This window comes from Perca flavescens, chromosome 16 (genome assembly GCF_004354835.1).
Source record: "Perca flavescens isolate YP-PL-M2 chromosome 16, PFLA_1.0, whole genome shotgun sequence".
Taxonomy (NCBI): Eukaryota; Metazoa; Chordata; class Actinopteri; order Perciformes; family Percidae; genus Perca; species Perca flavescens.
The window spans coordinates 24,830,393-24,902,481 of NC_041346.1; the positions used below are offsets into that span (position 1 = coordinate 24,830,393).

The window sequence follows — 72,089 nt, forward strand, 5'->3', positions numbered from 1 at the left end:
GTGGGTGACTCTTGATAACAACCAAACAAGGTGCAGGCATGTTGTGTTTTGTAAGATAAGATAACAATAAGGTGCAATTCCAAAATATATACCATACAATTTCTAAATCAGCTTTACAGTATATGGATCATAAAACTATAAACAGGTTAACGGTAGGAATCAGTCTAGTATGTACAGTATCAGATCTGAAGTGTCAAGTGTAGAGTACATGGTTAAAGTTTACAATTGCAGCATAGGTGTTCAATTCTAGGTGGGGATGGAAAGAGTATTAGAATATTTTACTCAAGTAAAAGAACTGTTACTTTAAAAAGACATTTTACAAAATAGTACCTAACAAGTACATTAACATGTCAACGTATATACATCGCACCACAGAGCCCCTATGTCCAAACCAACATATATATTCCCTTTAAAGATGGCACTTGCAGCCTCTGCATACAACTGATTATCAATTAACGTTACAAACCAACCTTTATCCGTGTAAAAAAAAAAAAGACCGAAAATAAATAATAAAAGAGCTATGGACACCACAGTGGGTGCAACAATCATTATTTAATTAAATTAAATTTATACTCCGTATTGATCCCCAATGGGGAAATTACATTTACACTCTGTTTGTTAGAACACACTACACACAGACCTGAAATACATACACACACACACACACACACACACACACACACACACACACACACACACACACACACACACACACACACACACACACACACACACACACACGCTCATGCTACAGAAATTAAATAACCTGCCACTTCTTATAGAATCAACAGCAGACTAAAACATAAATAGACAATATAAACTCCACAGCTGCTGCAGCCACAAACACATATTAGCAAAAACACAGAGCTGCACAGTTTTTATGTAACTTGTGGTGCACTCACAACTTTCTCCTTACTTTCTGGACAGAAAGTAAGCTTATAACGGTTATTGTTGTACTCACTCACCGGCGAAGTCCTCAACAATCTGCTCAGGGTCAACTTTGTTTGCTCGTTCATTCTCGAAGCATAACATAACCAGTCCACCCAGCAGCATCTCTGTCCCACTGAGCTCCTGGAAGTTTTCTAACATTTTGAGCTGAATGAGTCTCTTCAGTCACAACTGTGATAGCTAGAGAATAAAACAGTCAAACCACATGTACCTCACTAAAGGTAAAAGTTCATAGGGGAAAAGTCAGAGCTTGAAGATCAATCATCATGTTTAGCATTTAGCATGTTAGCTAATGTCAGACACAGCCGACACCTGTCGATCACGCAAAAACGTGGGTGCGTTTGATTTGCGTCACACAGCGTGATCACCGGGTCGCGATATTACGAATCCCACTATGGCCACGCCAAGACCCGCCATTCAATAGCGTTCACACACTACTATTGGCCAGGCGTCCATGCTTACATGTACAGGTCCTATCCCCTGACCAATCCCCTAACCCTAACCTTAACCACTCGAGGTGAAATGCCTAACCCCAACCAATGGAGCTGCTTCGTAGGGCGGGTCTTGGCGTGGCCATAGTGGGATTCGTAATTTTGCGGCCCGTCGATTAAGCCCCTGGCTTCTTTAGATGCGGGGCGATCATTCTCATCACAGAGATTTTCTTTGTTGTACAAAGAGGTTTTATTTGGTCAGCACAACTTTGATAAAGACTTAAAGGACCAATATTTTTTGATAAATCTATTTATTTTTCTAGCAAAGATTTTTTTTACACAAATGTAAATTTCAGGATACTAAGCCCTACTTTTTTTATTTTTTGTAAGGAACTCAAATCTTACCTGAACACTCTCAGTACATCCAGCAACTCTAAAGCCCTTAAAACTATCTCACTATGTCATTTGTTTGATATTCTCCTGTCTTTAAAACCTGCAACTGTGCTTTCAATTGTATTTACCCCTGGCATTGTTTTTCGTATGTTCTTAGCATTGCAATAAAAAAATTAAAAATAATATTAAAAAAAAGATGCGGGGCAATCTTTTAGCCCACCCAGTGGAACGTGCGCGCCCCATGTAGGTTGCATCATGCGGCGAAGGTTCAAATCCGACCCGCAGCCCTTCGCTGCGTGTCTCCTGTCTTTCTCCCCTTTCCTGTCATTCATTCTCCAGCTGCTCTTAAAAAGGTAATAACAGCCCCCCCAAAAAATAAATATGAATTAGCAATGCATATTAATTAGATACAATGCATAACCAATAATTACATAATATGTATTATGTTGCATTGTACTGTTAAAAAAACAACTGTAACAATTGTAACAGTACTTAGAGTGCAATTTGTTATTCCACCCCCACTTCCACAATGTGTGCTTGTTATGTAGCCTAATATGTGAGATACAAACAGGATGATCATTGCATACTGATAAAAAAAAGACCTCCACATAAATCTCAAGTTCTGACAGCCATTTGTCTCTTCTCAGCAGTGTCAAACTAAGGATGAGTTTCTTCTTCTGCCTGATTGGTCAAAGGAAATGCATGATGACCCATTTCAGCTACGGGTGTCTAACCTGTTTAATCTGCTCTGGCCTGAATATCTGGTGTACGGAGCATCACTAACTTCAGCCCTCTCGGCTGATCACAAGGCAGAGGCTGGGCTGCTATGCCTGTGACTAACAGCAAATGACCCCTGAAAGCTATAAATGCCTGTTCTTCTTTGTGCTCAGGCGGATGGAGGTGTGGACTGACCTTGTTTTCACCTATTTTAATTACCAAGTGTTCATATCGGAGGGCCAGCTATCTGTTAACTGCTGCCTCCTCTGATGTCCGGAAGAGCATTATCAAAGGAAAGCAGATTGAAAGACTGACATTAAAGAGCTCACGGTTCAATGAACAGAAAGGGATACTCATTAAGAGACAGAAGAAACTGAATGTACACATACTGTATGCATTCAGATGAGCCATCATGAAGCCAGTTTATGTTAACCAGGGCCTTACATTCTTCTTGGTAATAATAATCTTGTTAATTGCTGTATTCTGGGAACATACACATAGCGAAAGCATTAGGCAGACGGTCATACAGGTTTTAAACACACCCAAACATTAGCCAAACTTACTCAGAAGACGAATGAGGACAAATGGTAAAATTGTTAGCCAAACTGTCTGTTGTAAACATCCATTACAGTTTACAGACCAACAATATGGGATTATTTCCAACATTTTCAGTCTGCTCACTTTCAGTTTTACTTCCAAAAAATGTTCTTTAGCAAAACTGTCTGATGGTCTAATCAATAGTTCCTTGTACCGTGACAGCCTCTAATGCACCTCTTTTTGATGCAATAATAATAAAAAAAAAAAAATTTGATCATACGTAACTCAACCCCAGTTTTTATTGAATAACTCTCACAGAAAACTAAGCTTGCTGTGTATTTAAATCTGGTAGGCCTTACTGCTTATAGGAAACATACTGAGATTATTTTTGCTATACTATCTAGTGACCACAGGTTAAGTTACATTAACATATCCTATAGCTGAAACCCCACCTATTTATTATCCATTACCCCATACTTATACTGCCTCAAATGCGCACGCACCACACATGGACACCTGACAGTCCTTTATAATTTAGAGGGACAAAGAAGGAAAATGAGGGTCCTATTGAGAAGCAGGTGGGTGGGTTGAACTAATGAGTGTGCCTATTGTTGAGGATTACCGAGCCGTCACGGTGCAGGATCACAGTGAACTGCTCATCCCCACGCTCTCTAGAACGGCATCAGATGCATGTCACACACTCCTCAAGTGCTGACAGGTACAGGCCTTTGGCATGTATCAGTAGGTCTTGAAGACCCCCATCCCCCAGTGAAAAACCACTCAGCCAGCAATTAAAGGAGGCATTTAAAAGTGGCCACACTCTGTCAAGACGCTATTTGAAAAATATCTCTCGTGAACAAGTTGGCTCAGTAGGTAGAGCAGGCGCACATATATTTAGAGGTTTATGCCTCACCGCAGAGGTCCAAGGTTTGACTCCAACCTGTGACGATTTCCTGCATGTCTTCCCCCTCTCTCTCCCTTTCTCACCTGTCCTGTCCATTAAGGGCGGAAAAGCCCCAAAAATAATCTTCCTTTGTGAACTTTTTGAAAGCGCTGTGAGCTGCAGATAACTATAACGTTACCATGCTTTTATGTTCAAACCACACACACATGATTAAACACATTTTTCTCCTTCCCATACAAGATAACGCACACATGCTTCTGAAATGCTGTTGTACCAACATCATCACAGGAACAACTGATGACACTGATGACAGAATGAATGCAGCAGTGCAGACAGGATGGCAGGCGGTGACCACACATCATGAAAAATGATACACCGTTCATGGCAGCACAACCTCCAGCAGGTGGTATGACAGATGCTGCATGCATTTATGTAGTGTCTTTAAACGTATTTCTTCTTATTCCCTAAAAAAAAAAAAAAAAACTAGTTTGCCAGCTCATTACAAATAGATACAAACAAGTATAGACGAGTGAAAGGAGAAAAGGATAGAAGAAGAAATGCAGTGTTGACATGGTCATGGATCAATATGGATCGTTTTTGTATTGATTTGTGAAGCTATTATAAGTTCATGGATTATCAATATGACATATCCTGAGCAATAACATCAATATAAAACATTTCCTCAACCAGAGGAAAACATGTTCTGCTTGTGATTGTGTATTATTCCTAATGTGCTTGTGTTTTGTCTCTTTCCACAGTGTCATATCATCTTCTATAAACTTCATCTGTAGTGACGACTCCAACCTCAGTCTATACAGTATTTCAATCAGGAGAGACTTCGTTACAGATATTCAAAACTTTATTTGTAATCTACATATGCAAAATATGAAATGTACAAAGTCTTTGGAGATTAGACTCCATCGTATAAAATATATACATTTTTAAAGGGGTAGAGAAATCCAGATATATCCCCCCCGATGGGGTCTGGACACTGGTGGTGGCAGTGAAGGAGCCCAAAGACTGGATCAAAGGAGCCGATGGAAGCGGTCAGCCGGAAGAAGACCCAGGGTGCCGTGGGTGAAAACGACTGGAGGTGGAAGGGGAGGAGGAGGGTCGCACTCTTTGCCTGAAATGAAAACTGACAGCCGCAGAGGAGATCACGGATTTTAAAACAGGGATGCCATGCTGTGATTGGCTTGTGAAATACATGGCCGATACTGATTGGTTTACTGAAAAGTGAACCCCTCGAAACAGCTGATCAGTTTAGGAGAGAGGTGATAAAGTTATAGAAGTCTCCCTGAAAGAATTTAGGCTGAGCTTCATATACTGTAGATTGAGATGTACCACAGATGTGCTTTGTCAGTGTTTTGGTTAATTTCTAAGTTAATTACAACCATTACCATTTAGGTCAGACTCAGATGACGATTTGGGGTTTAGTGGTGGTTCTGATGAAACATTGCTGCAGCATCATAATGGAGGAACTACAGCTGACCCCCCCAGTACAACTATGTAACCTTACGTTGCAGGTTTACTATAACATATTTCTGTACCTAAAGCAAATGGGAGAAATGTTTGCTGTGATTGTGTTTTACAGTGAGGCAGAACACCGTTTGTGTGTTTGGTCCGTCTGCAGTGCCATATCATCTTCTTTCATCTTCATCTGTAGCGACGCCTCCAACCTCAATCTGGCAAAGTAGATTCAGATGTACCTCAAATGTGGCAGATAAGTGCCTTGTCAGCATTGTTGTTAATTTCTTAGATAATTATTACCATTACCCTTTAGATATAGTAAATGTATGATATATGTATGACGTTGTTTACTTGGAATTTAGTTGTGGCCCTGAATAGATGTGGAAAAAAATAACACATTGACTTAAACTGAACATTGCTGAATGAACTTATGTCCTTTGAGACTTATATATAGGCAACTAGAAATCTGCAAAGCAATCCCATAATAAAAATGTTGGCAAGCCTATTAATGTTGTGTTCACGTCACATGGAAGGAACTAATTTGCCATTTTCCAGCTTATAAAATCAATATCCAAGTCATAACTCTGACCGGCCAATGGATGTGTTTTTCCCAAAGCTCTGATATATCCAACTTGGTTTTACATAATATGGAAATGTCTGAAAGGAAACAAACATGGATGGCTTGCGTCAGCCAAAGTTAACCATTACAAGGTTAATGAATCCTTATTTAACCCTTTTTTGTAGCTTATTACTGGATAACTATTCATTTCTTTGTCTGGTAATCTTTAGCCTCCAGTGTCTATCTGACCTGCATACCATCGCTTCGTGGCTGTGACACTGAAGCTGTCAAATGTCTAAACGCTGTAATTAGCATTTATTTTGGGGTAAACAGCATTGCACTTGGCATTGACACAGCTGCAGGAAATGACCGTGAGTTTAAAGGGACCCGACGAGTGAGACCAATTAAATCCAAGGTCAAAAGTAAAGATCAGAGGATGTGTCTCTTAAAATGTCTCTTCAAAAGTAACACTGAAGGATTTGCAAAGAGTGCTCAGGCTGCACAGACCTGTTATAAAGATTGTTAAATTTGACATATTTAGTTCCACCGAATATACTAATAGAAAATAAAGTATTGAAAGTCAAACAATTTACAGTAAGTTGTTATAGTCATCGTAGATTTTCTCCTCTAGCTGCAGTTGTGAGCAGTCTGTATATATATATATTGAGTGTAGCCTGTCACTATATTTCACCCCAAGAGAAATCTAATAACCTGTATATATGCTGTATATTGTTCAGGTTTCTCATAAAAGCATTCCTCGCTGGGATACGCTTTAATGGCTGTTATTTATTTGGGCCGGGCAGGTTTATTCTGTGCGCCTACAGAAATCATTACACTTCCCCTTGGGAAAGGCTTAAGCAATGCGTGTTTCCCTCTGGCAGATGACTCAGCGATAATATGTTTCCCCTTTATCGGTTTTTCCTTTGGCGTTATTGGTTACCTTCCACGGGGGTCATTAAAAAACAACTAGGGAGACAGGCAGAGGCCACATACAGTGCTGGGGTTTCTTTACTGTGTAATGAAGAAGGAACTACTTCTGATTATTGAATCCACACAGACTGAAGCTGAGGGAGAGAATCACTAAAGAGCTATAAAGTATTTAACACTATTTCATTTGCAATGTAGGGCGTATATGGTTTACTGAAAGAAAACTTCACTTAAGGATATTTACACATTTGGCTCCACTGTTGACAGACTGGAAAGAGATCCTAATCAGTAACTTTGTAAAGTTATCAGGAAATGAAAAGCCTTTGTGATGGTTTCAGAGATCAACTGTCAGCTGAACTGGAAATACCCAGATGGCTGATTGCCATTACATATCAGCCATCATAGTACGAGCACATGTGCCTGTAAGTACAATACCACCTGTCAAACACAAAACGCAGCCTATATACATAGAGAAACTCCATGACATGCATACACAAAGCTTGTGTTATAGTAAAATGTGCTCTTCCCATCTCTTTCCACACCTTTCTGCCATCTCTTTTTGTCATACACAAACACAAACATTACCTCTTCAAACAGCTGTTTTGTGCCTTTGACAGGTTACCTTCAACCAGCACAAGAACATTTTGATTATACACAACTATATGGTCCATAAAATCATGACTTGCTGCTCACTGAAGTATACACAGTGTCTAAAAAGTGATTAGGTTAGGGCTTAAAAAGAGGTTATGGAAGAGAGCGCAATCTTCATTTTAACAGCAAGAATGTTGAGCATAATGGATCCTTGACGGGCTAACAGAAGTTCAAAGAGCATCAAACGGTGGTCTGAAAGCCATCTCCACAAGCTCTCTTGAGTGTGAAAGGCCAGAGAGAGAGAAAGGCAAAGCAACACCAAGTGCTCATATAAGTTATAAAACTACATTAAAACATTAAGAAGACAATAAAAATCCAAATAAAATAATTTAAGACTTATCATATGGGACAATATAAAATAAAAGTAGAATATTTGCCAAATGAATTAAAGCTATAGTGTGTTTACAGTGCACAAAAAGCCCCAAAACTTAAAGCAGTGGTAAACAGAAAAACATTGATTTAGAAGAGGTTAGAATTAAAGCAGACCTCACATCTCCCAGAAGCATTTTACAGATTTGTGGTGCAGAGAAACTAACGACTGCTTTGTTATATTTTGTTTTAACCCTAGAAGTGAAGCAGTCCCAGATGACCTGAGAGGCCTAGAGGGTTAGTAAAACCGAAGGAAATCAGAGAGGTATTTTGGACCTTGAGTATTTTAAAATCAATACTTTATGATACAAAGAAGTCACAAGAAAATAAACAAGAAAGTATGAATAGCATTTGAGAACATGTAAAGTGGTTGTTTGCATATTTTAAATTAAACAGAATGCAGGTGTAAATGCAGAGTAACAACTATATCAGCAGTAATCTGAATGAGATATTGATGTCAGATTGCTGTCAAGGCCTGGCAAATCATTATAGTAGTTTGCCACAGATTTTGGGTTTTCCATAATTTGAAGTAGTAGAGGCATGCAGAATATGAACAGAAGAGGCCCAAAAATAGACCCCTGAGGAACTCCATACTTTTGCTAACTCAAAAATGTCATGTAGTAGTCTGTCCGAAGGATTTTAATAGATTCATGTTGAGTTAGTTCAAAGTAGGTTCATTTGCACTACTGTTGGAACATGTGGATGGCCTGATGGTTATTTATTAAAAGAGAAAGATATGCAGAAGATGCATCCTATCCCAATGACATCTGCTTGTACTAGTAAAAACGGATTTTCCACCTCTGCACTCATTTACTCTACCTTATTCATTAGACTAAAATTGGGAGGGACTGATTAAATAGGAATGAAGTCTAATCAAGTATGAGTTAGATTAAAATCACTACATGGTAATCAAAGCATGAATTACACTGTATTTCCCTCCAATTATTTCCCCCCATTTAATAAGGCAAAATATAATAAGCTAGAAAACAGACTCAGGATTGAAGCTGACAAGGAATGGAGTGGGCGTTTTTATGCAGCACCTCTCTGAAATAATAAGGCACATATTGGGGGTAGAGCAGGGACCCTGTTGATCTTAGGCATCTGCTCTTCTGTCAAAGAGGGAAAGAGCAACAGAGACACAGGTGGAGCATATGAGATACATTGTTGCTGTCATGGAAAGCCAGGAAGCCCAAATTGAGGTATATCCGTTTTTATTTTTAGCCTTCATTTGAGATACAGGCTATGACTGGTGGCAATCTTTATACCCATAAAGGTCTAAGGGTAATAAGACATTTTAAAGAATGCAATGACCCACAAATTTAGTGACCACAATATTGCATTCATTCAATAGTGATGTGGTTTTTGGGATTGCAATTCAGAGGTGCAGTCTGACAGGAAATTGATATTCATGCACCTGGTCTACCACCTGCCACTGCTGGCAACTAAACATCTGTTGACACTGTTGGAGCGATGCTTCACATTCAGACCAGGGCTATAAAACTGAAGTGATACTTGTACCCGAGCTGAACATTGTGTTTGTGTTTCAACCAGTCTGCTTTTTTACTGTATTGACACATTCACTGAGCCCCATTTACTGTATAGCGTAAGGAAAAACAAAGCATTGTTTCAAGTTCAGTAAAAGTAATTTTATCAATACAGCCATATCTGAGCACACAACACGGACGCATTAAAACACACCTGTTCACACAGGTACACTTCTATGTACAATACAACCCTTCACAAAGCACTGTAGAACTCTTTTCTACTGTAATAAATTAATAAACACACAAACATATATACATGGTACTAAGATCACATCAAAAATACTGCCACTGTATTATTGTCCCATTTAGAAACTACAAAAGTAATTCAATCAATTTAATCTTTTATAGTGTCTGCAAAAACATCAAGAGACACCTAAAGCATTGGCACAGGTACAAATGCCAATGAGAGATAATATGTAAATATATGTGTGTAAGTGAGTGTAATAGTTTAGCATTAAGCATGACAATATCAATAAGGCAACTTATTCCTATTGTTCTGGATGATTGCAAAGATTTTCAGGACATCTTCCACCCGTTACAGCTTGTATAAAGCAAAGATGGTAGTTTTGTAAAGTAATGACAGAAAAACAACAACAATAGATGAAGGGTCTACAGTCATGCTTGTAGCTCTGTAAGGCTGTACTAAGGCACAGTGGTGCTTTGGGCTAAATGCTAATAACAGCATGCTAACATGCACGCAATGTCAATGCTAACATGATTTGCATGTATAATGTTTACCATGGTCATCATCTTACTTTTAGACTGTTAGCATGCTATCATTTGCTAATTAGCACTAAGCACAAAGTACAGCCGAGTCTGATGGGAATGTTATTAGTGTTTCAGGTATTTGGTCATGAATCAAAGTATTAGATTAATTAAAGGTTTGACCTGAAGATGGTGGTATATGAAAAGTTTAGGGATCACCAAAGTTATTATGATTCATCCCGCGTGGGACATGACAAACCACAGATGTTAAACACACAGTAGTGATAAAGGAAAAGTCATGGAATCACTAAAATAATTAGGATTTATCCTGCAGGGACCATGAACGTCTGCACAAAATTTCATGGCAATGGACCAAAGTAGTAAACCGAGTGACCGGCATTACCTTTCCTAGAGCTATGCTGCTTGTGTGAATTAATAATTACAATGAAATAAATAAAGATGTAGTCAGAAATTTGTGATGACAATTGGAAAATAATTACATTAGTGCTTAAAATGGTTTGAACAAACATATTTTCCTTCTGTCCATCTTCCTGCACCACAACTTCCTTTCACTTTTTACAGGAACAGTTGTGCTCAAAACATGCTTTGTCAGGCTTTTGCGGTTGAATGTCTACACACTGATAAAATGGACGTATTTGCACAGATGCAACATCTATGCTTATTTCTCTTAACAAGAAAACATGCTATAGATAAAAAGAAATGAATGATGACTATAGGCAGCAGTCTAAAAAAAGTGTGATTGATGCTGTCGCACCTCATGTTTTAACTCTAGTGTTTTGTGCTTCACGTTACTGTATGTACATAAACAGAGCCTGTCTGATAAATGATAGAGGGGCAGTTTGCTCCATGGCAAGACAATCACCCACTAGAGAGATAAAGCCAGCTTATACTGGGTATACGCCTTTCCTCCTCTTTTGTGGTAAATTTAACAAATATGACGTTCAGGCAAGATATGTGGAACCTGAGAAAGGAAGGCAGCGAGGGAGGGTCAGTAAGAAGCAGAGATGAGGAAAAGTGTAGCTGCAGGGACCCAGTCAATAAAGAACAAACACACACACACACACACACACACACACACACACACACACACACACACACACACACACACACACACACACACACACACACACACACACACACACACACACACACACACACACACACACACACACACACACACACACACACACGAGCTAAGGTGCATGACACATGTGAGACTGAGTCTGAAACAACCTTCTTTATGTCTGTGTCTCTCTCCGTATTTCCAGTAAATTTACAATTACAAAAAGACCACAAAAATCTTTCAAATATATAAAAGAAAAACATGACAAAAGACTGTTAAAGAGAGAAATGCTTTCTGAAGCAAACCCTGGATCCAATTCTGACGCTTCATGAAATTTTTTTTTTTCCAAGTGCTGGGTTGGCTGTTTAGAGTCTGAAATCTATCAACATTCAGAGGTACACAATGGTTTCCTCACTGCCCTCCTCCGCTCCGCTCTCAGTCTCCAAGGAAACCAGTGCACGGAGGTCCAGCTGAGGGTCACTGGGATGTGGGAGCACCGGATATGGGTTAGCTCCACTTGCCGTTGATGACCAGGTCTCACTGATGTAGCTGTGACGGTCATCTGAGAGCGGGAAAAAAAAAACTATTATTACACTCTAGTATGTAGAAGAAATGCAGCTACTGATACTGATAATGCATTGACCAAATCAATCATTTACTAACCACTGATACATAATCATCAGGATGGGGGCATGTACCACTTGTTTAATGAGCTCAGTCTAATCATCAGTCTAACTCTTCTAATCACTAACCGCATATAGATACAACCACGGCTGCTGCAGCTCAGCCTCCTGCACCGGAGCATGAGACTGAGAATGAAAACAAAGACATTTTCAAGCTATCTATCATCCCCCCCTTCCACTTAGAGGTGTCACTTTTATCATTATCAACGTAATCCATCGTCATGGTTGGGATTCGATGACACCCGCCTCCTCATACTTGACGGTTAACAAGAAGAGAAAAATGAGGAAGGATAAAGAGATATCGTAGTGAGAGCAGCCTTCAAGCAGATAACAAGGATTCAAACCCTTGAGTTGGCAGACATATGGCCTGCTGAAGTGTTTTTGAGCGACATATTACATCCCCGGCTTCCGGGGTGATCTCTTCAAAAGGATCAATGGCATTATTATTATTTAATTACCGGTAAAGGAGATCTGAAAGAGAATGTGTTTTTTTTTTTTTTTTAACCGGTGGAATCTAGCGGAGAATGCGTGTGCTCTTACATTTGTGTGCGGATGGTGGGTGCTGTCTAGCATTTGGGCAGGTGCGCTGTCATGGTAACAGATGGCGTGAACTATAAATTGCCTCATTGTGTCCCTGTAGGAAAGTGTCTCTGTTTGATTAATTATATAAGAGCCTGTTGGAGTAGCTCTGTTAGCCACCATATAGGCCGTACCTCTGATAGATGAGATCATCAGTGTGCAGCCAGATGATAAAAAATGCTCAATACCTTCTTGGTCCATAAGATTTTAGTGTTATTAATGCAGACATAACGCAGACAGCAAATGTGTGCCATTTAAAGGATGCAGCAAAACATATCGGTGTGTTAGGGCAGCAAAACCTTTTGAGAAAATCTCAGTCTAGTATTGTAACCTGACTGGGCCAGTTGGCTCGGGTTGTTAGAATCTGGAAAATTGTGGGCTGCCAACATCATTAGATGCTCTGTAAAACACTGCTGTCAATGCAATCAATACAATGAACATACAGCACTAAAACATCCCCAGGCTGGGAGATTTCATTAAATGGTATCAACTATCAACCCTCTAGTGGTACAACAAAAGTTCTATTTCATTCTATTCCAGTCGTGATCTCAGTATTGATCGAAATAGTCATTAGTATCATTTAACCATTGCGGTGCAGCCCGATGCTTTGTTAGAAAGTCACAGATCAGGTTTATGCATCATGCCGCATATTTTACAAGGTGTGAATCGATCCACATATTGTAAAGAGCACCAGTTTCATCTCTCTATTCTTCCTCCGCCAACTCACCATGCTCTCACCCTTTGTGTGAAAAGGTGAACGACACAGACCTGACACGACTCATCAGAGGAGGTGTCATTTCAGGAAATTCCATTCAACTGGTTCTTCGAGATTACATTGTGCAGGAACAAATTATGAAAATCCACTGAACAAAAAAAGGGTGTGCATTTATATGCATGGTGTCCATGGTAAGAAATCTTCACATGCTCAGGTGAGGATGAGAATTGAGATCAAGTTTTGATCCATGTGACTGACAGCACAATGGAGAATTTGCATTTGAAAGAGATTCCTTTTTTTTCACATGATAGAAAAGAGATACCAGGTTCCTCCACATACCAGGCAGCACGTGATCCAGTATGACGAGGTCCTAAAATATGAGCTTGCACATAAAATACTGAAATGACTCCTTATAGAGGTATAACTCGGATGGGGCATTATGTAAAGATTAGGCAGCATTATTCAGTGTCTAAGAGTATTTCATTGTAGGCCCTCTTGGGATCCACTAAGGAATGCATTGTGGGTAAGCTAGATATCAGCTGGAATGCACCCTGCGTTGTCGATGGCAACAAAGTATTCACCCCAGGCTTGTTAACAAGTGACCCAGGTTTCATTGGGGCTTGTGTGTGCTCAATAACGAGGAAAGGTTAGTAAGCTGATCAATGAGGACGAGACCGTGCTGCCTGCTATTGCTGGTAAACAATACCGGAAACTCTCCATGCACGTAACACGGACCCCATCGTTTACAAGGGCTGAGGAACAAGACACATGTGACCCTCCCTCCCCCCCCGCCTGCCATGAATATAAAAATGAGCGTGTGCATGAATGGATTAGGAACAGGGATGGGCACATGGGAATATGTAGCCGACAGCTCGCGAGTGAAACGCAGATTAATGCGTGTCTGCATCTCTCATTTTCCTCCTCGCACCTCCTCCCCCCCTTCTCCCGGTGCGATGACAAGTCATGCGGTAATGAGTTCTGTAAAGATTTTTTTTTTTTTTTAGATCGATGTCCCAATCAGTCCGCCATCGCCTGTGAACTGTGATTCACATGCTGTTGTCTGCCCTGCCAGTCAATAGATAGTGGAACCATTGATTTTCTTCCTCTTGCTGGTGAGCCCCCGTCGCTGCTGCTGCTGGTGCAGGTGGAGGTGGTGGAGTCACTGATTAACTGAGCAGAAGGACAGAAAAGGCCTCACCAGAGACAGAGCGTGTGTGTACAATGCGCTCTCACATACATGAGGCGGAGGGTTTGTTTACATTCTCACGGGAAGCAGATTTCTCCTTTATGTTGAGCAGCAGAGACAGAATGATAACGGCCCACTGCTGTCCAATACCAGAGGCACCAATGTGTGTAATGTCACAGCATTAGCACTACGATACAGGATATTAAACATAACCAGTAATGAAAAATGTGTAATTGAGCTATTTGATGCATTCATTAGTGAATTTTTCTACGCCAACTTACTTCCCTTCACAGATGGTATTTGAAAGCAAAAAAAAAAAAAAAAAATGCTTTGAAAAATCTGTTCTCCCTCATTAATATGTAAATTAATGTAGTTATGTTCTCAAAAATCTAATGAGCTCATTTAGTTTCTATCTTTTATTGCTCTAAAAGTTATTGTGTCTACAGTAGAGCGGCAACAATTCAATCAAACGAGTCGTCAGAAATACTTTGTGATAATCAATTACATTTTTTTTCAAGTAAAAATATTGTCTATGACTTTATATATTTGCCAATTTTCTTCGTTCAAACGAGGGAAAAGAACGCTATTTTTATATAGTTTTTATTAATGCCTTATTTTGTCGTAACACCGGAAAAGCCTGTATTAGTGAGTATGCAGGTAAAAGGTAGCAGGAGATGTCTTGTATTTTATTATTTTTTGTTGTATTTTAGAAGTGTAGTTATGGCTGATACTGTGGCAGGGCCATCACAGAAAAGAAGGAAATTAAAGCTATAGTGCGTAGTTTCCCTCGCCCCCATGAGGAATTCTAAGTAATGACATCAAAACTGTTGGAGCATCCACATGATACAAGCCTTCCGTGATCGCGCACCGGCCCCAAACACAAACTCTTAGTCGTTAGTTACAGCCCTTCTATACACCAGAAAGACAAAACACATATATATTAGATGAAACCATCCCACACTGCATGTATTATAGTGCCAGAAAACAAAAAAATATAGTAATATATCCCCATGAGCTAGGCACCATTCGATTTGTGTTTTTTAAACCTTGTCTCTATGACAGATTATAAAACCCTATCTTCTTACCACTGGGTGTTTGCTGCAGCCCCAGCCTCCCTGCAGGGCTGCACAGGTATCCTGTGCCCATCACCCATCCCTGGGAGTCGGAGTGTGGTCTGTGGGGAGCCTTAGCAATGGAGACATGTCTGCTGTTGGATCTTGCCAGCAGGGTGTTGAGACAATTGTGTGCGTTGGGGTCATTTCGTTTGTGGTGGACGTGGCGATTGTTGACGCTGGTGTTGGCGAACGCAGCCTCGTTCACAAACACGGAGCCGTTACCGGCGTGGTCTCTGGACTGACTTGGTGTCGAGTCCTGGGGGAGAGAGAGCAAATGGCACGGTCCAGTTCAGCAACAGAGCTGAAAGGTGAAAATCAAGAACACTGTGAACAGACATTCAGAAGGAGATTATTGCCTAGGCTTCTTTTTTTTTTTTTTGATGATGATTTTTTTTTTTTTGGCCTTGGGGCCACTCAACCAGGTGAGCTATCCAGGCGCGAGCTTCTTAAGCAAGAATGGACGGAGACGATTAGATAGTTTCTACACCTATGAAACCATTTAACAATGCATTGATGCATTTGCATTAGAGATCAGGAAATACATTTTAAAACTGAACGTGCAAAACCTAGGAAAGGCTTTGTTAACAGACTTTAATAGTTAATAGAGCTTTAGATCAATTTCTGTGAAACTGATCAAAAAGAATTACAAGGCTGACTCAACCAAAATCAATTTCCCACTCACCTCGAGTGATATCTGATATAATAGAAATAACTTTGATTTCATTTGCCCAGGTTTTGAGATATCCGTCTCTAAGATTTCAGCTCGCCAATACAATGGAAGTGAAAATAATTCATTTCTGATGCTCACAGCATTGTAAAATTCCTAAGTCTGGATAATATACAGACTTCACTGTGAGGCATTTTTGTACAGACTATTTATTTGGTGGAAAGCGGTTGCCATACCTGTGTGTTCTGCGGATTGTCCTCAGTAATGAAGATGCTATTTATGAAAAGCCACTCTGCTGCAGAATCTTTCTAAATGTCACTGCTTTGAGCACCACAAACGAATCACCATTGTATTGGCGTAGAGGCAAACCTCTCAGAGATGGATAACTCAAACCCTGGCGAAATAGAACAAAAAATGCATGACTAGATACTAGGGGTGTTGCAATTAATCACTGCATCGCAATACTGAACTGGACGATTCTGCATCGATGCAGCGACAGACCATAATCAATTATTCCCTACTGATGTGGTTTGTTGATTTTCCGGTCGCTGCTTCTTCTTTTTTTTGCCTTTTGTGTGCTGTTTTCGGACTCTGCTACATTCAGGAAGTGTCTTTTTTAAGAGCGGATACAAAAAAATGGGAGTTTGTCGATGAAAACCATGTGTAGCAATATATAATGATATTGAGGAGGTGATCGTGATATTAAAATCGATATGAATCGTTGACAGGATAATCATAATCAAATCGTGAGACCAGTGAACATTCACACCCCTACTAGATACATCTAGAGCTACAGTAAGTGGACTAAACGGTGAGTCACTTGAAAGGTATCACTGCTGCAGCCCCTCCTCCTGTCCTCTCCTAATTTGCCCTCTCTCCTGTCCCATCTTCACATCACAGCCTTTCCTCTACGGTGCCAAGGCAGCACAGCTAATTAGAAACCACCTGAGAGCTGGTGTGTTTGTGTGTGCGCGTCATTCGATCTGTCTCTGACCCTGTGAACTGCCGCCTCTGGCTAAAACATTAGCAGAGGAAAACATAAGGACCTCCACTGCCTCCACACGCTTTTGTCAGTCCACTGTTGTCAATGCAGCCTCCACACTGACTAAAATAGATGAATGGGAATAAATAAGTCCGCAAAAAAAAAAAAAAAAAAAAAAAAAAAAAAAGCCAGGAGAGCCTCATCGCATCCAGCCTGTAAAAAGCTCACGGTGGTGTGTAAATTAATGAGGGAGGGAAGGAATAATTTAACACGAGTGTGCTTATTTGTCTGTCCATTCAAGTGCTCTCTGTGTGTGTCTTTTGAGCAGTCACACCTGCTGAACTGAGCAGCACAAAGCAGCACCCAGCAGAGGCTCACACACATGCATGTGCTATATTAGTTTCCCCACTGCTGCTTGTCCATGTGAGGTACATTGAGTCTTAAAGGGCACGGAGAACAGTGCACCCTTTATCCTCCATGCCTTCCAGCTGCGGGGGACATTTCACTGTAGTGCTTTTCAAACAAAGTGTCGATAATTTAAGTCCTTTCGCGCGCGATTGATTGGTTGGTTTCTTGGGCTGCGCGCCTCTGGTTTTAATTATTTTGTCGGCGCTTTTATTTGTAAAGGTTTAATTATCATCAATCATTCAGTGTTTATTGGTGAGTGGAGCTGCCAGAGCACTAAGACAAATGATGCTGAAATTGCTCTCATTATCACAGGTCGTATATCAAGAGAGGATTGAGCTGCACTGTGTAAATAAGTGAACCGGCGTAACTCAGGCCGATGGCTGTCTGAGAAAAGCATCTCATTAATGGCTTGTGCCAAAGAAATACTCCATAAACACTACACTTCATCTCACACTTGTGTCAGGGTCGGGAACTTTAGTCAGGAGCATTACTGAGCCCTTCGATTAACGCCTCGGAATAACTCGTAACAACCGTACCTGCTGCCCATCTAGAGGGATGACCATGGGAGGAATCACAGTGGGCAGACTACTCTGCCGGCTGTGTCTCCAGGTCTGGAGCAGCTTTTGCTGGCTCTCCAGACGCTCGCGCTCCCTCTCCACGTTTCTCTGGCCCTCCCTGAGCCGCTCCAGGCTCTGCTGGTACTCCTCCAGCTGCTCGTCCAACTCGTCCCTCTCGCGCCTCAGCCTCTCCGTCTCCAGGTGGCACTGCCTCTCCCTCTCCTCCAGCCTGCTCTCCTGCTGCCCCTGCTGGCTCTCCCTGGCCTGGCACTCCCTCTCCCAGCGCTCCTTCTCTTGGCGCAGTCGGTTCTGGAGCCGCTGAGCCGCCGCCACCTCCTCCTTCCGCTTCTCCAGGTTACGCTGCTTCTCCTGTTCTTGTAGGGTGTTGCCCCGGATGCTCGGAAGGTGCGGCCGCTGGGCGCGGGGGGAAGGACGCCCAGTCTCTTGGAGGAGCAGCCTCTGGACCTCATAGCAGCTGTCCTGGATGGTCACTGCGGCCTGGGGGGGGGGGGGGACAAAAAAGGGCAAAGGCACAAAGATGGCTTCATTGAAATGCAAAGGCTCAACCACTACTTTAACCACATGTGCGTCCTTACAACAGGTGAAACAGGTGATTTGAATGGAGAAAAAAAAAAATATGATCAGGCTCTACTGGGTGCCCTAACTTTGTATGTGTTAAGACAACAGCATCTCTTCACATGGTGAAAATACACTGCCTGTACTGGTAGAACTGTGGTTTCCAGGTTCATATGCAAGAAGGAATGCAGAACTTTGAATATGAAAATGTCATTGAAATCAACACCTTAAAAACTAACATAGATGGGCAAGAGTGCACGCGCACACATCCCCTTATGCAAATACATACACACAACCTCTCAAGCACAAATTCACATTTTATACTTAACAGCAGTGTGTGTGTGTGTGTGTGTGTGTGTGTGTGTGTGTGTGTGTGTGTGTGTGTGTGTGTGTGTGTGTGTGTGTGTGTGTGTGTGTGTGGTAAAACAAAAGACCCTCTCATGTCTCTCCGCAGTAAAAAGATCAGTAGGATTCTGGCTCCTGCAGCTCGCTACCTTTGGCTTCAAACAGCGTTGGTTCTGTTTACTGGAGCTGGAGTGTGCAGGCATATTTAAGCCTTTTATCTTGACTGAGCATAACAATAACATAACATGTATATGTTCTCGGTGAGAACAGAAGAGGTTTGTCTGTTGGCTGACTTGCTGATTGGATAAAAATAAAGATGAGGACTGTGAGCAGGATAAAAAAGTAGCAGGTGTACCGTATACTGAATAATGCGCTCACCTGCACACTGTAGAGTAACTTGGTCAGGCTTTGGACACTTTGAGCAACCTGTTAAAAGGACAACATCAACACACAACATGCAGGTTACCGTGCTGCGTTTTGATTTTGAGGGTTTTAAATATATCACACTTTTCTGCTAAATAACACACATCTACTCACAGAGAAGTCTAAACATTTTCCTCCCATGTTACGCTAATGGGGAGTCAAAATTTAAAACTGCATTCATGCAACATTTGCGCCCCCTTGAGGCTGCATGGTGTCCTATCACGCTGTTTAGGGTTAAATTAACACACTGCAGTCGATAATAAAATTATTCTTTCCTATCGGAGTCATTTACCTCACAGGTCAGAAAAAGCTGCAAACGGTAGCAAAACTGTTGCATGGTAATTGTAATAAGTCTCCATATCCATTTTTAATGGCACATTACCTTTGGGAACTAAATGGACTTCTTCCTTTATTATGAGCTTATCAATGATTCAACACATTAAGACTGAAATGGTATTCCACTAGACTGTACTGAATTATTAAAACAACTGTTGGCAATCTTGAGCCACACAGCTGTGAAAAACTGAGAGGCAGTGAGGTTCACATGCAGGCTGTAAGAGACTATAATGACCCATAATACCTCTGCATTACCGCTGTACCGCCACCATCACAACTACAGTTATAGGAAAAACAATACATCATATTGCTCCATCAACATTTAACGCCTCTTACATTTCAAAATCTTTATTTATACCATGGGGGTCGTACAAGAAAAGCTAAGAGCTACATACATGTATTATAGCAGAAATTGCGCTGTACCTTGAAGTCGATGTCATTCGTGTCTGAGAGCCAGTATGAGGGGGGCTCTACAAGCGTAGCAGGGCTGACAGGAAACACAGAGTCGGTGTCAGAGTCCGGGCTGGGGCTCGGTGGAGAACAGGCCTTGGATGACAGCGTGGCTTTCAGGTTCTCAGCTGGGAATCAAGAACAACAACAACAACACGTGTAAAACTAAGAGTTCTGCTTAATCAATTAAAACCGTTAAATATGAGACTGAGAGTTCTGTTGGATGAACACACCGGTAATACCGTATTTTGTGACTCAAGGGGTTCTCAGGGACAAAACAAATGATGGAGGCAGTGTGGTAATAACATGTTTTATATAGTATGGGCTTTTTCCTTGATTTCTTTTCATGCTGGCATGGGATTGCAGAAGAGATCATGAAAATATTTGGAACAGAAGTTGATTGCTCTTTTGTTACATTATACCTGGTCCAAGTCCCAGATACATTTATACCACAGGATGAATATCTCTTTAAACCTTAGACCTTTATCGTAAGATAACTACCCAAACAATATATGAAATACTGGGGAAAACAATGTACTATATGTAAATATATGCCAATAAGATGTATCCCTTGAATGTGTAATTAAAAGACCCAGTTCCTTTTACAGTGGTATTGTGGTACCCATGCTAACCCAATCATGTAGCTAGAAGACTTCAATACAAATAATGTTTAAAAAAAAATTCCATTTTAATAAAACAATTATATGAATTTCTTTATTAAAACGGAAATATGTTTTGCATTACCTTTTAATTCTTTACTACAATTAACTTTAACCCCCAATATTTTGATTTCATAAGCAGCACATAAACATTTCATAATGGGCTTACATAAACTAGCTTATATAACTATAGCTGCTCCTGTGGATACGCAAGTGATGGCTGGTGTAAAAAAAACAACTGAAAATGAATGACAATACAGTAAAACACAGTTGTGCTAATAGAAAATATGACTTCATACTGTAGATTATATTACTGTACATTAATAATGTCCTTATATCTGCTTACAACTACATTATAGTGGGTTATAAACCATTTATCAAATGTTTGTATATTGCTTTTAAATGCAAAATGAGGGGTTAAAGTAAAGTGTATCTAATATTTTTTCATTCGGTGTTGTCAAAAAACAAGCAGCCGTGTACTGTATATGTCTTTGTTTGTTCCTGCAGGGTACAGTATATGTCAATGTCTCACCCTCTTGCACAGCTGCAGCCAGCAACACGGCAGCCTGGGGCAGCTCCTCGGAGTGCGGCTGGACGAGCAGTCGCGGTTGGACCAGCGAGGCTTCGTTCCTCCCACTCAGAGCAGCGAGCTCTGCGTAGACCTGCAGCTTCTCCTCCAGGCTGGAGCAGATCCGCTGGTCCTGGCTCAGCAGATTCTCTGATACACAAGTTCATCGGGTTCACAGATAAAGTGTTGTGAAATGTTAACTCAGGGGTAAAAAAAATATATATATATTCAAGCCGGCGAAGAAAACGATATAGCAAATAAATGATGCCACAGGTTTCACAAATACCTTGTAGCTTATTGATCTTCTGAATGCGCGCCTCGGCAGCTCGCTTCTCCTCTTCAGATTCACTTGTGTATTCTTCTTCTTCCTCCGGACAGCTGAGCAGAGAAATCAATAACGGAGGTTTCACAAATGGTGGAATCTGAATGTGTAGTTCTTATTACGCTCCTTTTTCTCAGTTCTCACACACACACACACACACACACACACACACACACACACACCACCTCTACAGCCTCTCTAATGAGCCTCATCCAGGTGTTCCGTTCCTCTTTGGATGATGTGTGGACCTCGTACATTTCTGGCCCGGCGGCTGACGCGCTGATCAAAAACATCCCCCTCTCTTCGTTTGCTACTTCTCGCACTATTAACTTCTGCAGTGCGATGACTGGAGGCTTCTGATCCTGAAGCACATTAAAAATGGTGATGTGATGATGGCCAAAAGATGAAATAGAACAGGTAATAGGGTGTAAACAGAGAGACACAGCTGAATACCCTTACAGCTACTGTAGGTATTGGTCTCTTCAAATTAATTGTGTGCGTACCACTGTGGCAAAGGTAAACTTCTGGTCTTTTTCTTGCAGAAAGATGAGTGCATCTGTGAGAAGGAGAGCCAGGACATCTATGGAAGTGAGGATAAGGAGGAAAAAACCAGTCACGTCATCAGCCTTAATCATTTATTCACACGATGCAAAATGAACATATCCATCGACAAAACAACACACGCCTGTGTCACCTTTGAGTCGACCGGTGGCAGTCTTCCACAGAAGCAGGCCCTGGTGTTTGAGCGTTTGTCCCGGCCCCATCATGTCCTGCTTGCGGAAGGTATGGCCGTTCTTCAGCTTGGCTGCGCTGCGGTTCTCCATGCGGTTCCACACTTCCTGTAACCTCTGATGCCGCTCGTATTCGCTGACGCTGAGGTCCACGGCTGCTATCACCTCTCGAATCTGAGCCAGTGCTTTCGAAAGGTCTGCATGCTCCTCGGTTTCCTCTGAGGAAAAAGAAAACATGAAGACCCAATGAGATATCTTGTGTTACTTGCGTATATTTTCAAACTGAAACATTGTGTTTTGTGCTTTTGTTGACCATGTGAGCATGCAGCCAGCAGAGGGCAGTAGATCACTAACCTTGAGTATATTTTAGGATCCTCTCCAAGAGCACTGGGTACTTGGTAATCCTTTGGGTTACCAGCAAGATGCACTCTGGGATCTCCCTCCGTCTCACCAAAGAATTATTACCTTGTTGCTTGAAAAGAAAATAGCATCAAGAGTTATACTACGTCTCCCTGAGCAGAGCAGTGATGCTTTTATTTTGGGATTAGTTCAACAGAAGTTACAAGTCAAGTCAAGTTAACTTTATTGTCAATTCTGCAATATGTGCCAGACATACGGCGCAATTGAAAATTTGGTTCTCTCCGACCCACGGTGCAACAAGGACACGTACAACAAGTATAATATAAAAGATAAGAAATATATACAAATAAAGATAAAAAAAGATAAGTAATATGTACAAATAAGATAAAGAAAGATAAGTAATATATACAATACAGTAAGAAATTCTAAATAGACACTTGCTCTGGGAAGGTTAAGTACCTTAACAAAGTTCTGAAATCTCTTGTTATGCTGCTGGAGCTCTTTGAAAAAGCTGACCGCTTCGTTGTGGCGACTGCAGAACTCTCCGTACACCTGCTTCATTTTCTCGCTATTCTCATCTGAAAACTGCAGAGAAATAAAAACACATCCAATGATTCACACACACACACACACACTCATTTGGTTTCCATGCATTACACCAAAGAGAAAGGTAGCCACTGAAAAGCAGCCAACCTGTTGGAGCAAGACGTCTCCTATTCGCTGGATGAGGTAATTGCTGTGTCCCTGGGGTTGGGCGGAGCTGTGTCGCCGATCTTTCATGGCGACGAAGAAGGCGTGGTGGAAGAGAAGCAGCTGGTCCAGACAGGGGAAGACCCGCTCCACCGCTTCTGCATCTAGCTGCACTTCCTCCCTCATGCCTCGCCGGAAAACCTCGGCCATGATGTTTAGCGTCTGTAGGTGGTGAAGCTCGGTCTGCATCAGCTCTGAGGTTCAACACGTAGACAATCAATACGATACGACACAACTTTGTTGTCAGTTCACGCCGAAATTTATTTTGCGTTCTCGAGCAGCTCCGCTCAAAAGAGAAAAAGAAAAATACACACAGATCTAGACAACAATTACACACATGTAGTACAAAGATAAAGATATATCATTAGCCATGGCAAACATCTTTCATGATATCCTCGGATCTAGATCTTAGATGGACCATCGGCTAAAAATAATAAAGGCCATTGTTGCTGAGTGACGTTTCACCGGAAGTGGAGGGGCCGATTTCCTGTCAAATTCGAACGGTTGTCATGACGCTGTGCACAGAGCGTAAAGGCAGCAAACTGATTTTGGTTTAGCAACAGGATAGACTGGCGTACAAAAGAGTTCCTAAACCTGTTGTATCTAAACGAAGGGACTCTAAATCGCCCGTTAGAAGGCAAAAGTTGGTATTCATAATTTTAAACGTGCATGGAGTCAGAAGAGATGCTTTTAGCGAGTCTGAGCATGCTCTTTTTGTGGATTGTTAGAACGGCGTGTGCAACAGGTTGACCATTGACCTTAGCGCAAACTTTGAGTAGATTGTATAATTTAGCAGATAGGCTGCTGAGCCAGGCTGTGCTGCAGTACAGCATGACACTGTGAATCACCCGAGTTCTAAAAGTCGAAGAGCGTGTATTATATCATGCCAGAAATCGGTTACCCAATTAAATAAAACAACTGTATGCAATTACAGCAATTTTATATATGAAACACGGACACTGGCAGGAAATGACACATTCCAGTTATTTTCTTTTACAACTCTGACATCTGCTTACCATAGATAACATCCTGCCTCTTGACGGCTCGTTTGTCCTGCTTCTTGCAGAACTTGTGCTCCACAGTCAGACTCCACGACTCAGCCTCGTAATCCACAGCATCGGCCGAGATGTCACTGTGGATGCACGCGTCCACGCAGTCTATCAATAGAGAGAGGTATAACATCAATTTCTCTTATCCAAACTGCCAGGATTCGGTTTCATTCATTAGTGTTCCCAATATTTACTTATTAGAAAGAGAGAGGGCTCCTTTTTTCATGATCAACAAATAAACGAGATTTACACATGTGTATGATGATTTAAGGGACATTGTCCCCCTCCACACACAAATATGTAGCAACCAATTTGAACAACTGTAAAATAATTTTACAGATAAATACAAATACTCACAAATGCAATTGCATATTTGCATATTTGAAGCTGCCTATTTGTTTTTCAATGTTTTCCTTACTTACAATACCTAGAGGGACTGTGATGCATAGTCAGCAGCTCATTTGCATTTTGTTCTTCTGTTTCTATTACTGGATGATTTTCCGAGCTGGGTTGGTTGCAAGAGGACTTTGTAAAGTACCCTGGTTGGCATCTTCTCACAGCAGGAAACACAACAACGTGCACACTTGCACTCTTGTACTTTTGTACTTGTGTACTTGTCTGAATTTCCATTTCCTTGTTCTTGCTCTCTTATGTATTGTGTTGTTGATGTTGGCTTTTTGTATTCTGTTTTGATGTGAACCCTGGCTGCAAAACAAATTCCCCCCAGTGGGACGATAAAGATGACTTGAACCTTGAAGGTTTGGATGCATGAGGACAATGATTTCATGTACGGTATCTAGGGCTGTCAAAATGAACGCGTTATTAACGCGTAAGTCTATATCGACGTCGTTTAATTATCCGGGATTGTTTAGGTGCCGCTGGAAATTCCGCCGGATGGCCCTTGTTCTGGCCAGATGTCCTTCACCTTCTGCTTCCTTTGGGTTGGCAATTTAAACTCCGGTGGATTTCTGAGGACTGTGGTTAAATACATTTATATAGATGAAAAAAAGGGTCTTTTGAATGGCAAGTTGAGTTTCAAAGCCAAGCCAAGTCAAGACTAAAGTTATTTGCATGTACTGTCAATGTGAATGGAGTTACCAACGGAGTAGTCGAGTCTGAAATACCACATGAGCATTAAAAACTCGAAAAAATATCCCTTTTAAAGTACATTTGGAACGGATACAAAAATGTGTGATTAATTGCGAGGTAACTAGGACACTCGTGCGATTAATTGCGAACAAACTTTTTAATCAATTGACAGCCCTAATGGTAACCAATCTGCACTTTCTTTTTTAGGTATTTTTTTTGTTTTCCACACCTTCTCCGAAGGATGAGTCAGTGGAAGTTGAGGACACTGGAGTCGGCAGGAGCTCTTCTGATCGGCTGGTCACCTTCCAGGCATCAGACTCTTTCTCTGAACTCTCACTGAGCTGACTGTTACACAAAGAAAAAGAAAAATTGTGGGTAAGACAACCAATATTACCTACACAATTTAACCAATCTACCCAAATAATTGTAATTCATAAAGTCTGAGAGCTTTATAACCTGTCACTGTTTGGGAAAGCCCCAGAGAGTAGGCACGGCTGGGTCGCAGGGTCTTTCATGAGCGGTAGAGAGGTAGAGATGGGGACAACACACTGAGGAGGACTGTCTCTCACTGTGAAATCTGTGGGCAGAGCAAACCGAATGAACACCTATCATCCCCCAGAATCAAACGGTGCAGACAGGAAATTGTATGTCCAACATAGTTAAAAGAGCCCGACACCTAAATTGCTGGTGACTTGGACAGCAAAATTGCTGGTGACTATTGACCCTTGTGTTGTAAACTCACTCTGTGGGAGGGATGCTGTCCTGGTTTTCACCATGGTAACGGCATATTTATCCTGAAGTTTCTAAGTAATACAAATGAAAGAGGCTAGTTACAGCATATAGACAACTGACACAAAGACAGGCACCAATAGAATTGTATTCCAAAATTTCAAAACAATACTCACTTTCAAACATGGGGGGACAGATTCCTGACAGCCCTTATGGACGATAGTAGTGCAACCTGGGGGCAATATATATATATATGTTTTACAGGTTTTACATACTGAATATAGTATATTAATTATATAATGTGTGCAAAAATAAATAATTTACAGCATTACTAATAATTAGTAAACATTTTTAATTATGTAATTGTTTTTTACCAGTAAAATAACAATTAACTAAAAGATTAATTCACTTTTCATTTACCATCTGTTGTGCTCTATAAATAAACTTGACCATCTGTTATTGATGGTTATTATAAAGTGTTACCGTGTTGTTGTTTGTTGCTAAAATATATAATATTCCTTAGAATTAGGATTTTACTTACTGGAGCAATGCAGCAGGTCTTTTCCAGATGCCGGTTTCTCACACACCACGCACACAGTGGGGCCCAAACAGGACCCTGTGTTAAACCGATGTCCATTCAACTGCCTATCCTTGGCCTCTCTGTCCTTCCCCTTTGCCTTGGAAAACCATGCCGGAGACATAAGCGTAAACATGGCTATACAGACAGAGACGAAACGTAACAGCTACAGCTAAGAACTCTGAGCAAAGCAGGCCTCAATTCATATCTCTCTAAACCAGGGTGAGTTTCTATTTGCAGAGTAAACTCTCCCACATGGAAGAAGATATCTGAGCCTGGCAGGAATCCCCGCCTTTTTCCCAAGCCGTAACAATGTCCACGAGAAGGAAATGGAGTGTAGCATAAACAACAGATGCAGGTCGGGGACGGCTTCCAGTCTCCGTGCTGACTCAACAACAGGGGATTAATCATTAAAAGGAAACCATGTTTGGTCGGTCACTCTTCTGACCTTCAGTCATTCCCAAAAACATTTCCTGGTTGCGTCTCCCAGAGAGTCACATATTCCATACCCGAGTCTAGAACTGGGATTTTTTTTAAATGTAAAATACCATTAATACTTCTACAAGGATAAATAGACCTTTTTCATTTGTCATAGTAGGAAAAGCACAGGTGTATTCAAAACCATTACTGATGGCTGCATTCCACTTAGGAGAGGTCCTGGTATTGTGCATGCTGACTCACTAAAACAGCTTACTGGGACACTTGATGGAACTGAGCCATCGGTAAGGTTATCAATTTCAGCTGTGCTTTTCCTACTATGACAAGTCAACATGTCTGCTGTGAAAAAGGTCCACACTGATATTGAATCAGCCAGTGCTACATACACACCTGCAGCTATGGAGCATTGAAAATCATTTGTATTTTTAAACTATTAAACAAAGCTGAGAGCCTAATGTAGCATGCAAAGCTGGCTTGTGTGAATGTACAGTTTAAGTTGCATTCCTTATATTCTATAATCTTTGTTATATCTGATGTGTGTCACAGCAGAGCCGTGGACTGTTTGGGTTTACCTTGGTCTTGTTGCGCGTGCTGGACATCCTGCTCTTGAGAAAACTGAAGGTGCGAATGACTTTGTACTTCTCTGACTCCACCTTTGTCGGGATGTTGTATTTATCCAACTCCTCCTCTTCAATTCTGAGGAAGAAAAATGAAAATAATGTCAGCGAAATTTGGTCTATAACTTACAACACTAAAGAAAAGTTTGTTTGCAGCCGTGTGTTAGTTGGTAAAGCCACACCATCCTGATTTTCTTCTTGCGGAGTCTACAGGACAACACAAGTGGTATGGTGGGTTAGTGTAGGTGCAGGCAGAGAGTCCATCTGAGAAGATGTACTGCTGTTTATTACTATATGCTTACAGTACACACGCATAGAACTGGTTCATGACTAGGGATGTTGTTAGGTTAAACTGCAACTTGCTGCCATGCATCTGATATTGCACTGCATGTAGTTCCTGGTGAAATAAATGTTTGAGAAAGCAATAATAATAAAATGCTAATAACAATAATTTGTTAGTTACTTAAATGTGGCAACAAATGAGTGTTTATTCTCTGCAACTCTGTGCTGTGAAAATAAATGAAAATTAGTAGAATTGTTAGAGGCTGGATACATGCAAAACAACAATGACAGACTGTTGGTGCATATTGTTAAATGGCAGTAACAACTTAATTATTGTTCTGCTGTAAGGGAGAGCAGAGGAGAGACAAAGTGTTGAGGTTGAAGTGAGAAAAAAAAAAAAAAAAAGAGTTGAGAGGAAACAAGGAGAGGATATGAAAAAGGAGAGGAGATGAAACAAGGAGAGGACATTAAACAAGGAGAGGAGAGGAAACAAAGAGGGGAGATGCAACAGGGAGAGAGGAGACAAGGTTGTGGTTTGTTGTCCATTGGTGCGTACATGCTACAGTATAAGTCTTGGTTAGGGTTAGTTTGTTTAAGCCGGACAGTTAAGGATGCTAGAGCAGTCCAACAGGGGTCAACCCCCGCCCCTCACATACTCTTTGAGGAACTCAGACAGTGTAAGATGTTGGAGGGACTCTGCCAGCTCCATGCTGTCCTCATCATCATCAGCAGATTGGGCTCGCTTACGGAACCTAATCTCCCTGTAAAGAACAGCGCACAAACACGGACACACACTGACGTTTACTGATGAGAAGCCACAGTGTAGAGCTGGGCCATATGGAGAAAATCTAATATCACAATATGTTTGACCAAATACATCATGTCAATACTGCGGCGATATCGTAGGGTTGACCATTGGTGCTTTCACCAAATATTAACACAATGACAATTTTGATAAATAATCACCAATAATGTGGATACAAAGACTAAGTGGGTAAATCCATTTCATAATCATCTGTATATTCATCTATCATATATATAATCCCCACCTGTAAATACAAGAGGGGTTTATAGTGTATATAGGTACTTTCTATTTCCCATTTTATTCTTTGTGTGTTTTTCTATCCTATTTATATTGAAGGTGTATTTTTATTATATGTTGTGCTGCATTGAGCTGCTGTGACAACAGAATTTCCCCAATGTGGGATCAATAAATTCGGTTATCGTAAAGGCAAATGATAAAAGAACTAGTAAGTGTGGTCAAATTACATCACTTAACTGTAATGCAGCCTTTACAAACAGGAAAAGACAACACTTGTGTCATATCACGATATCCAAAATGTAAGACGATATCTAGCTTCATGTATCAATGTCGATATAATATCGATATATTGCCCAGGCCTATCACAAAGGCCAAGGAGACATGCTAAAATTAAAGATCCAAATCTGTTTTTTACAGCTTGTTATACCACCTTTTAGCCCTGATTATGTTTGGTATCTTCCACTAGGTGGAGCTGCTGGTGTGGCAGTTCAGTAAGAGTATTATTTATATATAAAGTGGCAGAGGAAATATCAGTCGGCATCAGTGAAAAAAAGTTATTGGAACAGAAAGAAGAAAAGCAGTTCTTTCTTTTAATCAGGTCCCCCACCCCTTGAACAGACGGAGACCATATAAAGCAGCACTGTCACTTTTTTGTCAATTTATACTACACTATACAGGGCCGGAAGTAGCTCAGGGACACACTGATATCTGTACGTCATTGCCTCTGTTGCCACTAGAAAAAGAAACAGACAGAATCAAAACACCAGCACTGCTTCACAAGGACAAAATAGCTTCCTAAAAGATGGCAGCAAACTTCACAGAGTGCCTGCTGTCACCAAGCAACTTAGTCGTCAAGGTTACCCAAATATGTTGCTCCCGGCACTGGAGGATTACATATTTGTTAAAACCTACTGTCATTTTAATTAAGAGTGAAAGCCCCAATGTGAGAGGACAGAGAAACACTGAAACTCAAGAGACAGATTAAAGGCATCTGGAATACAATGTTATCCAAATACTGTAAGACCTAATAAGATAAGAGATAGTTATAACACACACCACTGCATTCTCTATAGTAAGGTTGGCTGGTCCTCTCTTTCCTTGATGCGCAATTACCACTGGCACTTGTTTGTTTTAAAGCCATTAGTGGTAAACTTCCTCTCTAGAGCTCCTCCCCAGATCCAACAACTGGCTCACTCTTTAGGGTTCCTTGTACACGCTCAGATCTTGGTAAAACAACCTTTTTCTTCAATGCCCCTAGCACATGGAACGCTCTGCAACAAACTCTGAGGTTAGAGGTTCTCCCATCTGCTACTGTTTTTAAAACAGTTGGTGTTTGATCTCCGCTCTTTAAATTGCAACTGTTTTTAGTTTTGCTTATATTAATTTGTCATTGCAACGTTTTTTTTGTGTACGACTCTTGATGTAAATTTGTCGTCAGTGAAAATGAGGGAAACCTCAATGCCCTTCGAGCATGAATAAAGGTTGAATAAAAAGACAAATTAGCAAAACAAGCAATTAAAAGTAAAGCATAAATACCTGTTTTCATGGGACTGCTCTGATATACTGGATGCTCTTTGCTCTGTGAACATAAACGATGAGGAGAAGCTGTTGAACTAATTGTTCAAGAACCTTACAACACATTCAAAACACACACTCCCACCCCCCCTCCTGAGATAAAGCCAGGTAGCAGAACAAAAGAATGGGGGAACACAATTAGGAAGCTTTGTTATTAACTTCACACGGTTACAGAGTGAATATTTGATCATGCCTGTCAGGTTTCATTTACATGCCAGAGCAGCTGTTCATATTTAAGCATCTGAATAAAACCACATATGCAAAGTAACAGATGATCAGCAGGTGCGTAACCAAGACAGAACAATACATATGGAAACTGTAGCGCAGACAGACACAAAGTGCTGACCCCTCAGAGACACCTCGTATCTCTCACAAAGCAATCAGCTGTCTTTTCATTTCATCACAGCCATTCAGATTACAACAAGGATGCATCATGATTAGGAAAGGCAAACACAGACAAACGCATGCCGAGGTTATTACAGCTGATTCTAATCAACTTTTTTGACTTTGATTATTGTTTCAATTCCCCTTACTTATTCCAACTCGTTTTTACTTGTAGTTCAGTTTCCACAGTTTTGTATGCCTCAGCATGAGCATTTAAGAAGATGAAGGAAATAATAATTCCACAGTCAGCAAGGAAAATCATTTCTTTTCAAATAATGTTGGATACATGCTGAACTTGGAAAGCATCTGGCAGGATGACAGGATTAAAACCAAACTTCAGAAACATGTTTCTGTTGTGGCAGTTATATTTGAACCAGTTTTAGTTCATTTTTAAAGATGCAAAATTGTTTTTCGGCCACTGAGGAGCAGTGGAAAGGAGCTGTAAACACAACAGTGACGTGCTATCCATTACGTTGAGTTGATATGGTTGCTTATTGCTTATTTACACATTCAGCAGTTACAGCAACATTAGCATTCATTGGAGTCATGTTTCTGGCCACATGAAAAATGTAAATATTCACTCTCATTTTAGCTCTATTTTGGTCTGCACCACTTCCTAAAGAAAACAATCTGGCATTTTCGCTACTAAATGCTCCACTATGTTCACTAGCTAGTTGCTGCCTTTGTCCATCTGCTGGTGCTAGGCAGCTAGCACACGTTTGGTTTATCAGAGCTTTTCCGGTGAAAACAGCTACCTGCGTTTGAAAACGACGGCGATGAGAGCGGCGATAATTAACCAAAACCTAAATTTGGGGGTTAGTGAAACCAAAGCAATGAGCTAAAACATGCTACAAATCTCTGTAGAGCTGAGGGGAACATCAGGTGTTTTTGTCTTTGAAACAAGTCAAATATTTTAAAACTTTAATGATCAGCAGTTTAATCAGCGTACAGTAATAACCAGAGATGTTCCGATACCGATACCAGTTCCGAAAAGCCTCCGATACTGCCTATCGTGTTGGTATCGGTATCTGCAAGTACTGGAGTTTATGTACCGATCCGATACCACGTAAAAAAGGAAATCTACGTACTTTAAAAGTAGTGTATTTATGTTTTTTTCCGTTATGACTGACCGTCAAACTGGATAATAAATGAAAGTTAATCTGCGTTTATGGTTTATGGTCTGTGTTTGTTCATATTTCACAAAGAGTTTAATAACAATGACAGCAATCATATCCCATCCATACAGGGATAGTAGTATACAGCTGTTAAAACATAATAAAATATGTATTTTTTCAACACACTGGTATCGGATTGGTACTCGGTATCGGCCGATATGCAAGTTCAGGTAACGTAATCAGGAAGGGAAAAATGGAATCGGAACATCTCTAGTAATAACCCCCCCAATAACACACACACACACACACACACACACACACACACACACACACACATAAGCACTGACACTGACAGCGGCATGCTGGCCATGCTGGGCCTTAGCGCAGTGTGACGGCTGCAGGTGTTCAGTACTTACTACCAGGGTGGAGAAGAGACAGAGATTTAGACAGAGAGAGGGCCTGAAGGAGAGATCGGCTGTGGCTGACATTGTGGAGTACGGCATCTACAGGGCACAGTGGACAGAGGGCTGCTCACACATCAACTACAGACGGTGAAACTACCACCAGTCACTACTGTACAGTCAACTCCGGAATCAGAGCTCATGAATCACTATTTCTTGCAGTGGTGTAGGCTCATTGTGAATATTTGAAGACAAATATTGTTAAATGAGTATTTCAACCTTTTGGGAAATATGGTTATGTGCTTTCTTACCCAGAGTTGAAGATGAAGATTAATACCACTGTCATGTCTGTCTGTTGTGGGGGTATTAAGACTCAAAACTGCTTCCAGTCTTTATCCTAAGCTAAGCTGTCGCTTCACATTCAACGGACAGACAAGAGAGTATTATTGATCTTCTTATCTAACTGCTGGCAAAGAAAGGGAACAGGCGTGTTTCCCAAAATGACTAACTATCGCTTTAAGCACATTCATTTGTTGGGAGTTGACTGCACTTTATATTAGTAGTGAGACTACAGTTGACAGGTGGTTTAAAATGAACAGAAAGTAAAAAGTCAGCTCTTGCACCAACCATTAGTGACACACCAAACAAGTGAAGTTAGTTCATGGAAACATAGTTAGTCATGTTTAAGGCTAAATATCTAACTATGTGAGGGAGTAAACAGTCCCAGTGTTACTGACCAGGGCTGATATCTGATGTGCTGTTGTCCCGGGGAAAACGAGCAGGACGGAAGCTGATTTTGGGGGAAGAGTAGGAATACGAACGCAGCCGAATCCCCTGGTCACCCAATTCCTAGACAAGTAACAAAAACATCAGACTTCAAAACTTGTTCTGAAATAAGGAGAAGTGGAAATATCTGATGAAAGTGGTTGAGAGCCTGAGATGGTATTTTACTTTTGTGGCGGGTTCACATGCTGAGGCAGATTGGCTGCGAGTGCACGTGAGGTCAGGGGAGGGACGAAGGATTTCCCTTTTGTCTTCACTTTTCTCAACATCTGACGAGAGCGGGGAAAGCGGAGACTTTGGCTCAGGGCTGTCCTCTTCACTGTCCACTTCCAGAGCCACCAGACTGGAGCAAAGCATTACCAGTTACACACAGGAGAACAATGCCTTGTGATTGGAGAAAAGCATCTACTTGTTCGGCATGTCGCTATACTGCACTACAAAAGCAAATGACCTTAAGTGGCTAGAGTGTGGAACTGGGAAATTTTTTTTAAGTTGTCCAGCCAAATGAATTCTAGGTAGGACACTGGAAATCTGGCAATTAGATGTTTTAGTAGTATCTTGAGCTCAAACTTTGACTCAAGACTTTTGACTTTTGGATTCTATTTTGAAGTTACTGTACTTTGCCTTTGTATTGTCTGCAAAACGTGAGAAGTCACCCCAAGGCAAAAAGAAAATAACTTCCACATTATCAATATTTGGTCGCTGATCACCATTTACAAAATCCTTATAGTAACACCTGTATAAAATCTAGTGATCATGGCATATATTTCTGATGATTTACAATTACTTATAGCCATCAACTAATTGCTATCCTGTACCCTAACTCAATTTGAGCATTCAAAACAAAGTCAAAGAGCGGTGTTACGGTGTTCTGCCTTGGTTTCTCCTGGGCTTTTGGAAGTTACTGTTAAGACAACCCATTATTTTCTCAAAAAAGAAAAAAAAGAAAAAAAGAAAAAAAACTAAAATTGACTCAAGATACTTATCCACATAATAAAGGATGTCTTGAATGTCCCAAAAATATCATAAACTCATTTTTGACCAAAAACAAAGTCATGGCCTTTTGCCTTTGCACAGGCACCATACCTGAGGTCGCAGGTGTCCATGGGCGGACTTTCTCTCGCATCGGTCGGCTCAGAGGAGGCGGGGCGGCTCAGCCTGGCGAGTGCCTGGCCAGCGGGTGAGAGTGGGGGAGAGCAGGGTATAGAGGCAGTGTAGAAATCGTCTGAATAGGGAGGAGGAGTGTCAGTGGCTAGCAGCAGGAGATCGTCTGACTCCACCGCGTCCCATAACCCGCTGTCTGTCCCTGTGCTGTCCCTGGTCACTTCACGGACGCTACACTTGATGTCGTCATCTTCTTCCTAAGGTAAAAACACAAGACAGGAGAACAAAAGTGCAAAAGAAAGAAGCAATGTGTTTTTAAAAAGTAGTTAAAAAAAAAAGAAAGTAGCAAAGTAGAAGAGCTGAAATGATGAATGTGGGCTTAAAGAGAGCGGGTGATGTCTGACCTGTGTCTGATGTGTGAAGGTCTGATCGCTGCTGTTGATCATGGAGAGCAGAGGGTCTGTAGCACGCTGCGGCGACTGGCTCTGGACTCCACCAGACTGCATGGGATGCCCATTTACTGTGATAAACACACGGCACAAACCCCAGTGTAGCTTTAGTATAGTTTATAATCATTCAAACAGACTACTTCTCTTTGTCTCCCCTCCCTTTTCCCAGTTAAGATAAACTACTCTACAGTAATGCACTGTACAAGATGTCTACTAGGAATGTGTTTTTATCCTGCTGAATGATTTACTGTCACAGAACACAGCGAGAAGTCACTTTTCATTGCCAATATTCATCCCAACGTCAGTTAAATGTCTGGTCCGATCCAGAGAGCAGCTCTCAGAGGAACGAGAGTTAACCGGATGTCTTAACCAGACAACAAAAACAACAATTTAAACAAAAAAAAACCTCCAGAAGATATGCCAGAAAAGAGAAAATAAGTTACCAAACATATGGTATATAATCGGACAGTTAGGTCGCGTATTCTTCCGTGATCTTTCTGTTCTGCTTCCTTCTCGTGACGTGGGATCATTGTATAATATATTTATATTGATTTTTCATCGCTTAAATGTCAAGACTTAGAGAAAAGAAAGGAAAATGGGATGAGACACTGCATACCTACTCCCTGTTTGACCTTTAAAGGTTTGTTTTCATAAAACCTCAACATACCAACCTAACAGGTTTTCTTTTGTAAAACCTCTCTTTCTTTTCCGGGAATAAAAGTGGATTATTGACCAGAGTCATGCTCTCTTTTATTTACCACATCTGCTTAACAATATTCATGTACACTCTGTCTCTCTCTGTGATATTTATAAATAGAATAGAAAGACCAGGATTTCAACACTTGGGTTAGGTTTTCAAGACTCTTTGTAACTTTATTTTCATGAGAAATCTAACAAAATACACGGTAACAAAGAGTGAGGAAAGAAGTATTCATAAATTATATAATTTTAACTATATATATATATATATATATATATATATATATATATATATATATATATATATATATATATATATATATATATATATATAGTTAATTAACATATTTATAATTCCTTGACTTTTTTACTTAGACATTAACATTTAACTACTTTATATAATGATGGTGTTAGACAGCATTGTAGATATTACATATTTTGTATATAAAATCTTAATTTGGAAAGTAACTATAGCTGTCAAATGTATATAATGCAGTAAAAAAGTACAATATTTATGTGTGAAATGTAGTAAAGAAGAAGTAAAAAGTAGAGCTGGAACAATTCCAAATGTTGCTGTACAATTAATGGTCTCACAAACAATTACGATTAACAATATGATTGTCTCTTTCAGTCAAATTTAAAAAATGTCTATTTATGAATTACTTTTGCAAAATAATTTCAAGTTTTGAATGAATCCCAGAATACATCTTTTGGTTATATTGCTGTTTTACTTAAATAAACATAAAACGGACAATTACAATCAACAGTCATACCCCTTAGGACCTTAGCTGATGTTAGCAGTTAATTGCGGTTAAACAAAGAAAAGGCGGTTATGGAAAGAAATTGTGATTAGACAATTACGTAATAATTGTTACAGGCCTAGTACAAAGTAGCATAAAGTAAAGTTAAAGCACCTCAAAAAACGTAAGTAGAGTAAATGTGTACAGTATGTGTACAGTTATACGTACCACTGCTGACATGAGTGCATATCTACAAGAGTGGTGGATGGTATTTCTACTATAACAGTGTGGATAATGACCTCTCTTGATGAGAAGCAGTTTTCATAGCACTCTGTGTACTTTCCACTCACACTTTGATGTCTGGACCGGCCATGCCTGCGCTAATGTAAGGGAAATCCTGGGCATCACAGAGGCATTTCCTCTCTGCTGCTCTCACACAGGGAAGATATTAGCATGGAGCTCAAACATACAAGGCAGACTTCTTATATGCAGTCGTTGTATTGATCTTATTTTCTCTACGGGTCTCTGTCTGCCTCGAGTCAAACTGTCAGTGCGTATGCAGCTCTACACACAGACACAAAAAAAACTCCTCTCTTTTTAATTTAAAGGCTGGTGACAGATTGAAGGAGCACCAGTCTCAGCTGGTAGACTAATTGTCACACCGGCTAGCTCCAACGATAACCGACACTGGCGAGTTATGTCAGTGTAACCAGAGAAACCCTGTCATCACAACAAGAATATTCAGCTCAACAGTGAGCTTGATGACTTGAGCAACACAGAAGAATCTGCAGTCTGCTTAAAAAGGGGAAACATTGGGATCAATGCCCCTCATCACTCTACTTCACATTATCATAAACACACTTCAGTTTATGGTCACAACGTTTATGGGCTCTCTGGAGTTTACAACTGACTCTTCATTTTCCCACAACAACACACAGGAAATTGGCAGTCCCACACAGTAACTGTGGCAACACCTGAAACATTTGAGCATCCTCCTCAAAGTTTTTTTTACAAGCCAGTGAGTGTTTGCGCTGGCATAGCTTAAAAAATCTTGTGTGCACGCTTGTATTTAAAGAGAACTCAAGGTTAATGTATGTGGCTCACCCAGAATGTCAGCTTTTGTAAACTTACGACATTTGAGCTTGTTTACATTCCCCCTCTAAATGTAAGTACAGAGCTCCACTGTCCGATCCAGGGGGAGTCGGGGGAGGGGATGGCAGGGCGACAGGCCAGAGGGGGGCCCATCTCCCGGCTCAGACGGAGTTTGAGTGGGACACGCCTGACCCCATTCCTGCTTTTGTCCCAGTGACAGGGCAGATTCCTGGACCTCCAGACTGAGTCATTGTGGAAGCCAATGGGTAAAGACCCAACCTGCACTGTTCGTAGCCAGACTCCAGGAGGATAATACAACCATTTAATCAAAGAAAACTGCTCATTAACCTGGAAGCCAATGGGTAAAAGACCCAACCTGCACTGTTCGAAGCCAGACTCCAGGAGGATAATACATCCATTTAAGAACACTGCTCATCAACCTCAGACAGAAGTGAATCTCTGTCTGTGTCTGTGAGGCAGTTAGTGTATTGATTTCCTATGCTGTGATTCAAAACAGAGCTCTGCAAATTGTGCCAGAGCCACAAGAGAAAAGGCATCCAGTCAGGGCTTCTCACTCAGCTTATTATGCATTGTTCCCACACCCTGCTGTTCAGTCCAGCCACAAATATGTTGTTGTGTTTTTTTTTTTTTATGAATTGCCCATTCATTATGTATAATCCACATGGAGCTGTGTGCTAATGCCTTTTGCAAAATACAAAAATATTTAACCAGAGGTTGATGCATGGCATACTAAGATCATCCTCCTCCCAGGAAGAGTAGTAGGAGCAGCACAACATCAGGTCTGCTGGATATAACTAACTCTTCAGGAATTGAAACCAGATGCCAGAGTATTATTGCCATAATATTAAAATGGAAACAGTATTTTGGTTTGGATAAGTTTATGTTGGGTTTTCCAAAGAAATCATTAATTTCTCCTAAAACCTTGAAGTAGATAAATCAAAAAAAGATTTACCGGATAAAGAGGATGGGTACTCTTCTTCATCGTCATCATCCAAAGAAAGAACAAGTTGTTCTTCAAAAACCTTTAAACATACCAGAAAACAAAAGGGAGAAAGCATGTCTCGTATGGAAATGGTTTACTTGAAAACAGCACAGAAACAATCACAGTTGCATGTAAGAACCAGCAATGAACTTAAATCTATAGACATTTACAGCACACAACACACGCTGTTCCACAGACTCACATATACATCTGTATGTATACTCACATTGTCCACCAGTGCGGGCTCTTCCACTCGGAGCTCCGTGCTTATTCCTGTGCAAAATAGAAATATTTAGCCAGGAGTTGATGCATGACACACTAACACTTCTTCTCCCAAGAATCGCCTTGCAACAGAACGATATCAGGTCCTCTGGATGAGACTCTACTATCCAGGAATGGAAAACTGGCCAATAAGATGTTGTGCTTGTGCGAAGCAACAGGTCCAGATGAAGAGCACATGCTCCCTACTGCGAGGTTGTTATTTCGAGAGGATTAATGGACGGCTGCTGAAGTCGGGACAGGGTTAAGGTCAATACTGAGGTACACTTCCTGTTTTCCTTTAGTAAGTCGATACTGCCATCTGCCATCTCTATGGTTACCAAAAACTGCGGCCACAGGTTATGTGAGAGCTACCAAATATAGGAAAGTGTGTGTGTGTGTGTGTGTGTGTGTGTGTGTGTGTATATATATCTGCCAGTTGATGTCTGACCCTTTCTGGTCCAATTTTTGTGTTTTGATTATTTGAACTATGCAGTGTGTGTGTGTGTGTGTGTGTGTGTGTGTGTGTGTGTGTGTGTGTGTGTGTGTGTGTGTGTGTGTGTGTGTGTGTGTGTAACAGACAAAAGAATTGAAGAGGATAGTGGCAGCATTGACAATCTACATGGGTCTCCTTCTGTGTGTGGTTGCATGCCAGCCTGAGCACGTCACCCCAGGTAAAAACAAAACCCCCGGAGATTTCTGCAAACTCTCTGAGGAAAAACTAACACGCGGGTAAAGGAGAGGGTGCCTTTTACGGTGTGTGCTGGAAGTGTTTTCTTAGTCATTTTAGGTTGTAAGTGATGGATGTCTAAACACACAAATGTTTGCTCGACTGAATCTGCGGTGGTTCGTTTTCCACCGCCGCACACAGACCGACAGAAAATAAGAGCCGTTTGAGCGTGCAGAGACCACTGTCAATGGCAATACTACGGCTGCAACTTATGATTACTCTTATTACTGAGTAATCTGTTGATTATTTTGTTGTTACACTATAGTCTCCGTAGTGTAATGAAAGAGTCATAAAAATGCCCATCACAATTTCCCAGAGTCCAACAAAACAACAGTCCAAATCCAAAATGTGTGTGTGTGTGTGTGTGTGTGTGTGTGTGTGTGTACACACGTGTGCGTGTCTGGCTCTGTGTGTGACGTTTGTTTTTCGGAGCTCATGCTACACAGCTGGTACCTCCATGTGACAGCTAACGTGTGGCACATGAGGGAGAACACGGACAATTCAGGTGTCTGAATTGAGCTGGGTCTCATGGAGGAGTATCATGGGTAAACCGATGCTTACAACTGATTACAAGTACTTACTTAATTAATGTAATTGGGTACTGATTCAAGTGCTTGTACTATTTGATACATTTGGTTTTTGATAACCAAACCTCATTATGCGAGTAATGGGTCTGAAAGTAATAAATGGCTGCTGTAAACAGGAATTCAACACTTCATACTGCACAGTTTAATCAGTACCTACAGTACAGCCATCTTACCTCCATCACTAGGAAGGAATTCCTCTTTGCCTCTCTTGTCTGCCTCACTGTCAGCTTTGAGCACATTGATCTGGAGCAAAAACAGACCTTATGTTAACACGGTCACACTGTCAATAATACAAAGACATCACTAAATAACTACATTATACCGTTTTATGGCCAAACTGCCGTAATTACTAACTAATAAAAGCCAAACCCTGCAGAGTAACTAATGTGATCACATATTACAAAACATCAGGTATCATTCTGCACAAGCTACTATCACTTCATTCTGACCGGTCCGTCCTTTTCATGTTACACCCTCATGCCCTCTCATTGTTTACTGCTGCTTGCTCAACTCTTATCAAAGTGTCTGATCGCATGTTAAAAGGGTGTGGGAGTGGAGGGCTTTTTGTTAACACAAACGCAGACAAAACCTGTGCAAACTGTCTTATCTCGACAGCAACGACAAATTACATCATGCACAGAGACGCATGGGAAAATTGATCAGCCATTTCTGTCCTATATCACGTAGTAGATGGGATTACAATAAGGATTTTAAATAGAGGTGTTCCCGGCCATTTGCTCTCACCAGTTGGAGGATGCTGTGGTCTCCCCGTCTGTCTCGGAGGATCAAGATGCCGTCCTGAGGGCGGCTGCCAGGTGTCTGTCGCACAGTCAAGCTCAGGGAGTCCATCCCGGGACAAAACCTCAGCATGCAGGAGCTGTCGGACCACACACACCACACACCTGGAACAGGGCCGTCAACAGGACCTGGAGGACTAATGAGGAAAAAGAAAGATTACAGGAAGTGAGGTTAATGGTTAACGGGACAGAAAGGAGCCTCCCAAATGATCAGCCATATCAGCAGCGTTCAGTTTTTATGCACTACATATCTGGAACAAACTCCCAGAAAACTAAGGTCCGTTGCAACTCTCAGTTCTTTTAAATCAAGGCTGAAGACCTTTCTTCTTGATGCTGCCTTTCTTCAAATAATTGTTCATTTCTTATATTGCATTGTCACTTTTATTCTCATATTTTACCTGTTTGTATATGTTTTATTGTTTTTAACTGCTATTTAATGTTTTATGTGAAGCACTTTGAATTGCCCTGTTGCTGAAATGTGCTATACAAATAAAGCTGCCTTGCCTTGCCTTATCAGAAGTCTTCATTAGTCATACTGTGTGTCATGTGTCAAAAATAGGACAACAGATAAAACCATAGCCTTACGCTGCCAGCACCCTGAACATGGCATGCTGTCCGTCCTTCTGAGCCAACTGGAGAGGCGCGTCTCCCTCCTGATTGGGTAAGGTCAATGCCCGTTGACCTCTTGGTTGGTGGATTAAGAAACGGGAGAGATGAACCAAACCCAAACGCACTGCAAGGTGAAGGAGGGTTTCTCTGGGCTGAAGCTCATCAGCTAGAGAAAGAGACAAAGAATGCAGAGGAAATGATATGCAGGTTATGACAGAATGTCTACTGCAGTTTTACCTAAATTTATGGAGGAATTCTGTTGAATTACATTAGATTTTTGGTAATTATGTTAAGGCTTTTGCACATCATAAAATGAATGAACACACAAGGAAATCAGTGTCTGAATAATGGATACTTTAGGTAACAATGAACTAAAGCTTGATTTATACGTCTGCGTAAAATCTACGCCGTTGCTACGTACGTAGGTACGTGGAGGCTTGGTAGCGTTGCATTTCCCCGACTCATTTCCTGGTTCTCCTTCGCCATAAACAACATGAAATCAAGGAGAGGGTTAACTTTTTCTGCTACAGTTTTCCCACCGTGGTCAGAAAACACAGGGGAGACACTTTGTTTCTCTCACTAGGACTCTAGAGTGGGTACTCACTCCGAAGCTAATTGCCGTCACTCTCTCACTTTCTCCCTCACTCAATCACCCACTCCCCACAAACACACACACACACACACACGCCAGCTCGAAGCACACACCAACGCACAAGTATAAACATCAGGCCTCTTACGTAGGCTATGGCGAAAGCTCTGCGTGGAGCTTCCACAGAACCATAAATCAAGCTTAAGTCCACTAGGACCATAGTAGTATATACTGTAGGCATTCAAAACTATACTTAAGAGGTTGAGGTTAATGTAAAAAAAAAAAATTGCTATCGGCTGATATACACTACCGGTCAAAAGTTTTAGATGTATTCTACATTTTAGACTCATCAAAGTAGCCCCCTTTGGCAGATATAGCAGCTGAACACACTCGTGGCATTCTTTCTACAATGGAAATCAAATATTCTTCAGAAAGTTCTTCCCAACTCTGTTGCAGAAGTTCCCATAAATGTGTGGCACTTGTAGGTTGCTTTGCTTTCACTTTTCTGTCCAGTTCATCCCAAACCAGCTCAATGGGGTTTAAAATCTGGTGACTGTGCTGGCCACTCCATGTTTTTAAGCTTACCATCTTGTTCTTTTTTGCTACGGTAGTTCTGGCATAGCTTGGACATATGTTTGGGTCATTATCTTGCTGTAGGATGAACCCCTGACCAACTAGGCGCATTCCAGAGGGTACTGCATGGCGCTGCAAAATGATGTGGTTGCCGTTTTGGTTCAGGGTGCCTTTCACTCTGTACAAATCACCGACCCTGGATCCAGCAAAACAGCCCCAGACCATCATGCTTCCTCCTCCATGTTTGACAGTTGATGTCACACACTGAGGAACCATCCTTTCGCCTACTCGACAGCGTACAAAAATCCTGCGTGATGAACCGAAGATTTCATTTTTGATTCATCAGTCCATAGCACCTTCTTCCAGTCTTCAGTAGTCCATTGGCGGTGTTTCTTGGCCCAGGCAAGCCTCTTTTTCTTATTCTGACGTCTTAGCAATGGCTTTCTGGCTGCAACTCGACCTATCAAACCTGCAGCTCCAAGTCTTCTCTTTACAGTTGAAACTGAGACTTGCTTATTACGACCACTATTAAGCTGTGCTTGAAGCTGTTGTCCTGTGAGCCGCCTATCACGCAAGCTGTTGACTCTCAGAAACTTGTCTTCTGATTCTGTTGTGGCTTTGGATCTGCCAGACCTCTTCCTGTCAGAGTTTCCCCCAGTTTCTAAGTGCCTTTTGATGGTGAAGAATACTGTACTCACGGACACCTTGACTTTCTTCGCAATTTCTCTGTAGGAAAGACCAACATTCTTAAGTGTTATGATGGTCTGTCTCTCTTCCATTGTTAATTGCCTTTTTCCCACCATTTTTATGGCAACACACTACTTTCTGCCGTACAATACTGTTCAAATAATGCTCACGAGGGTACAGTACCACAGTGTGTTCCAACAATACTTTTATACAAACAGAGGGGGTTGTAAGTAATCCAGACAAGTTGGAACACCTGTGGGAATTGGTAGCACCAACTTTCAAAGCTTGATCAACCTCCATTGCTGCAGAACAGCTTTACGTTGTTAACCCATTTCTTGTTCCTTGAAAAAGGACTTTTTGTAAAATACTGAAATTCTTTTTCAGTTTTGGGTAACCTTACTTTTTTTTTTTTTAAACCTCAGGCAGTTCACCACTTACCTTTGTACCATTTCAAGCTATTCATTGGACTTGAACTGCTAAAATTTCAATAAAAAACAAAAAAAGTTGGGGTGTTCTAAAACTTTTGACCGGTAGTGCACATTGTTATCTTAAATTCCCAAATGTCAATCTCAGTATCAGATTCAAAAATCCAGTATTAGTCAGTCTTACTTATGTAAAGCAAACCTTTCCTTCAACCGGATCAAGGTGAATTATTCCACAAATGCTCTCTTAACTTAGCGGGCAGATGTACAGATCATCTGCTGCATACTGCATGTACAGCATGGGAATAAACCCTGCAGGTGAATGAATAAAGAACTCGGGGTTACGCGGAAGTCGGCAATGTACCTAACAGTGGTTATAGGTTATTCATAGGTTATTCTCACTATAATTTCATCCATAAGTAACACAGTGACAGAATGTTTGACTATTTTGGGCATGAGCTTCCTACACTTTCTGTAATCTAAATCTAAAAAAGCACAAATTATATCTGGTGGGGGACCCTGGGACAAAGGCTTATCCGATGGGGGTCGGTGGTCTACTTTGTGTCAGTTTAGGGCTCCTTGATGTGAAAAAGTTTTAGATACACTGACCTAGAAAACTCGATGTTTCACAGAGCCAACACCTGCTGCAAGACAGTTGCTGCCTTTTTGCCGCATGTGCAGTGCAGTATAAGAGAGTGTAAACAATAAGTATAAGGGCCTATAAACAACCCTGATTCACTCGAACGTCCACTATCATGCAGCAGCACAGGATGGCAACAGCTTGGCACATTTCTGCTGATCACTGCACAGCACAACTCCTCCATATACACCCTTGTTGTTTTGTAAGCACAGGATGAAAGGCTGTTTGTCAAGAGGACCAGAGGTAATTTTATCTTTGGGCCTTCCCTCTAAGTGTGGGTGAGAGCTGAAGGTTGCCATGGCGCCATCTTTCGAACCCAGAAACAATGTGCAAAAGAATTCAAACTCTCCCTCCAATTTGTTGCTGGAGGCCTGAGATGAACTAAAAGTCCCTGTCACCTCCACAATGGCGGCGCTAATTTGTGACCCAGTTTGACTGAGAGGAGTAAATACTGAACATGCTCTTCATGCGATGTTCAACAAAACAAGAATGCCATTGTCAAATGGACCAGTAAATAGTGCACGGAGGGACTAAGGGCCGACAGCTACTTTGCATTTGTACTTCGCCTGTGTTTTGCATGGACGTTTGCTTTGTTCTAAGCAAGCCATGTACATATATTATTCTGCTGTCCAATGAGAGGACACCCTAAGACTTTATGCAGCCTTCAGCAGAGGGCTGAACAGTAAATGGGCATTTGTTGAGGGATCCAGTCTGGTGTCATTTCCTTTTTCTTTCAATGCTAAATCAAAACAAAATCTGGAATTGTAAGGAGGCAATAAACTATCTTCATCAGCGCAGTATATTCTCCATACTTGGCCATGTAATCTCTGAAAATGCACCCATTTTCAATATTTAATAATACCTTGGCATGCGGTGAGTGTTTCGCTCTCATTTCTTAGAAAAATGGTGTGAGACTTCACCGCTTTGAAAAAATGAAACTTCATAAATAACAAAGTCTGAGGCCAGACGCCAAAAACTACTCTGTCACAGATGTGGTGTAAAGGAGTGAGAGTGCAGTGCAGAGGAGGATTGTGGGAGTTGATTTAATAGACCCAGAGGTCTGCAAGACAACTCTAATCTGGCCAAAGAGGAATAATGGCAGTAATTGCTCCATCTTTGACGCACACCAACCTCTGCCCGGCTGGCTGGTCCTGCACATCATGTGATGGAAGAGTTGGGCTGTACACAGTCAGGGTTCATGTTGGGTCTCAAACCAACTGAACATCACCATGATAATAACCTGAAGGACTAATATTGTTGGTTCGTTAAAAGGGCCAGTTTACGAAAAGTATAAAAAAAAACTCCTAGTGGTATCAGGATATGATATTGATGATGATGATGATGATATATACTGTATATGTTCCAAGGTTTTATGTATCTGCGGTTGTGAGATTTCCTATGGACATTTATAAGGATCTTCTTTCCTGTTTACCCGTTACTTTTGTAAGTACTCCGTATTTACGGTGGATAAAAAAAAATGCTATCACCAACTGAAAGTTGCTTTGTATAAGATTTACACTATGTAAATCCGACACACTGGTACTTTTAAGTGACAAAATGTGTATTTTTAAACTGGGTGAATCAACCCTTAACATCTCCAGGATGTGCATAACAGCACTAACAGATTTTGGAAGTTGATAAGTTGAGATCTCTCATATTTGCTGAGCAGAGGGGAATCCCTGATGTTTGACCTCTGTAAATGAGTCAGGAAGGAGCAGAGCACAAACTAGGACTTGAGTGGATGAGGCCTCAAAGAATTGGGGCTTAACATCCTTAACTCCTCTGAGAGAGAGTGAAATAAATCTATGTAGATATAGGACACCCCCCCCGAATGTGCTTTGTTTTGGTGAGACTGGTTTGGTTTTTGAAGTTGAAATGATTCATACAGCACACTATGCAGACACATCTGTGCTCTAGAAGTGTCAGAAAGCATCAAGGACAAGGCAAGGACTGGAGTGGCTACAAAATCACCTCTGGCAAAAAAAAAAAAAAAAAAAAACAATAAGATCGCAGCACATGACTTACACTCCAACTTCCTATTTCATTACCTTCTCTCGGCTGACTGCCGGCATTTTTCCACTGCTTAGGGTAATCCATGTTGGCCATAGCCTGCGTGATCTTCTCGTCCAGCTGCCTGAAACCTGCTTCATCACCTGAACTTTGTCTGAGCCGCACATCCTCCTCATTGCAGTCCAGGCCTGCAGCGAAGAGCTCCTCATCAGCTCCCGGCACCAACGCGGAAAACCTCTTCAGGACTTCTAGGTAGCTCTGGGGGCCAAGCTGGTCCCTATTTGCACTCAGGTATTCTGCTGCCTCCTGGGCAACGTCTCTGAGGTATTCAAGAGATGCTTCACCCTCGCATGGCTTGACTTGGTCCTCTGCGTAAAAGTAGGATGTGACAGAGACAACTTCCACAAGGGAATGGCCTGTGGGTGACAGAAAGGAAAGGAGGAAAGTTGCGATAGGAGGCGATGAGACGGTGACAGGCAAAGAGAGTGTGTTTTTAAGAGTCTGACCGAAGGACTTACCGGGAACTGTGAAGCAAAGAGTCAGCCCATCATCTCCTCTTTTTGCTGCAGTCACATGTGTAAGGCTAGAGCCTTGTAAAACGACATAAAACTCTGCGTCTTCGGGAGCGTTGGCTTGTAACCTCACATTCGCCTCCACCTGTCCCTGAGATGAGAAAAAAGAAAATCCATCCATTTAACTTTTTTTACAACACAACCAATGTATTAGACTCAAAAGGCCTTAAATAAACAGCTTTTCCCGGGAGGAAAAGTTCTTTTCTTATCACCCTGCTGACATGTTTGTTCTGATTAGTCATTTTCACAAAGTTCACTGTTCTGTATTGTACTGCATGGAAGGAGCCAAAATGGGGCAGCAGGGAAAAAGGAAGAAAGAGAGACACCAGTCATTTTCTCACAGTGGGAGTGAGCTGTGTCCCACTGAGCGTCTACTTCATAAACTTGTTCTTTTCACTGACCTTGTTTGACCTGCATCACCCCAAAGACACCCGCAGCTCTTGTCCTCGAAAGATTTTACTGAGTAGAAGATAACACTGACCAACAAGATTTGTGTTCTCTCTTATCACTCACATTACTCACTGCAGCCTATGTGTTTCGGCACACTACGGCATACCCTGTATAAGAGACCGACCTGATCAAGAGGGTTAGCTCAGAGTGTATCGCTCAAGTTCAAGTTCATTCTTGTGCAATATCCTCATCTTCTGTTTTCTTGTTCTTAGGATTTATGGGGTCATCCTTAATTTATCCTTATTGTTAATGTGTTTGGCTAAGGCATCCATTATGTTAAAGTGTATTTTTAGGGCTTACATCAGCTTAACTTTACATTTGAAGAACTATTTCTTCTTAAGATGAAGTGTTTGTGTATGGATTAAATATTATATATAGCATTATCTATCAATATGCTGTACTTTTGATTCAGCTGCCTTGAGCTACATTCTAAGGTCAGCATGCTAACATGCTCAGAAAGACAATGCTTACATGCTGATGTGTGACAGGTATAATGTTTATATGGCTTTGTGTGTTAACATAATAACACAAAACGTACAGCTGAGGCTGATGGGAATATCATTAGTTTTACAGGTATTTGGTCATAAATAGCAAGCTAGATAGCAAGCTGGACACAGATAATGTAGGAGCCAAATACTGTATGTTATTTATGGTCTCATTTATATTATTTATTGATTATTATATTGTTTTGTATTGTATTGTTGGTGGTGGGCGTGTTCATCGCAGCTTGAGCGGAAGTGATGACATTATATTCGTTTGTTTCACCTGTTCACCTGGGTTTTTTGGGCTTTGAAAGAGACACATTAACGCACTTATTTCGTCTCACAAAGTAACTTTATATTTGGTAACTGCAGTACTAGCTGTATTTCACGTGTGGAGGAATAAATCATTGCAATACAATCTTGAGCGCGTCACGGGGTGTTTATGCATCTCTCAGTGTTTAATCCCTCACGGCAGCACTCTGTTGGACTGCTTACAGCCGAAACAGATTAGATGCTGTTTTTTTGGGTTTTTTTTTAAATGCATCTTTTTAACGTAATTAGAGGTGAAAGGGTTCTCTGCACAATACCATCTTGCCCCTGGCTAACCAATCAATATCAGAATTTGCATAAAGTCAACAATTTTGACAGAGCCTTCAAACGGATATCAGTCTCCCTTGTATTTGCTCTGTCACGAAACTCTTGGAGCTTTCCAGAGTTGCTAGTTTGAGTCCAGTCCATAGTGTTTCAGAGGTAGAAATGAAACGGACCTCTTTTGTTAGCAGGCTGTCGGTTTGGGCTGATAACAGAGGTCTGACTCAGGCTGCAGTTCCTCAGCTTGTTGTGTGCGCCAAGTACCACTTAGCACACACTCACCGCTGTTAATGTTATCGCCGATTGTTTTTCCACCTAACAAAAAGATAAGGGGTTTGGCCTTGGGTTTGTGCAGCCTTCCTGATTTCTTACAAGGCTAGCTAGACACACTGCATCTGTAGTTATGTTTACATTTTTACATACACAAGTTGAATTTCATTCATTGTATTAACATGTGACAAAATAGATTAATATGATAAACTGTCAACGTTTCCCTGCACTTGACCCTTACGAATAAACTAAATGTAGTTTCAAAGTGACCATGAAATTTTATAAAAACTTTGCACTGGAGGGACTTTTCTCTGCTAAGGTTTTGACAAAGATCATAACCATTCTCGCAGCTATTTTTCCTATTTAGTATCACTGGACAAGTAATATTTTTGATATATCATATTACCATCAAGGAGATTTATCCATTCTCTGCCTTTGCCGTTCTCCAGCTATTAGATTTAAACGTCTATGAAAGACACAGAAACCTATGTGAACGCTCATTTTCAATATCTTTTGATTTTGTTAACACTCTGTAGTTCCTACTTTTTTGTTCCAACAATCTGTCGCAGCCTCAGATAATATTGGTTTACACAGGTACAATTGGATCAGACAGAATGTGCTTGAACTGTATCTCCTCTGCCTAGGGGAGGAGGAAGGAGGACAGCTGGCTGGTGATAAGACGTCAGGTTGATGTGATCTATGGCCTCTTCTCCAGGGCTTTATCGTTGACACAACCTGATCCAAGAACAATGAAATATTCAACACCTTGTGGTTTTACCCCATGCCTCCTATATGGCCAGCTCTCAGGTCAGGCATAATGTATAAATTGTGGAACACGATGAGTTCTATCACATATGCAAAAGGAGCTTGATACAAATCTAAAAAGGGAAATGTGCTGTGTCGGATAACCTTAAAGCTTTAGTGCGTAACTTTTTGATATTAATAAAAATAATCCGTTACATTCAAGCCATTGCCAAGTGAGTTGCTACAAAGCTAATTAAGACTATCCGCTCCACACAACTCTCTCTGTGTTTGTCAGTATGGCTGTGTTCAGAAGCTTGTGTCACCCGGTGACTTTCACGCAAAGAAACTCAAGTGAAGATAATGACCTCTTCTGAAGAGTCCATTCATCATGTTTTTTTAATCCTCCGTGACCTAATTGACTACTAGCAACTGCTTGGACGAGGGGTGGGGGCTGTGCGCGATCACGGAAGGCTTGTATCATGTGGACGCGCCGACAGTGTTGTTGTCATTACTTAGAATTCCTCATGGGGGAGACAGAAACTACGCACTCTAGCTTTAATAGGACACAAAAACTAGTGCATATTAATATTAGTTTTCATGATACCACCAGGATACGCCAGCGGCATGCTTTTATGATCTCCCCATGTTGTTGTCCATTCATTGGGGGGGAAACATGGTCAGGTCTGCTACCTGTGGTCTCCAGGAAACCAGCAGTCATCAGCTTTAGAGCTCTTTGCTATGATCTCCAGAGTGCAACACGTAGGCAACGTCAGGGGAGCGAGATCACTGCAACAACAAAAACAGCTCCAATAACAGAGTCAGTTCCCTTAGTGAAAAGACAGTCTGACGTCAGCGGGGACAGAGTGTTTATTTTTTTACATTTTTCACAGTATAGTATTTCAGCTAGGAAACTGACACAAGTGACATTTTGTCGCATTAAGAACTACTGAAAACACGGACACTATAACTCATTATAACTTCATGGTTTGGCTGAGAAAAAACCAAAAGACTACCACATTCTCAATCTATTCCATAAACATTCAAACAAGCTAACACATCAGGCAAATCCTTTTTCAAACTCCTAAGAATGCTTTTAAAGTGAAAATATTCTAAATATTTCTAAGTCCCAAGGTACTGCAGTGACATGTAATGTAATGTAATGTACGTCTGAGCTAAAAGAAACTCAGTGGAGCAGAATATCATTTGAGTCTTCAGGGTGGCAGCTAGAACTGTAGTGTAGGCCTTTTCTCATACTCAGCTGAAAGACATACCTCGGATTTAATCTGCTGTGCAAATGAGATAATAATAACTATGTCAGAAAATACTGTCAGTAAAGCTGGCGTGGTGCCGCAAACATTTCATTTCAAAGAAGGGGGTTGACAAGTTATAGACTCCTTGTTACATACAGTAATAACATAAAAGTACCAAGAAGAACCTGGATTTTGTGCAAAATGTTTACTTAAACTATAGGACTGATTTAGGTCTGCCATATTTGAGAAAACAGATGTAATAGGAGCATGTGTCTATTTGTAAGTAAAACAGATTTCATTTTTTTTGGGGGGTGGGGGTGACTGGCTTATCGAGCATTATTAAATGACTGTCAGGGCGAGGTTTTGTTTGTTTGACATGTCAAAAGCATGGCAAACACACTCACCACAATACGTAGAGGAAACAAAATCATAAACCATAACAGAGAGGTAGCTACTAGCTCAAAGAGCATGGTGATGACTGTCACTATCAAACCATAAGGAAAGTGAACAAACACGGTGCAACAAAGATATAGCTAATCTATCGCCATTTGTGAACATGAAGTCGTACTGCGGTGAGATAATAGCTGCTATGAAGAAACAAAGATTAAAAGGGACTACAGTGGTGAATTTACTTGAGTTTACAGCAAGTTAATACGATAGTGTCTATACACTCTAAAAAAAGCAAAAAGGCCTTTTTATTGAGTTTTCTTTAAGCAAAATGTATTTGTAGTTTATTTAATTAGGGACAGATACAAAAAACATAGATTATTACATAAATAACAATCCGATGCCTGTATCACAGTGTTTATAGCCATGGCTAATTCGCAACACCTGTCCCTAGGAGGGCTTTTAACAGTTCAAATAATAAAAAGGAGTCCAATTTTTACAGTGAATACAATAAAATGTCCAAAAAAACAGTTAACAACAATAAAAATAAGTGTAGTAAATAAACACATTAACTCGGACTCACACAGAAATGATCCGAGAAAATGTATTCTGGGATTTTATTGTGAAGGGTAGGAATGGCTTTTTATTGTTTCCTCTTAGCGAAAAGCTGGACCTTATTACGGACCGTTATGGCAGCGCTTTTTTTTCCCCTCAACCTTTATTGTTCGGTCGTTTAGTTTAATAATGTTTTTGTCCGTCAAACGTTCTAAACATGAGAGCTAGGCTGCCACACACACACACACACACACACACACACACACACACACACACACACACACACACACACACACACACACACACACACACACACACACACACACACACACACACACACACACACACACACACACACACACACACACACACACACACACACACACTTTAATTTAAAGAGCAATTTATTGTATTTAGCAGAATACCGAAAGCAGCACTTTGAAATTGTTTATTTATTGCAAGTAATATTGTTATAACGTTATTCAACAACGTTATCACATGTTTTCCTCATATTGTGCAGATCTAAATTGCAGGTATTTGGTCATGAATCAAAGTATTGGACAAACTAACCTTTTGAAAATTTAGGGGCTCAACGTTACTAATATTCATCCTCTGTGAAACATGATAGATTGTACAAAAACAATCATGTCTATCCATCTAATAGTTGTTAAGGTATTTCACACATAACCGGGAATGTCCACCTTGTTGGCTGGCACTGGAGGAAAAGTCAGTAGATTAATCAGTAGAATTCATCCTCTGGGGACCATGAATGCCTGTGCAAAATGCCATGGTAATCCATTAAATAGTTGTTGAGGTATTTCGGTCGACCCACTCACAGGCTGACAGAGTGGCATTGAGATTAGATTGTAGAGATTGCTACAAATTGAGAAACATTTGTTTTTTGGTATATTTCTCTCACATGAGACATGGACTTCTCACATTTCAGCTCACCAACATGAGAACACAGTCGTCTTGCAGGGGGATCACTTTTACTCACACATTCGCACAAAACCACTTTGTCCTGCACTGGAGCTTAATAAAACCTCCTCAAAACTCCCACACTTTCTGCCTGCAATTCAATGCAATCATTTATCCATTGATCTGGCCGGACGGTATCTGCTATGGGGTATATTGTATGTGTGGAAGGTGCACCATAACACTTTACTAAGGGTGTTACAATAACAGCCTTTATAGCACAGCAGTGTGCCGTGGCTCGCCTACACAAAGCCTGGCATTGAAATCTGGATCTCATTCAGCAGTGAGAGTTGCTCCGGTTGAGCTGTGACCTTAAGAGGGTGGAGACGCCACTTTCTCTTAATGGAGAGGTGTATGTGTAAGCGGTGGAGCCCGTAATGATTCACATGGCTTGGTTTCAGACCGGTTCTCAATCAGTCTCACTATGAGCGAGTGGAGGCAAAGGCTTTGGAGCAACCCCCCCCTCGTAAACTGGTGACACAGCAAAACAAGCAGACACTCTGCTTACCAGAAATCTGGCAACGCTTCAGTGACTGGCCCACCCAGGCTTCTACACAGATGGGAGAATTAAGGGCGAGAGAGAGAACGAGAGAGAGTGAGAGAGAGTGAGAGTGGATACGGGGGATTGAAGGAGAAAAGGAAGACAGATGGAAGAAATGAACGTAGCAGAGAGAAACAGAGTTCTACTATGTCAAAAAAACAACAACAGTATATTCAAACACACCTGCACAACCTGCACTCTAACATGCTTCCAAATGGAAAATGTGTATTTGTTCAATTCATAAACTGACTGGTGTATTCCTTTCAGTAGAAAAGCCAAGAAACAAATGGGTATATTCTCTCGTTCTGGCTCCTATGTTCACCATGCTTTTAGAGGGCCTTGTGGTTTGGTGAACAGGTTGTGTAAAGCCTGGCTTCCCCAGGGACTGAAAGCCTCCTGGCTTGGGTTTCACCTGCGACACAAGGCTTGCCAGTCAACCACTGCACAGAGGGAGAGCAAGGCGATGGCTGGAGGGAAAGACTAGAGTGCTTTAATTCTGGTGAGAAAAATATAATGGGGTCTAAATATGGGAGACTGCTCCTCAGAGTTCACTTTTTTTTCACCCAACCGCACCCCAAAAAAAAAGAAATATATATATATATATATATATATATATATACATATATATATATACACATACATATATATATATATATATATATATATATATATATATATATATATATATATATATATATATATATATATATATATATATATATATATACACACAAATAGACCACTCTTCTAGACCACCAACACATCAGATGCTTACAGACTGGAGCAAAACATATAGGCACTTACATATAGAGGCACCTCTCTTCTGTCCACCTCCATTTTCTCTCCATCCACCAGATGCCTAGGGAGGAAATAGTCATGTTACTAAAATGCAAAGGGAATAACAACCGGAACTTTTCAACCTTTTATCTTTCATTCATTGCTTTGCTTTCACTGAAATTCTTCATAAAGTTTTGAATAAAGTTTTTTTTTTTTCCTATAGCCTAAAACAGGATGAAAAAAGGATGCTGCAGCTAAACGGAGATGCTCAAGTGATAATTGGTCATGATTTTCAAAAACAGTAAATACACCCGAGGACATTTTCTGCTGAAATATATATACGGCCTATATCTATACAATGTCAGAGTCTTCAGGCAGGATTCAGCAGATGAGGAAAGGGTAACTGTATCATCAGCACACACTCGATCTGCTGTGACTTCACTCTCAGCTGTGAATAGTGCATGACTTCAAAGCTGCCCAGTGGTGTCAGCTCTACATGCTGCACTTTGTCTAGACACTCATTTGCATGAGCTGCATGGTGCCACACAGACGAGCCATAACAGTTTCCATTCTGCGGCTCAGAGGTAGATTATATTTGTTTGTTCTGTAGGGAGGGGGAAGTTTCTGCCAAATATGTTTCTCTCCTCTTTCAGGTCCCAGTTTAGGTGTGCAAATAATTATTATTTTCACTGTCGATTAATCCGACAATAGTTTGGACGATTGATCATTTGGTTCCCATCACACATCCATAGCCCAGCATGACGGTCTTGAAATGTGTTGCGTTGTCTGACCAACGGTTCACAACCCAAAATATATTAAATTTACAATAACATTAAAAAGGGAAAATCACAACATCCTGACATTGGAGAAGCTGGAATCAGAAAGTTTTGTCATTTCTGCAAGAAAATGATTAATCAATCGTCAAAATAGATTCGGATTCATTTTATGTCAATCAGCTAATCGTTTCAGCTCTAATTTCAATATTCTCAATATAACCAATCATTCCACAAATACAATAAAATAATACATCCAACGAGTTTTCATGTTGACACTTGCTTTTTAAGCCAAGGACCCCTTAGCTGAGAGAGACGGATCAGGGACCCCCTACTACAGTGGTTCCCAACCTGGGGTCCGGGCACCCCCAGAGGGGGCGGCAAAGATCACAGGGGGGGCGCAAGTCTTTATCTGGTTTGAGGTTGAGGTAAAAAAAAAAATAGAATAGAACTAGAATATATAATGTATACAAAAGTCTGTCTGAAAACTATATATTTTGTTGTATGCTTGTTTTTCCTGCCACCACGGCATCACTATTTTATGAATGAAACATGGCAGAGAAATGTAACGGTGCTGATAACTGCTCTGTATCAAAAACGAAAGTAAGGCTCTATCTCGAGAGTTACCTCAACTTCGGTTTCGGGGGGGGGGGCTCAGCTTTTCTTAGACATGAGTGGGGGGGGCGCCAAGGAAAAAAGGTTGGGAACCACTGCCCTACTATATGTATAGTAAAATTAAGATGCAAAGATAAATTTTCAACACGGGCACCTGGGTAGCTCGCCTGGTAGAGCCCATATTTATAGAGGTTTACTCCTTGACGCAGCGGATTCGACTCCGACCTGCGGCCCTTTGCTGCATTTCATACCCCTTATCATGTCTTCAGCTGTCCTATATAAATAAAAGCCTAAAAATGCCCCTAAGAAAAATATTTTAACACAATAACGTGTAGGGCAGCCTAAAGCCTTTCTAGTGAATAGAATACTATGCTATTAAAATAATTATTGTTGGCATGATTTTTTATAAATCATGTTTTAATGTTAAACATACATGAATCCCTCCTAACAGGACCTGTGGACGGCTACCTTAGTGACTACCTTACCTATAGGCCAGTAAGCCTATCATCAATGTGTTTATTTCACAAAAAGGCTAATTCATATTTGCTAAAAATATGTTGAATTCATGTTAAGAAATTTTTGTTTTTTAAAGAAAACCCCCTGTTGAAGATCTCTGCTTTATACATATAAAGTAAGGCAATCAACTTATAATCATACTGGCAGGAGGCACAGACCTCTGAATCTGGGTTAAACTTGTTATTTTATGAAAATAAAACTGTATAATTGACACCAAACAGGATCAAATCACATTAATTAACTAACTGATGTCCTTAGGGTTTATCTAACAATAATATCACTATCACTGTAATATTGTATCCAAAGCACATCTTATCAAAAGAAGTGCAATGCCACAGGCCTGGGCGTCTATCTCTTGTTTTTAATGCTACTCATATCAATGGGGCTACACTATTGTAACGTGGAACCATAAAGAAGGTTTACGTGTCATATTGTGGATAAAACATTGTTCAAGGTACCAAGTTGCGCCCCATAACGTCAACAAAAGGTGAATATTCTGGGTATGCTGTTGTTTATGCAAGGTTTAAAGACATAATCCAAATCCACATGTAGAAAAGGATCATGATTTGAGCTTCTTGAGTCAATAACTTTTTGAATCATCTATTAGCATAAAGTAAAAACAGTACTTGTAAGAATGCATCTTAAATCCAGATGTCCAGTTGTTCAAAGTCTGCACGGAATGTGTGTCTGTCACTGAGATCCGGCTGACTTCAGCCTCTGACATGTTCAATGTGAGTAAGAAACCTGACCTGTCTTGTGGCCACGTACTCCAGAACAGACCGTGAGAAAAGAGATTACACATCACAAGAGAACGAACGCTGTCACAAAGCATTTGGGAAACTCATTTTGACATCTTTATATGTGATGCAAATATTTTCAGACGCAAGCAAGTTGATCCTGTTGTCCTTAACATTTTTTCAGGTGATGCATGATTGAATAATCTAATTCCTCTCACATGATAAACTGCAATCAGTTATAGGCTGAACGACAAGGTGTGCTTTTCTGCTTTCAGCCCTTCTTCCCTTGAATGTGCTTCGTGTTCGAGATAAATTTGGAACTAGTGCTAATACTTCTAAGAAGATGATGCTCTTTGCAATGATGAAACGTACATAGATGCCACAATAAATATCATACTCACGCTCAGTGACACAGTCACACATTAAAAAAGGTGTGAAATCTTTCTTTCAGACCACAAATCTGAATGCTCAAATATGAAACTACCTTGGAAATAAGGTTGGTCTGTAATCTGAGAAGGGCTGGCCGATATGGAGAAAATCGAGTATCACAATATTTTTGACCAAATAAAATCGATACTGCGGCCATGTTGTAGGTGCTTGGACAAAATATTTACACAATGAGATTTTTGATAAATAATCATCAGTGATGTGGATATAGGCTAATCAATAGGCGGTTAAAGGCAAATAATTTAACAGCTGGAACGGACAGTGGGGAATTACATCACTTTATATCCACATTTTGGATATTACAATATCCAAAATGTAAGACGATATCTAGCCTCTTTTATCGATATAATAAAATAAGTTAACCAGCCGTCAATCAGAGAGTAAACAATGAACAATAGCTACCTTTTCTGTACCCCGTTAAGTAATAATGGAAAATAACCTCAATGCTAAGACGGGTCGAAAAACTCCCACACAAAGAAGTGAAAACAGGCTTTAGATAATTACTATACACATTATCAGCACTCAAACACATCCTTCAGATAGGCTACAATAAATGACTCATGCTGCTTTCAGCGGGAAGGGAAAACTCCTGCCATCAAATACAGCCAGTTAACAGTTAACCCATTAGAAGAAAAAAAACAGCTATGACTGCAAGACCACACGAAGTATGAGAGAATCAGTAACCTTGTGAGAGCACGCACTGAAGTCGCCATGCAGGCTTTGTTTTCACGTTTTACCTGTGAACGCACCGGCATTGGATCGTCAATATAACGACAGATGCCCAGAAAAATTACGATCATCCCAGTAATCTCACTGCACAGTTGTTGTTGTTATTTTTTGGTGTTCATCAAAAGCTATTTAAAGGAGACGTTTTCCAACTGAGGAAGAAAGAATCAGCTTGTCATTACCTGTTGTCGTCTCTCTCTCTCTCTCTCTCTCAGCTCTCGGTCCTGTGCCGTAAACTCAATTCACACGACTTGTTGTTCTCTTTCAATAAAGTTTCTCCGTGGCTTGCTTCTCCTTTCCACAGCCTTATTCCGCATTCAAGTTTGTCTCAGCTGCCTTCACGTGTATCTTCGCTCCGGGTGAGAGTCTGTTGGTTAGGAGTTTGTTTGCAGGTGTCGCCAGAGTTGTGACTCCTCTCTGCAGCTTTGGTCCAGCCCTCCTTCTCTCTCTCTCTCTCTCTCTCTCTCTCTCTCTCTCTCTCTCTCTCTCTCTCTCTCTCTCTCTCTCTCTCTCTCTCTCTCTCTCTCTCACACACACCGGGATGCAGGATAAAGCAGTCTGGACAGCACAGAAACATTCCCATGTAACTGTTTATAATAACCCTCGAAGTTGAATTCAGCTGAATATAGTGAGTTAACAGCGAGATTAAATGCTTTACATGGTATTTCCATGGGCTATATTTACTGTATAACCTGCATTTTATGGCGTAGCTACACAGTCGTTTGTAATTTAAATTTCCTCCAATCAGAGACAAGCTGGAGTGACGTCACTTTCACCTATACTGAGTGGTATCAAAGATTGTATTGTAGATAACTATGGACCTTTTTCACAGCAGACATTTTTGACTTGTCATAGTAGGAAAAGCCCAGCTGAAATTGATAACCTTAACGATGGCTCAGTTCCATCAAGTGTCCCAGTAAGCTGTTTCAGTGAGTCAGCATGCACAATACCAGGGCCTCTCCTAAGTGGAATGCAGCCATCATTGATGGGTTTGAATACACCTGTGCTTTTCCTACTATGACACGTCAACATGTCTGCCGTGAAAAAGGTCTATTGTAGTTTTTGTAAAACAGAACAAGAGTCGTTAACCCATATTTTTTTTAAGATTTGAAGATTTTGAAGATTATATGGTATCTAAAACAAAACATGCAATCACACTTGAAGGGAAACATATTGTTACCTATTTTGAATGTAAAGATAGAAAGTTATGTAACATTGTAAATCTCTTTATTTTATTAGGTAAGTTCCATATCCATAAGGCAACATTTTCCAGATCAAGACAAGTACTTTGAGTCTCTTAGGCTGGTCCAATAAGAAAGCTATCTTAATATCTGATGTCGACTCAAATTTCTTTGATTAAGTGCTCTTGCTGTCTATATTATCAACGTAGTTTGAAAGTCTGTCACTTTTGTACCTTTTGTATATATGTATATGTATATATATTTCTCTCTTTTAGATTATTACTTTCATACTATATTATTTGCACATAGTTTTTGTATAACTTTATTTGATTTTGAACTGTGATGATCTGTAAACTATATTTTCAAAAAATAAATGAAGTTGAAAAAAAAAGATTGTATTGTAATGTCGGCTCTGCTTGTACACAAAAGAAGCAACACTCACATGTTTGCATTGGTGTTAACTAACTAAGTACATGTACTGAAGTACTTAAATAGCCTACATATTTGAGGTACTTGTATTGTCCTTGAATATTGTTAATATGTTATACTACTTAATACTACATTTTAGTGTAAGATATTGTACTTCACTACATTTATTTTACAGTTAGTTGGCCTACAAGTTTACACACAAAACATCTGAATATTAAATATCATGGATTTTTATAGATTAAACAGTATGTAAAGCAACATTAAAATGCTGCTTACGCATAAATACATCAATAATAATACTCCAATAATTCCGTGGCCTACTGTAGCAGTTTAGTGTTGCACTTCCGAAAAGTTAGGGAACTCTCAAGAGATTGTTTTGAAATGGTCACAATCAGAGCAGCAGAGGATATGATTCTAACTTTTAGTCTAAAGAATGGGTCAAGCTCCAAAAATGTTTGATCCTACATTTCCCATAATGCAACGCACAAATTTCTTTTATTTGACCTACTGTCTTTTAAGAATGTGTTGTCTAAATACCCACTTCTTTAAAGACCCACACCTCTGGTTTGTAACACAGGCCTTCTGTTCTATTCTGAAGCCAAACGAGCCTAACCCTGAAGACCAAAATCCAGAAACACTTCTCGGGACTAATTAACTGACCTTCGTGTGTTAAATTGAGTGCTCCTTTAAGGTTTGGGGCTAGCAGTCAATGACCCAACACCAAAGCAACACTAAGTGCATACAGTTATATTGCCTAATTTTCATACCAAAAAATATTGATTTCGCAAAATGCATATTGAGAAAACACTGTGACTGTATAATAATGAGCTTTTCTTCTGATTTGTTGTACTAAAAAGTGTAAAAAACAAAAACAAAATACCGGACAATGTTTTACAGCAAGGCTAGAACTTTTGAATGAAGAAATAACTTATTCTTCCAAATGAGAAGTTAAATCCATTAGAAGAAATGCTCCCTTGATGAATTCAGTACATTCCGAGGTTTTGCTGCTACAGGTTTACTTGGTCTGGCATGATCAGTTAGCTTTATGGATATGCTCACTGTTTTAGCATTTCCCATAGGCTCACACTTTAACTGTACAACTATTTAACGTTTACTGATTCTAGATGAATGTGAGTGTGGTACTAAAAAAGGGACCTTCAGCAGCTGTCAGTAGTTATAGGACCTTATAGTAACTCATGCTATACCACTGCATCAGTTAATCTGAGGGGTTTGTAACCTATAATATATCTAATTTATACTATTATATCCAGTATAGATTTAATTTAATCCAGTAAAGTATAAATGACTTGTGCATTTAGAGGGAAAAGACAGCACTGCGTCATATGTGTTCAATTTGCATTAAATACTTCCTAATGTTCTTCTGTTGGACAGAAATCTTCCAGGTCTCAGTTGGATTGGAACCATAATCACACACACACACAGGCATATGGCCGCAACAGGAAGCAAGAGGAAGACTTTCCCACCCTTCCTGCTCCCAGTCTTATGATCACTAACTGATAATGTGCAACAGATTAAATGTGTTAAATGAGGCCGCAGCTGACGGTACACAACAATACTGTCTTACTTTGAACACTTTTAACGTATGTCTGAGTTAATTTTACAGTTTCCCCCGCCCCGGACGGTGTTGTCTTGCTCAATTGGGGAGATGAGGATTATAGGCCATTAGGGAGAGCAACAAAGCCCATCACACATGTAGCACTGCAAGTGAGACAGTGTTGCCATCTGTTGGCAAAAGTATATCAATAAAAATACAAAGTGAATGAAGTTACAATACTGCCATCATGTGGATTTCTTCCAGATAACATGCATCATCTTTCCCTCACACTTGCCATTGTTTTTAGTTTTGTGTGTGTGTGTGTGTGTGTGTGTGTGTGTGTGTGTGTGTGTACACCTGGTTGCCAATACACCAGATGCTGTTATTATCAATGAGGAGTCCAGTGAAGTGTACATTTTGGAGGTAGGCTGCACCTTTGATTCCAGCATGGAGGAGGGGAGGCTTTCTACACCAAAGGTAGTTAGGTAGTTACCAACCACTCCTAAACACCATCTCAGAGCTAGGCTATAGGTGCAGTATACTCCTTTTCATATGTGGTAGCCTAGGACACACACACAGGAGGGCTGCAACAACTTGGGATGGCCAAAAAGAGGGTTAAAACAGCTTTCAAAGTACAGTACCATATCTGCTATTGTTGGCAGCCGCCACATATGGCGGAGACGTTGCTATTGATACCCTTAAGAACGGAGTATTGTGCTTATTAAGTGATGTTGTGAAGACCTGCTGCATGCCACTGGTCCATGAGTTTGCGTATGTATTGCACTGCATCCGTAATATTTGTGTCCCTGTACCATTTTCTTCATGTGGACATAAATAAATGGTTAAAATGTGTGTGTGTGTGTGTGTGTGTGTGTGTGTGTGTGTGTGTGTGTGTGTGTGTGTGTGTGTACATTAGGCTTTTGTGCGTGTATGGCTCTGTGTGTGACGTTTGTTTTTCGGAGCTTGTGTTACACAGCTGGTACCTCCATGTGACAGCTAACGTGTGTCACATGAGGGAGAACACGGACAGTTCAGGTGTCTGAATTGAGCTGGGTCTCATGGAGGAGTATCATGGGTAAACCGATGCTTACAACTGATTACAAGACCTTACTTTATTAAAGCTAATTGGGTACTGATTCAAGTACTTGTACTATTTTTGTCTAAAATCTAAAATTCTTGATGTAGCATTGCACTTAACTGCTTTCTCATGCAGTTGGATTATTGTAAAACACATCTTGTGACATGTGTGAGTGTGTGTGCGTGTCTGTGCGTGTGCCCTGGAGACATCTACTGTAGCAGGAACTACCACAGAAAAAGTGGTTTTGACTGTTTATATTTTGTCAAGACAATAGAGTCACAACCGTGTAAGATGCAGTCACGACACTTTACAGGTGTGTGGCTGAGATCTTTACGCCTCTGGTCTGATTGGCTGGTGTGGTCCCATCGCATGGTCACTACTTCTAAATAAATTGCAAAATGCACCACAAAGTATAATCTGGTTTATGTTCCACTTATCTTGTTGTTTAGTGCATGTGATCCAGCTGTCCTGTAGATGGCGGGAGCAGCACACTGTGGAATTCATCACATGCTGTCAAAAGAAAGCAGCTGAGATAAGCGCTAGGCTACATGTGATGTTGGGTCTCGACAGAAAGAGGCAACTTCAAGCTATTTATCCCCCACAAAAGAGACCACAGGACAAACACATGTAGCTCTTTTTGCACTGCCTGGCGGTGTGATGTCAGCACAACTGGTCATCTGACTGTTTCAATCAGCTCTGAATGAAAAGACATTTCAGTCCAAGAATAACAGCTTATGAAGCGCTGTGTAGTCATTTTTACTTAGCCTCCAAAGCTCCTCTTGACCTCTCAAACACACTAATCATAAGAAACCAGTCCTTAAGTTGAGATTGAGGGTTTTGAATTTTGCAACACACACCCCTCAGTTGAAACAATGCTTTAAGCTGTTTTCTTTGTTCTTTATTAAAGGAAGGTTTTCTTCTTCAAAAAATGCCCAATCAGAAAAGTGACTTTCTAAGTTGAACCTTGCATAGTGAAACATAGCGAGTCTAAAGATCACTCGATAGATACACCTCATAACACTGATAAAGAAAGAGGTTAAACAACAACAGCAATCAACATGCTGTGGAATTACTGAATTATAAATACTTCAGGGGGTTGAACACTGTTTATCCTGCAAGGCCTAATCGCTACTTTACAGCTTTTCAGGCCCGAGCTTTTCAGGCCCGTCACATCAAAACAGACAAAGAAAGTCATGATACCTGATACAGTAAAACAAAAGATAATTTAGATCGATAGCTAGATAGGAAGACAGACAGAAGATATTGTTACGTGAAAAGTACATGAACTATTACATACAGCCAGTGAAGCATGGTGAAACCCTTACCTCCTCATCTCTGACTTCACAACATTAAAAAAGAAGACTAATGCCATGTTTATACCTTTCGATGGAGGTCAAATCCCTCCATCGAAAGGTATAAACATGGCATCAGTCTTCTTTTTTAATCATTCTGAGGAAATATTAGCTGTAACCTCTAAACCAGATTAACATTTTGGAGGTTTGAGCAAAGATAATAACCACTGCTGGAATGAATTTGTAAAAAAGGAATTGTGTGATTTACTTTGGTAAACTGATCTAAAAGAGTATTGAACATGCTCCAAATCTTTCTGCTTTGTTGAACTGTTCTCATGTACAGTACGCCCCTTCTTGAGGATAAGGTGCCATTATTTGATGATTATTTGTAACATCTGGCCATCAGTGATCTCAGGCCACAAGATCAGTAATCACATAACAGAGTTTGTCTGCCAGATAAGACTCATAAATACACCAGAGCCTGTAATGAAGTCAGTTAATGATAATTAGATGACTTTATGCAATTGTAATATTCAAGATTATTAATGATTGAAATGTTATTTTGTTAACAGAGCTGTTCCTTTTTATTTGGGTCTGTTTAAGCTTTGTCATCTTGAAGCAATACCCGCCATTCCACATTCAACATTCATGTTGGCTATGGGTAACTTTATCCTCACAATCCTAACACAAGACCTGAATCATTTAATGTTTCATGTTAGCTAGTGACTATGAATTAACTATAAAGAATTGATTATTCAGTTTGCATCACTTTAATCTGATAATTACTTGAAAATCATTTCAGATTAAAATTTACTCTTTTATTAGGTAAAAGGCTCCTTCGTTAGTTCTTATTATTATGCAATTAATGGCCTGTAAATGTAAGGTTAAGGACATTTTCTCCTGGAGCTTTCTTCAAATGTCATGCCAAATGCATTTATTAATGTTCCTTAAATCCTAAAATAGAATTTGAGTACAGAAATTGCATTTAATTATGTTAATTATTGAATATAAAGCTACAGAATTGGTAATACTTTACAAAAAGGGCCACAGAATTTGAGAAGTTACCAAGGAACAAATGAGGAATGATTAGGTAACTAACATAAGTAAACCATTAGTTAATGAGTAACTCCTAATCAAATTTCAATAGAGTAGCTAATGATTAGTTATTGATTAGTTAATTGAGAAACAAGGGAGTGAACAAATCAGGAACGACATGATAATTGATGACTGGACTATATTGTAGATAATGATAAGTAAAGTAAGGTACTAAAGAACAGACTGGGAGAGGAACATTTAAAGTGTAACTGTGTCACATGTCAAACACATCAAAAGATGCACAAGAGGATTTACACTACTGGGTGTTTAAAGACAGAGAGGAATGTACAAAGAATGACAAAAACCCAAGACAAGCATCTATAATGTAGACGGCAGCATTACGGGTGGGTGCATGGGGAGGTTTTACACAGGAGTAACCTCACAAAGTACCCTTGAATTAATAAGCAATTCTCATACCCTTGACTACATTTAGACACCAGAACATGTCATGCATAATATTACAAAAGCTTGTTGTTGTCCATCCCATTACATTCAGCTTTTCTGCACTATCTTTTATGACATATGCCCTACTATCAAGTATTTTGTTTTATGAATACTACAGATCATGCTAACCTTGGTGACTATGGAAATGTTTTATTTTTCCCAGCGAAAAATATAGGGGGACAAACATCATGTCAGACTGCAATTGTCAATCTGGCAGAAAACATATCCTCTTTCTATTTGCCCTACCATGGAGTATTTTATTATATATATATATTTTATTTTATAAGTAGTTTATTTGTATAGGGACAAGTATGTTAAATCAATGCCACACCCCACAGCATTTTTAGCCTTTAGATTTGCAATGCCTGTCCCTAGATGGGCCTTTAAATTTGGCTACCAAAACCTCAACAAATACACAGACAGCACAGAGTCACACAAACTCAACAATAGGTTCATACAATTAAACAATACTGCAGATCATGCTAACCATGTTGAATACATATACAATTAAGGTTGAATATGGAGACGTTTCTTCTTTCCCAACAAAAGAACATTTCCTATCGTAGGGCAACTTTAAGCACGACAACGGAACTAAAAAGGGGGAGGTAAAAAGTGGATGCACCCCGTTCTGGACGCAACTAATTGCGCATGCGTAAATTTATCAAAACATCGAATAAAGAGCATAGACAGTATGATAAAGAGGGGTGACCGCATGAGGATATTTAAATAAAACAATGCCTTATCGAGTAAGACATTTCTTAATTCATCATTAATAATAGCCTTTTTTTTTTAAAATGTGTTTCCATGTTCAAATGCGTTTAGCACGGTCCGTTTACGTGACTAACGGGAAGGTTACAACAACAACAGCTAGCTGATAGCTAACAGAGATTCTTAGGTATTTAATATTACGACCTGCTATATGTAGATTAGCATTGTCAGCCAAAGTTAGGTAACGTCAGCGCTATAGGTAATGTGAAATGAGACAAACGACCGATTTGTTTTTGTTTTTTCAGGTGTGCGCTGGCTTTTAATCTCGGATTGACAGCTCGGTGAGTAAATCGGAGGATGGACAACGTTACCGTGTCAGCCTCCGGGTCAGCAGAGGACATGGAGGGGATCTGTGTAATGCCGGACTTGAGTGCCATCAAGACTGAGCAGTCGGTAGGAGCGAGCCCAGATGACACGGGCGCTCAAAATGTGGCCATGGGCATCAAGTTCATCCTGCCCAACCGCTTTGACATGAACGTTTGCTCAAGATTTGTCAAGTCGCTGAACGAGGAGGACAGCAAGAACATCCAGGACCAGGTCAACTCTGATCTGGAAGTGGCTTCTGTTTTATTCAAAGGTAAGAATTCAGAATCAGAATCAGCTTTATAGACCTTTTTCACGGCAGACATGTTAACATGTCATAGTAGAAAAAGCACAAGTGTATTCAGACCCATTACTGATGGCTGCATTCCACTTAGGAGAGGCCCTGGTATTGTGCATGCTGACTCACTGAAATAGCTTACTGGGACACTTGATGGAACTGAGCCATCGTTAAGGTTATCAATTTCAGCTGTGCTTTTCCTACTATGACAAGTCAACATGTCTGCTGTGAAAAAGGTCCATTGGCCAGGTTTGCGTAAACAAACAAGGAATTTGACTCCAGTTAATCTTTGCTCTCAAAGTACAACACTCCCTTAACATATAAAGAATAAAAACAGAAAGGACAGTAAGAAATATAAAAAAAATACTGTTAAGTAGGGCTGGGCGATATGGAGAATATCGATAACGCAACGATATTGTAGTGTTGACTATTGGTGCTTTCAGAAGCTATTTGCACAATGAGATTTTTGATAAATAATCACCAGAAATGTGGATATAATGACTAAGTGGTTAAAGGTAAATAATAGAACAGTTACAACAGTCTGGTAAGTTCAGAAAATGACATCACTTTACTGTAATGCAGCTTTAAAAGACAACACTTTGCCATATTACGATATCCAAAATCTAAGAAGATATCTAGTCTCATATCACGATATCAATATAATATCGATATATTGCCTAGCTCTACTGTTAAGTATACAGTATAACAGTAAAATACAATATAATTTACAAGAAATATACAATAACAATTGAAAAGAGTGAAGGAATAGTGCAATATCAGTATAGTCTGAGATTTAAATATAAATATAGTGCAAGTTTGGTTATCTTGTGATAATGTCTGATGTACAAAGCTGGAACTTGTGTGTACTTACTCAACACTTAATTCTTCTCTTTCAGCTGAGTGCAACATCCAGACCTCACCTTCCCCGGGGATACAAGTGCGCCATGTTTATACGCCATCCACCACCAAACACTTCTCCCCCATCAAACAGTCCACCACACTCACCAATAAACACCGTGGCAATGAGGTTTCTTCCACACCTCTTTTGGTGCATTGTAAGTACCACAGTTGTTTTAACTTTGACAGGATGTCTTGAACATGAATCAAGTCAAAATGTTAATCCATACGTGCATGTTTTCCCTCTCAGCTTTGTCCATTCATCAGCTTGCAGCCCAAGGTGAAATGGTGTTTCTGGCCAGCAGGATTGAACAAGGTAATTAGCCAATTTGGGTCGTCAAATGGGTAAAATATCTCATAGTCATGCAGTGATATTATCTAAAACAACACTCATAACCACTAGTGTTTAATTCTGCAAATAACTAATTATTTTAAGTTTATTATTTTTTTTTTCTTCAATCTACACAATGTCAAAATAGTGAAAAATGGCCACTACAATTTCCCAAAGCCCAAGTTGGTCTTTAAATGTCTTCTTTTGTTGGCCTAATAATCCCCCCAAAAAAAACAGATGTAGAGTTTACTGTCATAGACTTTTAAAAAAAAAGAAGCAATACTCAAATTTAAAAAGCAGCAAATGTTTGACATTTTTGTTTGAAAGAAGGACTTAAAACGATTATTTAATTATGAAATGGTTTGAAAAAAAAAAAGAACAAAACCTCCAACGATCGACTTACTGTTTCAGCGCTACCGATGTTTATTTCACATAAATCACATGCTAAACAAGAAATGGTATTTTTCATATAATGCAAGTAATATCATGTAATTCCATAGTAGATACACTGTCTAATAATGTTTCCTAACACCTACATAAACTATTTTGAAGACAGAGTAAACATTAAGAAAAGTGATATCTTCATTGCATTTGAAATATTACAGATGTTAGAGTCTCGTCTTGCTGCACAGGATACGTGGGTACGGTGATGAAAATACATGTGTGTGATCATGTTGTTGTTTTTTTAATCTTTTGATGTATCATTTTAACAGAGACGGTCATCAACCTCCAAGATGAAGAAGGCTTTACCCCCCTGATGTGGGCAGCTGCACATGGACAAATCGCTGTGGTCGAGTTTCTGCTCCAAAATGTGTGGGAAACTTTATGCATTATTCATATCTCATGGTTTGTTTATATCGGAGCATGCTCTCCTTATTTATCTATTTATTTACTGGTATGTATCATTCTTGGCTGTAGGGTGCCGACCCCAACCTCCTGGCCAAAGGGAGGGAAAGTGCTCTGTCCTTGGCCTGCAGCAAGGGATACACTGATATTGTGAAGATGCTCATTGACTGTGGTGTTGATGTCAATGAATATGACTGGGTAAGAATACAAAGCTTTTATCACATGTTTACTGGATCAGAAGCAGAATATAACCGCAACAACAAATGTTGATGATTAGATTAGATTCAACTTTATTGTCATTGTGCAGAGTGCAAGTACAAAGACAACGAAATGCAGTTTGGGTCCAACCAGAAGTGCAAAAAGAGCAGAAAAGTGCAATGTGATATACAAAGTATAGACAGGTGGTGCATAGGCAGGACAAGAAATATAGTGCATTGTAGACAGTAGTATACAGTTCGTTTACAGAAGGTGGTTTAGAGTAATATCAATTAAATATAAATATGTGCAGTGTATTAGCAGTTACCTTTTATAAGAGCAGAATATGGTTATGTAATATGAACATGTACAGATATGTGCAATGTAGTAGCAGTAACATAATAGTAAGAATAATATAGACATATGCAGTGTATTAACATAATATAAGAAAAACTGAATAGATAACTGAATATCCATATCTATTCAGTTTTTCTTATATTATGTTAATACACTGCATATGTCTATAGACAGACATGTACAGTATATACAGCTATGTGCAGTGTGGTAGCACTGAAATGAAGCCCTGTGATCATCAGTCTATGTGGCCTGTTGTAATGTTCATTCTGTCGGTTTCAGAATGGAGGAGCCCCTTTGCTGTACGCTGTCCATGGCAACCATGTGCGCTGTGTTGAAATCTTGTTAGGTGAGGAGGACACATTTTTTACTCAAAGTTAACACCTATTGCCAGAACGATCCAGCTGTGTTACTATATCTTACAGGGGATAAACACAGCAATTAGTTTTGTTTAGGAAATGTTATGCGGCGTGTCTAACGTGTACAGTAATATATTTTTGGTATGTTGCTTGTCTTCCAGAGAGTGGTGCTGATCCTACCATTGAGTCCGATTCCGGATTCAATGCAATGGACATGGCTGTGGCTATGGGCCACCGGAATGGTATGTGTAAATTAAACACCTAGGCTGCGTCCGAAATTCCATACTAACATGCTATTTAGTAGCTAAAACAGTATGTGACATTTTTTTAGTATGTCCTTAGTATGAAACCAATAGTACGCGAATTGCATACTATTTCCGGTAAAATATTACAGTATGCAATACTGGACACTACGCCGGCATAAATATCCCACAATGCAATGCAGTAGTAACAACAACGTTCATAACGGACAGAAACCAAGGAGCTCTGTGACGTCAATAACGCTCTAATTTACATTTCTACATAAACGACTGTTGGTCTAGTTATTCCCCTCTTTCAGTAATTTGGGCATTATCTAGCAATTCTGCTAGAGCGGAGGTTGGCAGGGGTTACCATGGTTACGTTTCTTCAACAGCAACGAGGCTCTCAGGAAGCGATGATGGAAATTACCGCTTAGTGTGTCGGAAAAGATCCACACTACTGTTTATTTACACCAGGGGTGTCAAACTTAACTTCAGTGAGGGCCACGCTGGAAAATGAGAATCACATCAAGTGCCAGATGTAGAGTTTATTGACATGGTTTTATTTAAGAGAAAAGTCAAATATCTTTGACCGTATTATTGCATGTTATATACGGTCTTCTCACTTACAGTTTGGTCGACATAAAGTCCTAAAAAAGTCGGAAACAAGTTCCTTAGCCATCATCGCAAAAGCATCAAAAATGTCGGAAAAAACACGTCTGAAAAAGTGGCAAAAACATTGAAAAAAAAACGTCGGGAAAAGTGGCATAAACGTTGGGGAAAAAAACATCGGAAAAAGCAAAAAACTGAAAAAGTGGCAAAAATCATGGGGAAAAAGCACCAAAAAAACTCACAACCTAAATTTGGCCCGCGGGCCTCGAGTTTGACACCTGTGATTTACACAAAAGTATGTTGAACGATAGTATACATAGTGAGTATGTAGTGCAGAGTATGTGATTTCGACAACACAACCATAGTCTGAGCCTAAATGTTTGTCTTATGTGGACAAGAGTACTTTCTCCGCTATTCAAACTGAGTTATCAAACGGTCATCATCCCTTCAAAGTGACAGGACACTGTCATGAACGTGTGATAAACATTATAAATAAGTCAAACGGTTATGACATAACGCTTCTGTCATTAAGTGTCATTCGGTTTTTGTCATGACAGTGTGATGTCACTCTTATGTAGATACCTTCAAGTAAAGTGTTAGCCATTATTCAAATAAACTGAACTTTTTTCTAATAAAGGCTCACAAAAAATATTTGACTTATTTACTACTCAATAAATAATCTCACAATTCTGCCAAAAAAAATGACCTTGCATCCTCCTGATGAACCCAGATGTGGGAAACACAGATTCAAAGGAGGCAGACTGGATTCCTCTAAATGCACGTCATACCGTACTTTGATCTGAGCAGGAAATTAGTTGTCGACAACGCTGCTGCTTCCAAGAAATCAGTATTCACTTTAAAATGACACCGTTCTGTTCTAGAGCTGCAACAATCGATCGACTGAAAAATAACTGGCAACTATTTTGATAAGCGATTGATCATTAGTGATTTTTCATGCAAAAAAAAAAAAAAAAAAAAAAAAAGGTAGAAAATGCTGTTTATATTTCTTGCTTTTATCCACATCATATTAAACTCTAGGTTTTGAACCAACAAAAATACATTTTAAGACATCACCTTGGACTTTGAGAAAATGGGATGGACATTTCAAACTATTTTTTGACATTTTATAGACCAGCAATTCATCTAGAAAATAATCAACAGGTTTATCGATCATTAGTTGCAGCCAATTACATACTGTATGCTTCTGTTTAGTTCAACAGGTGATGGAGGCGCACCTACTGAAGTTACTGATGGGAATCAGAGAATGAACTGCGACGCCTGAGGAAAACAAAAACCCTGAAGGGGCGACGCTCGGCTCTGGACAATCATGTAGCACGCCCACGCTGTCGGCCAACGGGACTATTTTGTTCCACTAAGTGATATTTTAACAGCGTTAACAACCTAACCTTATTTAGTTGCCATAATGCACATGAAGCTTTGCACTGTGTGACTTTTCAATTTTAACTCCTTCAAACTGTCTTACTCTTTACACTTTTCACATGGAATGCTGCAGTAGCATATCTGATCTGGACACAATGGCAGATTTTTTCTATACGAACATAAAAAGTTGAAGTTTCTCACTTCAACCCAGCATGCACTGCACTCCACCTGTAGTATGCTGCTAAACGTGGAGAGCACTTTACCTAAAAACATGTAGGTTTTGAATCTTTTCATGTCTTATATT

General features: G+C 40.2%; 2 protein-coding genes across 5 annotated transcripts in view; one reads left to right on the top strand and one right to left on the bottom strand.

The window, feature by feature from the left end:
- Positions 1-11,398: 11,398 nt before the first annotated feature.
- Positions 11,399-58,564, bottom strand: arhgef28a (Rho guanine nucleotide exchange factor (GEF) 28a). Of its 4 annotated transcripts, none has more exons than XM_028602283.1 (35): positions 58,312-58,564; positions 54,343-54,397; positions 47,240-47,384; positions 46,760-47,137; positions 41,777-41,966; positions 41,139-41,328; positions 40,568-40,637; positions 39,046-39,092; positions 38,790-38,859; positions 35,241-35,356; positions 34,819-35,093; positions 33,901-34,075; positions 33,687-33,798; positions 32,965-33,051; positions 31,011-31,053; positions 28,106-28,229; positions 27,060-27,195; positions 26,695-26,750; positions 26,532-26,592; positions 26,246-26,366; positions 26,019-26,134; positions 24,668-24,808; positions 23,595-23,845; positions 23,361-23,486; positions 22,896-23,013; positions 22,505-22,759; positions 22,314-22,390; positions 21,996-22,172; positions 21,775-21,868; positions 21,453-21,638; positions 20,235-20,389; positions 19,431-19,478; positions 18,111-18,629; positions 15,488-15,773; positions 11,399-11,801 (listed from the first exon to the last, which is right to left on the bottom strand). In XM_028602283.1, the coding sequence occupies exons 2-35, from the start codon at positions 54,373-54,375 to the stop codon at positions 11,629-11,631; spliced, it is 5,151 nt and encodes a 1,716-aa protein (XP_028458084.1). In that variant the 5' UTR covers positions 54,376-54,397; positions 58,312-58,564; the 3' UTR covers positions 11,399-11,628. The 4 variants fall into 4 exon arrangements, with proteins under 4 accessions (XP_028458084.1, XP_028458085.1, XP_028458083.1 ...); XM_028602284.1 differs by lacking the exon at positions 58,312-58,564 and adding an exon at positions 58,141-58,194; XM_028602282.1 differs by lacking the exon at positions 58,312-58,564 and adding an exon at positions 58,088-58,126.
- A 7,268-nt stretch (positions 58,565-65,832) lies between these two features.
- Positions 65,833-72,089, top strand: part of ankra2 (ankyrin repeat, family A (RFXANK-like), 2) — a 6,609-nt gene continuing 352 nt past the window's right edge. Inside the window, exons 1-9 of the mRNA XM_028602417.1 lie at positions 65,833-65,949; positions 66,217-66,548; positions 67,469-67,627; positions 67,720-67,785; positions 68,514-68,611; positions 68,719-68,844; positions 69,478-69,544; positions 69,716-69,796; positions 71,618-72,089. The exon at positions 71,618-72,089 is cut by the window's right edge and continues 352 nt beyond it. Of these exons, the coding sequence (XP_028458218.1) occupies positions 66,269-66,548; positions 67,469-67,627; positions 67,720-67,785; positions 68,514-68,611; positions 68,719-68,844; positions 69,478-69,544; positions 69,716-69,796; positions 71,618-71,673 (933 nt within the window). The 5' untranslated portion in view covers positions 65,833-65,949; positions 66,217-66,268 and the 3' untranslated portion in view covers positions 71,674-72,089. The remainder of the gene's footprint in view (positions 65,950-66,216; positions 66,549-67,468; positions 67,628-67,719; positions 67,786-68,513; positions 68,612-68,718; positions 68,845-69,477; positions 69,545-69,715; positions 69,797-71,617) is intronic.

What these genes read in the sequence shown, in the direction of transcription:
- arhgef28a (XM_028602282.1), bottom strand. Translation starts at nt 58,116, where the DNA reads ATGGCGACTTCAGTGCGTGCTCTCACAAG. An exon ending in CACATCAGATATCAGCCCTG is followed by an intron (nt 33,052 to 33,686) that starts GTCAGTAACACT and finishes TGTGCCCTGTAG; the next exon opens with ATGCCGTACTCCACAATGTC. An exon ending in TGCCACCGGTCGACTCAAAG is followed by an intron (nt 22,391 to 22,504) that starts GTGACACAGGCG and finishes TCACTTCCATAG; the next exon opens with ATGTCCTGGCTCTCCTTCTC.